This window comes from Spinacia oleracea, chromosome 6 (genome assembly GCF_020520425.1).
Source record: "Spinacia oleracea cultivar Varoflay chromosome 6, BTI_SOV_V1, whole genome shotgun sequence".
Lineage (NCBI taxonomy): Eukaryota > Viridiplantae > Streptophyta > Magnoliopsida > Caryophyllales > Amaranthaceae > Spinacia > Spinacia oleracea.
The window spans coordinates 108,198,281-108,270,369 of NC_079492.1; the positions used below are offsets into that span (position 1 = coordinate 108,198,281).

Consider the following 72,089-nt stretch of genomic DNA (forward strand, 5'->3'; position numbering starts at 1 on the left):
GAAAACATTTATCATACTTTAATAACTTGAAATAAAATCATTCATGCAATCATTAAAGCTATTAAACAATTCATTCATGCAATATAATCTGTTAGGTTATGATACATATAAATCATATATAAATCATGCGGAAAAACCATAAAGCTAGCCAGGAATCCAAATTAATTGCCACATAACAATTAGCATAATTTAGAATACATACACTTTGAAGCGTGCCCTCCCTAGCTGCGCCCGAACCGAACAAGAACAAGTCTAGGACTCCAAATGTCGTCCCTCCGTAGATAGTCCACAGCACGTTCGGATCCGCCTTAGATTTAATTAACTAGAATTGCACCTAATAGTCCACAGCACGTTCGGATCCGCCTTAGATTTAATTAACTAGAATTGCACCTAAGGTTCTATGAATTTATTCGAATATTTTTAGGAAAATATTGATCTTAGTTTTAATCCTTAAAACTTATTGAATACTTGAGATTATATGTTCATAAATTGTGAATGCCATCACATATTTATAGGGTAGGAATAATGGAATTAGAAGTCTAGTAGGATTCAAGTAATCTAAATCTATTAGAAATAGAGTTTACTTAAAACTAGTAACCTTAGGAAATTAATCTTTTAATTTAATCCTAATCGCTTACGGATTCGATGCATGCACAAACTTCAACACACACGAGCACGGCCCACACAAATGCAGGCCATGCCCGCAAGCGGAGAAGCCCGCAGCAGGCTCGCAGCCCACGAGCGCTCGCAGCCATGGGAGTATTGGGCCTGGCCTTGCGCTGGCCTTGTGTGCCTTTGGCTGGTTGTGTTGCTCATGCCTTGTGCGTTGGGCTTGCTAGGCGTGGGCCTGGCTTCGTGTTGGGCTTTCGTCTAGCAAGCTCGTCCGATGCTTATTTCGTACGACGCGCTTCCGTTTAATATTTCCGATTCAGTAATTACTTTCCGATTCCGATAATATTTCCGATTCTGACATATTTCCGTTTCCGACAATATTTCCGATTCCGGCAATATTTCCATTTCCGATAATATTTTCCGATACGTACCATGTTTCAGTTTCCGGCAACATCTATGACTTGGATAATATTTATATTTTCGATACGATCCATATTTCCGTTTCCGGCAATATCATCGTTTCCGGAGTATTCATAATTTGCCTTTGACGATTTCAACTCCCACTGGAACCGAGATCCGTCGATTTCGAATATCCATAAATGGAGTATTTAATTCCTTTAAATACTTTATCCGTTCACGTACTATTTGTGTGACCCTACGGGTTCAGTCAAGAGTAAGCTGTGGATTAATATTATTAATTCCACTTGAACTGAAGCGGCCTCTAGCTAGGCATTCAGTTCACTTGATCTCACTGAATTATTAACTTGTATAATTAATTAATCCTGAACCGCATTTATTAGACTTATCATTAAATGCATACTTGGACCAAGTGCATTATTTCTTTCAGTCTCCCACTTGTCCTTAGGGACAAGTGTGCATTTCCTAATTCCTTTGTTGCTTGATGCTTGCTCATAAACATAAGGTAAGAATTGTCATCCTTATTATGTCGAGAGGTGTTTCTCGTTTTCAGAGTTCAACTGATCAAATAAACAGATAATCATAGCCTGTGATTCATCTGAGCACGGCCATGCATTTTACAGTTTCTAGCTCTCCGAGTGGCCTTGTACAACTTTCAGCATCTCATCCCGATTTATGGGAGGACAATCCTAATCTTGTGAACTTGAGATTAGACTTCATTTGATAGGTGATTACCCGAGCGTTGCCTTTATAGCCTCCTTTTACGGTGCGACGGTTGGTCAACGTCAAAGCAACCAGTTCTCAAACAAGTAATCTCAAATCACTCAGGTATTGAGGATTAGTGTCTAATAATTTTAATGAAATTTACTTATGACAGATTTTCATCTCTTACAGTAAAGTTTTATAGGTCTGTCCGATACTAGTCTTCCCAAAGTAAGTATCTATGCAAATTATTGCGACATTGCCATGTCCACGTAGTTCAAGAAACAGAACTACTAGTCATCTTGCATTCTAGTCGTCTAAAGTTTTCTATGCGTCCATCTTTATAGAAAACTCCAACCAGGGACCATTTTCCACTTTTGACATTCAAGTTCACTTGATAGACATTTCTTAGTCACAGGACTGGTCCTGACAGTCTATCTTGAATATATCGTCAAATTGAAGGAACTCATCATTTAATAATAAACCAAGATTAAATGGAATATGAAAATACATTTCATATATGATAAATGTTCAACCCCAACGTTCTACAACCATGGGCCTCGAACCCATCTTTAAAACAATTAGTGGAATTCAAAACTATGCTTGATTTCCAGTGCCACAATGTGAGTGTTGTTTCTCACTTGTTGCATAGGTTTAGTTATCATGCTTTGCCAATCTTAATATCCTTTTCATCGAATGTTCTTTGAGATATGATGATAATATCTTTTGAGTATGTTTATTTTGTGATCTAGTCTTTCTTGATATAATAGTGGTTCTACGCATTTTACAATGAAAAACCATCAAGCCAACAGACATGTGATCTACCCAAGTTCAGTGAAGAACTCTTGAACATAAACAACTCTGTTTCATTGCTTCTTAGGCAATAATTACTTTTACTTCAACTGTTTAGGTTGCTAGTGATGCTTTGTTTGGATTTTACTTATCCAAGCAGTTCACAGATATGTGGAAGACTTTCCAGTTGTATCTTAGAACATAGAAATTAATATTTAATTTCCCATGCAACAACTCATGATCTCCAATCCATGTTGCCATTTCAAAACACGATGCTATATAGCTCGTTCTTGTCAATGATTAACTCCAAAGGGATCTTTCTTGATCCTTTGCCAGTGTTTATGCGTGTAGCATCAATATTTAGCATATCTTTATTTCCTTGAATCAAGAACTAATCCTATGTACCTTTTCAAGTACCATAAGTTTTTCTTGATCTCAATCTAGTTGATCTTTACTTAGACCAATAGAGATTGGTATGTGTTCGTCATGCCTAAAGCCATATGATACGTTTTCGGCGATCCTCATATTATATTATACATGATAAATTCGTTTGCAGAATAATTCCCAATTGAATTCTATTCATGTAACTTTTAGCTCATTCAGTTTCAGTAGATATCGAATCCAGCTAAATTCTTTGATATATAATATAGGTGAAGAATCTCACTTAGATCTTTTGATGTTTAACTAAGTAAATGCTTCTACATAGTTCAAACATTCTTTACTTAGATTTATTCATATGGGCCGAATATCTCCAATGGAGTCTTTCGTGTTTTATTTAGTAAATTTCATTACTTAATCTAAAAATATATTATAAGATCTTTGTAAATGGATCTTAATACCCAGTATGCACTAAGTATCGCCTAGGTCCATCATTGATGAATGATTTCAAATCTAAGTCATTAGCATTTGAATGTTATTTTACAATGGAGAGATATGTGTGTGATACACATAGGACCAATTAAGTTTTACGTACTCCCACTAAACTTCTTATAAATCTATAAGAATCATGTACATTTTATGAAACTAAAATACTTATTAGCTTCACTAAAATAAAATTCCAATTCCCAATTGCTTGCTTAAATCTGTACTTTAGATTTCATAAGCTAGCTTTCCTTTTTAAGAATTTATTTGAATCCACAAATCATATGACATGCCATGTACATAGTTTCTTCCAACATTTGATTGAGGAAGATGTTTTGTCATCCAATTGCTATATGTACCAATATGCAATCATTGCTTAAATTATAGACTTGAGCATTATGATTATGCATGAGGTTTCAACACAATCCACATCGTGAATTTGCTTGTAACATTTAGCAACTAATCTAGCTTTGTGTTGTGAACACAATTCAATGTTTGATGGTTTTTATCCATAAAACCAATTTGCAACCAATCGATGTAAACCATTCTTGCAAATCAACAAAATTTCAATTTTGTCATCAAAACATTGGTTATGTTTTATGGCCTTTAACCATCTAAAACATTTGAGTCTATATATGGCCTCTAACCATTTTAGGGAATCTAGGTTTCGTCATCGCTTTCTTACAAGTCACGAGCTCATGAATCTACATGATAATAGTTTGACTGCAAGTTGTAGGTTTCTTCATTATCTAATAGAAGAATCTCATAGTTTCAGTGTCCTGAACTCTATGTTTCTTAACTATCTAATAGAAGAATCTCATAGTTTCAGTGACTTGAACTCTATGCCTACTTGGGTTTAGAACATCAAACAATAGAATATCAATAGCCACTTAAAAGTCCTTTGAATATTATGTTCTCCTTGAAGCACTTGTAATGTCTTCCAAGAGATGTCTATTCTTTAAAGCCACTTCTAAAGTCCTTGAAGAATAAGTGTTCGGATTTTCTGAAGAACTTCGAAAAAGCCTCCGGAACGTCCGTTTATGTTTGTTGTTCGCCTCGAAGACTTTCGAGGTCTATTTTCTCCCACTTTTCATTTTGGAAACGAATCTCCAAAAGGACATTATTTCGAGCAAACAAACATTATGTTCTCAAAAATTCGTGGTAGAAACAATACCCTTGTGTCTCATTTGAATAAATCACAACGAAACATATATCTATACTTGGGCCTTAGTTTGTCGAATGACAAACACTAAGCTCCCACTGAGTTTAGCAACTCTTTAGATATATATATTATTGAAAAGATATTTCGAAATTACTTTTCAATAGCTTTGACGAATTTGGTTTAGTTTGGTGGTAGTTGAGCATTTTTGTTTTAGAAGTTATAGGAAAAGTCTTTATGATTCATCATTGATCGAATCAAGTACTAATTGACTTCGATCATTCCAACGTAGATATGCCATATCTTATGGAGCTAGATCGTGAAATTACAACACACAATCATTGATGATCATTTTTGGTCTCAAGTAATCATTAACATGATCTAACCTAGATCTCTATGATTTCTTACCAAGTGGACGTCTTTTATACTTTTCTATGAATCTTTGAACTAGTCAAACAGATTCAAACTTATATCACTTTGAGTAAATAAACCTATATTCACTCAAATCCATGTGAAATAATAAAGTCATAAAATCTTTCTTTAACTTTGAAATCTATTGTCTAGGCGTTTTAACAATAGTTCACATCTTTTGATACTTTCAACAAGTAAGACTAGCTTGTCTTGAATGATCTAGAAATCAATCAACTTTCAAAAGTCCATCAAAATAGAGCTTTTGAATGTTAACTTGTTGATATGGTCTAAGTAACAATGCCAAAGATTAGTGGAACTCAAATCAAGAGATTGATTTGAACCTAGTAAAGTTCATTTTGTTAAAGAGTTGTTCGTTTTAATCAAGCATATTGACTCAACCCGTAAATGACCATTTCATTCAAATAACAAACAAACATTGTTTTTGTCTTTCTTGAATGTGGGTCTTTCTGTGTTTGAAAACATAAGTTTAGGTATGCTGATTATGGAACAAAATAGCCATTAAGTTCCAGCCTTGAAAAGGTCTTAAAACAAACTAGATGACCCTACAACTAATGTAGCAATGCCATGCTTCATTTCTCACTTGTAGGTCATTAGTATAGCCTAGCTTCCATTGTTTGAGTTATTACCGAAGTAAGAACCTCAAGCGGTATATGATACCAAGGAAGCTTGATTGTTAGGTCACTTCTCTTTAAACATTAACTTTTAGGTAGAAACGGAATTGTAAATTCCTTTCACTTGTTCCTTGTTTTCCTATTTCTTGTACCCTTTCTTATAGTCTTAAGAATTGAATTCTCTAGTGTTGACTTTTATACTTTGTTAGACATGTCCAATGTCACTCCACAAGGTTCTTACCATTTAATTTATGTTGAATATTCTGTTTCAACTAGATGACCTTACCAGAAGCTTCTAAAGTTCTCTAAGCATCGATCTATTCGAATGTCTATGGACTAGACTCATTCGAGAATTAAATGGACAAAGATATTAGGTTGTTAACCATTGGTAAAGCTGAGCGTTTAAACTCAATGCTTTATGATCTCAAAACTACATTGTATTTTGAATTCACAAGCACCAATCGGTTTGCCATTCGACTTTGATATTCAAAAACAACCATAAAAGTCGCTAAAAGAAATGTACATTTTAAATTGCTCATTTTTTCTCATTTTCGTGAATCGTTCTTGGATTCACTACCAATCGAGGAAATTTACTGTTACCTTTATAAAAGGATTTACTGTAGTACAAGATATTTAATTATAAACAATAATTAAAACATACATTGAAGCATGCAAAGTCTAAACATTTATCATGAGTAATAACTTGAAAATTAAAGCAATCATGCAATTCAAACAAGTTATTAGCATTTTATTCGATTTTATTGTTCCGGCAGGTGTGAATAAAATGATTCCAAGATCCTTAAATCATTGAAGAATTAAGCACATTATGTATTTAGACTCAATTCTAAAATATTTTAGGTAAGCAAAGCCTTTGCTAATAGTCTAGAAACTACTCTTGGTTGATAGGTACGTCTAAGAACTTATTAGGTAAACCTACCTTATTTTCCACGACATAAAAGAACTCCTTACTTATATCGTTGAGTTTTACCAAAACTAACATGTACTCACAATTATTTGTATACCTTACGCCTTTAGGATCAATAAGTAACACCTCGCTTAGGCGGAAAACTATTACTAAGATTGATGTAAAGGTTATCCAAGTAAGTGTTATTTTGGCATGGCACCTTTTAACTCAATTTTAAAGTTTGGAACTTAAGGCTCTTACTATGTTGGTTAGATTTTAAGTGAACTAAAATCCTTAATCATGCAACATAATCAAGCCATAATCTCATGCATAATTAAGACATACTTAAAGCAATAAATAACTTAAAGCATACATAAGATATAAATGTGATCCAGTATGGCCCGACTTCATCTTGAAGCTTCAACTTCAAACTCCATCTTAAAAATGGATTGGAAACTCCGTCTTGAATTTCACCATGGGAGGCGCCATTTTCTTCAAATAGGATAAGCTATAATTTTAACTAATTACAACTATTTGATGGTACGCAGACCATATTTAAATTAAAAACTTTGGTGCATTAGACCAATTTTACATTCAAAATAATGGTACGCATACCATATTTTCTATCCTATTTGGGCCATACTAGTCACTTTCCATAACCTGCAAAACAGTACATTTACAATATACCATTCACCCATTCATTTATCAATGAATGGCCCACATAGCTGGTTAGTAGAATATATTATGCATCACATAAATAGTTGCAGCAATTAATCAAGGCTTCCAATAATCTACCAATTATTCAATCCTTATTAATTCTAATCAAGTTGTTTTAACCTTAAAGGAATGTAGACCTAATCAAGAGTTTATGACTAAAACGTTCCCACTTAAACCAAGAAATTTACAAGCTTTACTAATTTTAAACATAAAATTGTATTTCCTAGTCTAACCGGAAACATACAAATTTAATTAAAATTTAAAGCTCATATAAATTATTATTTGAATCCTTTAATTTATTTTCAGTTTATTAAATTAATTAATTAAAATTTAATCAAGGTTTTAATTTTAGTAAAATAAATAGTATAAATAAATTTATAATAATTAAATTACTCAAAATTAAATTCCGAGAAAAAATTAAATTACGAATTTTAAAATTAATTTAAATCGTTTTTCCAACTGAAAATTAAAATTAAATTCAAAGCGCATCAATCGGATCAAGACGAGGTCATGGGCTTGCGCCCATGCCCCGTCGAGTCACGAGGCAGCAGCGCCCCTCACGAGTGATCACATAGCAAGGCACAAGCAGCAGCCACGCGCAAACGCAGCAAGCCAAGCCACGCTTGCGCGCAGCATTGCTCGCTGGCTTCGTAGCGCAGCAGCTTCTTGGCGAGGCAGCGCTCGCTGTGCGCGAGCCATGAGGTAGCGCTCGCTGCTGCGAGGCATCCCTCGCTGCCCGTGCGTGCGCCTGCCTTTGCTTGCTTGCCTTGCTTCTTCTCCCATCCGCCCATGCCATAGCAGCACTCGACGCAAGGCAGGGCCACTGCCTTGTGCTCGCGTGCCACTCGTCTTGCTCGCTGCATTCGTACCGCATGGGCGACGAGCTCCCTTGCTCGTCGTCGCATGCCCGCACTATACAACACCCCTTAATGGTAACACGTAGCGTCCATTGCTTTGTGCGTGCAAGATTCATGAGCGGATTATATAAAAATCAAAACTTTTTAATTTAAATTTATAGACAAATTAATATATCATATTAATTTCATAAATTTAGGGCGAAAAATAGAAAATTTATTATTCAAATTAATTTCCGATTATTATGGATTCAAATCTAGGTCATAAAAATTTAAAATTTACCAAATTTAACAATTTTTATGGTGCTTTTTAATCATGGATACCTAATTAAATTGTCAATTAATTATGAAAAACAAATCAAATTCTAAATTATTCGAATTTCAACAAATTAATTACAATTACAAATTAGGTTGTATAATTAACAAGCTTAGGCATTTAAATTTGTTAAACATATACACTAGGTCAATCAAAATTTCAAGATTTACAAACAAGAATCGCAAATATTTAATTTAACATCTTAAAAATTACAAATTTTGCGTTCGAAAAACAAAAACCTCCGAAAATTCATAGTTAGGCTTCGAATTTGGGAATTTTGGGTTTGGCATCAAATCTTTGATTTTAGTCAAAATTTTGAAACACCGTTTACATGCGAAATTCACTATAAAATTATATGATTCCGACCATTATTGACTAAACTGCCGAAAATTCTGCGAACATATAATTAAATAATCGCACGAATTTGCAATTAATTACAAAAAAAGGAAATTAATCACCTCTTTAATTCATTGCAAATTTATAAAATTTAACCATGTTAACTAATTATTATGGAATTAATTAGGGGCTCGTGATACCACTGTTAGGTTATGATACATATAAATCATATATAAATCATGCGGAAAAACCATAAAGCCAGGAATCCGAATTAATTGCCACATAACAATTAGCATAATTTAGGATACATACACTTTGTAGCGTGCCCTCCCTAGCTGCACCCGAACCGAACAAGAACAAGTCTAGGACTCCAAATGTCATCCCTCCGTAGATAGTCCACAGCACGTTCGGATCCGCCTTAGATTTTATTAACTAGAATTGCACCTATGGTTCTATGAATTTATTCGAATATTTTTAGGCAAATATTGATCTTAGTTTTAATCCTTAAAAACTATTGAATACTTGAGATTATATGTTCATAAATTGTGAATGCCATCACATATTTATAGGGTAGGAATTATGGAATTAGAAGTCTACTAGGATTCAAGTAATCTAAATTGATTAGAATTAGAGTTTACTTAAAACTAGTAACCTTAGGAAATTCATCTTTTAATTTAATCCTAATCGCTTAAGGATTCGATGCATGCACAGACTTCAACACACACGAGCACGGCCCACACGAATGCAGGCCATGCCCGCGTGCGGAGAAGCCCGCAGCAGGCTCGCAGCCCGCGTCTGCTCTAGCTCGCAGCCCAAGCGCTGCTTGCAGCCATGGGCGTGTTGGGCCTGGCCTTGTGTTGGGCCTTGCGTGCCTTTGGCTGGCTGTGTTGCTCATGCCTTGCGCACTGGGCTTGCTAGGCGTGTGCCTGGCTTCGTGCTAGGCCTTCGTCTAGCAAGCTCGTCTGATGCTTATTTCGTACGACGCGCTTCCGATTAATTTACCGATTCCGGAATTCATTTCCGATTCGAACAATATTTAACATTTCCGATTCCGGAATTAATTTCCGTTTCGAACAAATATTTAATATTTCCGATTCCGGAATTACTTTCCGATTCCGATAATATTTCCGATTCTGACAATATTTCCGTTTCCGGCAATATTTCCGATTCCGGCAATATTTCCATTTCCGATAATATTTTCCGATACGTACCATGTTTCCGTTTCCGGCAACATCTATGACTTGGATAATATTTATATTTCCGATACGATCCATATTTCAGTTTCCGGCAATATCATCGTTTCCGGAGTATTCATAATTTGCCTTTGACGATTTCAGCTCCCACTGGAACCGAGATCCGTCGATTCCGAATATCCATAAATGGAGTATTTAATTCCTTTAAATACTTGATCCGTTCACGTACTATTTGTGTGACCCTACGGGTTCAGTCAAGAGTAAGCTGTGGATTAATATTATTAATTCCACTTGAACTGAAGCGGCCTCTAGCTAGGCATTCAGTTCACTTGATCTCACTGAATTATTAACTTGTATAATTAATTAATACTGAACCGCATTTATTAGACTTATCATTAAATGCATACTTGGACCAAGGGCATTATTTCCTTCACAATCAATGTGCTCCTTTGGGATGCATTACCATCTAAGTATACTAAAATAGCACCTCGCTTTGGCGGAAACCTACTATGTTAGGTCCTTAGATTTTAGTAAGTGCTTGATTTGGAAGGAAATTATAAACTCAATATTACTTTGGACCTAGTTGTTTAGTGAACTAAATCTAATCAAACATACAAACAACATTCATGCATAATATACATTCATTCAATACACATAAGTGCATAAATAACTTTGGTGAACTAGTATGGCCCAAAAACTTGGTCTTGAAGCATCCAATATTCCTTTCACCTTATTAACTTGGCATCGTCTTGAACTTCATTCAAAAGCTAACTTAAAGTTCTAAATAATCTAGAAGAACTTGAAATAATAATAACCTAATTATTACATCAAAACTTCAATGGTACGCATACCATATTTAAAACTTTACATTCAAAGATAGAACGGTACGCAGGCCGTATTTAACTATCTTAGATTGTCCATACTAGTCACCTTCAATACCTGCAATACATAAAATAATATCTATGCATTCATCCATTCGTGTCCTAAAACAAATGGCCCAAGTAAATATGCAAGTATTTACATGATTTATTTAAAAATCACGTTCACGTAAAACGAGTCCTAAAAGATTAATCAATTCCGAATTATTAATCCTTAGAATTATTCTAATCAAAATTTGATTTAATTAAAATAATGGTGCCCTACGAAAAATAATTAGAATTAATTATTTTAAATAATTTCATTTAAACGGCTCCCACTTAAACCAATATTTTAATTTGGACCTTTAATTTTAAATATTTAAACTCACGTCCGGCCCAAGTTAAATAAAATAAAATTATCAAAAAGTCCATTGTTAGCCCTTTCGTGCAAAATTAAGCCCAAAGCCCAAAATTTGGGCCATGAAATAAAACGAAGAAAAATTGCACAATCGGATGCATCGTGGGCTAGAGAGTGCCCAGCCCAACGACGCGCAGTGCCATCATAGCATCGCACCCACGCGAGGGCGCAAAGACCATTACGTAGACATGAATGCCCTGCAGCAGCGCATAGGCTTGCTCGCCAATGCCCGTTGCCTGCTTGCCTTCGTCGTTGTGCAGTGCCTCGGCCCAGCGCTGCTGGCCTTGGCATGTGGCGTGCCGCGAGCTCGCCCGAGGGCTTCGCCCAGCTTTGCGTGCACCCACTGCCTTGTCGCACATAGTACGCAGCGCACACAAGGCCAGCGCCTATGCTGCCTTCGTGTGCGCGCACCCCTTTTCATATCGCACGGGCAACAACCCTTGCTTCGTGCAAGCGGCTTGTTGTCCGGTCTTTATTAAAAAAAAATCAATTTTTAATATCCGAAACGAAATTGCAAGAAAAATTTTTGTTCATAATATTAACAAAATTAATCGTTTTAATTACGAAAAATAACGTTTTGAGTGATTTTATTAAATTTCAAACAATCCAATTTGAGAAATTAATAAACATGGATAACAATTATTCAAATTTAACGTACGATGAACATCAACAAAATTTTGAATGATTTTGATAATCAAATCCAAAACTTTAAATCGTTCTAAACATTTAAAAATTAGATTTTTATCAAATTTGGTTTAGGTGATGATTAAAATTAACGAATCCAATCAAAATTTTAATCCATTAATTTTTAAATTTGCCATTTAAACATGAAATCATATTCCCCTTCTCACCTAAATAAATTTTCAGATCTAAAAAATTAACAAAATTGATTTATGATCTAAAATTCATTAAATTAGGTAAAAACCAAATTAGGGTTTATACTTAATATTCATGGACGAAAAAATTACCATAAGTCCATAATATACCCAAGAACAACAGGGCAAAATTTCAATTAATTCCGAGTTTATTAGGTCGGACAATTAATTGACAAAATTTCCATTTTTAACGATTTAATTCATTAATCTACTTATAAAGCCTTGAACTTCTATTACTATTCACCCAATAGTGCAATTACCTACATACCCTAATTTCCTTCTTTGTTTTTCTTTTGTCTTATTCTTATCAATAGTGTAATGTCTATTTTCACCCTTCTTTTTGTCTTTGCTTTTCTATGAGATGCACCCCCTTACATTTTCTACCGAAGCATGTTGCTAATGTTCCATGTGGAATACTACAATAACAATTTTGGAGAGCTTAATGTTGCACGTAGAATGTTAAAATATCAATGAAACCTCTTGTAAACGTATTTATAATCACATATTATCAATTATGAGGAAATTGAGCTTTAGCTTTGTTTTCCTAGAGTTCACCATAAATTTGTAAATATCCTTTTACTAAGCAATTTTTTAATCCCTTGGGGGATCGTGCACGCTAGCGCACGGTCCAATAACTAGTTAACAAAAACACCAAAAATCTCAAACTTCGGGGTCTGTTTTTGCGATTCTGTTCACATGAGTTGATCTTACAACGCCATTTTCAATCAAATTAGGGTCAGAAAAATCAAATTTCCGACATTTTACGAATTCAGAATAATTTCTACGACTTATCCAATAATCCAGAAAAAATCGAAAAATTCACGAAAAATTTCAGAAAAATTTGACAATAATCACAAACATAATAATGTTAGGTTATGATACATATGAATAAACATAAATCATGCGGAAAAACCATAAAGCCAGGAAACATATTATTAACACATAATCATTTAGCATAATTCAGATGCATACACTTTGTAGCGTGCCCTCCCTAGCTGCGCCCGAACCGAACAAGAACAAGTCTTTAGGACTCCAAGTGTCGTCCCTCCGTAGATAGTCCACAGCACGTCCGGATCCGCCTTAAGCTTGACCAACTAGAATCGCCCTTAAGGTTCCTTAGATTTTCGGCTATTTTGGGTGCAAGTGTTTGGCTGATTTTTGCTTAAAAATCTTACCTTGAATACTTCAATAATCGTCTGTTAAATATGTGACCCTAGGCCTATATTTATAGAGTTTATGGAAAGGAATTATAATCCTACTAGGATATGGATTTATTAATTAGAATCTTATTTGAACTCTAAATAATAAATTTAATATATTAGGATTAGGATTTAATCATTGCACGAATTCCGATAGGATTAGGATTCGTTACGAACACGAGTGTCGCACAACCAAGAGGGACGCAAGCACCCGCGCAGGCCTTGCGGCCCACACGAGTGGGCGCTGCCTCGCAGCCCACGAGCACACGCTCCAGCGCGCGCGCCTACGGCCTTGTTGGGCCTGGCCTTGCGCTGGGCCTGGCGAGGCTGTGGCCTTCGTGTTGGGCGCTTGGCTTGCTGGGCGCGGGCCTGGCTTTGTGCTGGGCCTTCGTCTGGCAAGCCTCGTCCGATGCTTAATTCGTACGATGCGCTTCCGATTAAATTCCCGGTTCCGGAATTCATTTCCGATACGACCAATATTTAATATTTCCAATTCCGGAATTAATTTCCGTTTCGAACAAATATTTAATATATCCGTTTCCGGAATTATTTTCCGATTCCGATAATATTTCCGATTCAGACAATATTTCCGTTTCCGGCAATATTTTCGATTCCGGCAATATTTCCATTTCCATTAATATTTTCCGATACGTACCATGTTTCCGTTTCCGGCAACATCTACGACTTGGATAATATTCATATTTCCGATACGATCCATATTTCCTTTCCGGCAATATCATCGTTTCCGGAGTATTCATTTCTTGCTTATGACGATCTCAGCTCCCACTGAAACTAAGATCCGTTGATTCCGAATATCCATAGATGGAGTACTTAATGCCATTAAATACTTGATCCGTTTACGTACTATTTTTGTGACCCTACGGGTTCAGTCAAGAGTAAGCTGTGGATTAATTCCACTTGAACTGAAGCGGCCTCTAGCTAGGCATTCAGCTCACTTGATCTCACTGAATTTATTAACTTGTTAATTAATACTGAACCGCATTTATTAGACTTAACATTATATGCATACTTGGACCAAGGGCATTATTTCCTTCAAATAACATGCCAATAAGTACTTTGAATACATGTAGCTCATGATACCATGTAGGAGTTTACAGTTAAATACATAACATGATAGCGGAATAACCCCAAAGCCAAGAAGCATGTATAAAGTACAGATTAAACAATACTTACGTTTGTAGCGTGTTTTCCCTAGTTCAACGAATCACGAAAAAGAACAAGAACTCCAGATATCGTTCCTCTACTTGGTTCACCGACACGTTCAGATCCGTCTTGAGATCGATGGCTTAGAAGTCACCCAAGGTTGTTTTCTTTTGGGAAGAACAATTCTAATGGAGGTACAGAGAGTTTAGGGTTTCTCTTGCCTTCGGTTAGAATCTGATTTTTTCATTATTAGATTAGGAAAACATGTAGACTAGGTTATTATAATAACCTATCTAGTAGGCAAAGCCAACCGGTCAAGCATAGAGCCCGAGCGGCCAGCAAGGCCCACTACCGCAGCCTCGCACAAGCGCACAGCGCAGGACGCAGTGGGCTGGGCCTCGTTGCTACTGTTGCTGTGGCTTCCCCGCGTGCACACAGCCAAGGCAGCAAGGCCATGGGCCTTTGCTCCTTGCGCTTTGCTTGTGGGCTTGCCTTCGTGTTTTCTTCATTTAATTATCATTCGATAATTCATTTACCGTTTCGTACTTGACGATCCATTGTCGTACGATATGATTATTCGTTTCTCCTAGCTTACGATTATATGCAATCACGATATACGACTTCACGATCCTATGTTAAATCTTATAATTATGTTTTCCGAACTAATTTCCCGAAAAGCTATTAAATGAATTTTCGATTCATTTAATCCGATGATCTGTTACATGTCAATGGTGTGACCTTATAGGTTCAGTCAAGAGTAAGTTGTGAGCCTAATTGGGATTAGTACTCATTGATCGGAAACATTGCTCTAGCCAGCTGTTCCGATCAATTGATCTCACTGAATTAATTAATTGTTCATAATTAATTTAAACCTTGGTATTGGGCTAATACACCTTGGGTGAAGAACATATTTCCTTCACATTTCCCATCACATTTTTTCCACTCCACCTCCACTCTCACTCTCACTCTCATTCACAACCTTATCTTCTTCCCTACAAAATCATGTCAATGTATTCCACCCACCCACCTTCCATTTGTAGCCGCCACCCACGCACCCGCCCGCCTTCCTTTTCTCCTTTCTCTATCTCTCCCCTCCTCGTTCTCCTCCTCTCTCCGTATTGCATCTAATTTTCTTTCTCCTCATCAACCGTTATGGCCTCCATGCCTCCTTTTGTAGAGGAGGGAGTTGGGTTGCTGGAATTTGTTGGAATACGATGTCGGGGTTACACGATCGAGTCGACAAATGAGGTTGTTGGGAGGGGTCCAGAGGTGGTATGGCAGGCTAGTAGCAAGGTAATGGTTGCGTGGGTTGAAGGAGGAGGAGGAGGAGAGATTAATAGATTTAAGAGTAGGTTTTGGAGGGAGGTAACTGTTGTGGTGGTTTCAGTTAGAACAAAGAGAATGAGGATGAGAGGGTGAGAAAATTAGGAATATTAAGAGAGAGGGAGAGAGTTTGAGGAGGAGAGAGAAAATTATGGCAGAGGGAGGAGGGAGCTGAGGCAGTTTTTTGGTGAGCATCGGCGCCGACGCCAATGGTGGTTGTTATTGTGGTTGGGTGAGAACAGAGAGAATGAGGGAGAAGCTGGAGGGAAGAGGGAGATGAGAGTTTTTATTTTGAAATAATTAGATAAATGTAAAACTAAATTAATTAGACCAATGATAGAGTGACATGTGGCATATTTTATTATTTTAAATAAAATTGACATGATATTAAGGTTGTAAGTAAAATGTATTATTTTTGGAATATAACCGTCAAATGTTGGATTATTCATGAATAAGTCAAATGTGATACTGTTTTTAGAAGAACGACCAAAATTTGGATTAATTTTTACAATTTTTCCTTTAAAAAAATTATTTTACAGTTTGACTTTTCAAATTTGATATGATCAAGCTAATATCCAACCCAAAAATTTAGATACCCGAATCTTGAGAATCCAAACACAGCCCACCCATGCTCACCCATGTACATTAAAAAGTACGTTGTATTAGATACACATGCATAATCCAACATTTGCTTTACGAGATAGAATTGCAATTGCAACCTAACTTTTGGTATTGGTAAAAATAATGATGAATATAAAATTTTATATGAAGTACAAGATAATTTTATACTATGTCCTTAGTTTTTTTCTTTTATTTTACAAATGAAAAAATTGATTTTATATTATTTTATTAAAATAATTAGTTTTAATAATTAACATTTGAATTAAATGTAAATATATTTTGCAAAATCTGTGTGTTGCATGGGACCTAACATAGTAAATATTTTATACAACAACTCATACTAAAATCATGTATAATAGGATGAAATGTTTTATTGAATAGACACTAGTCTCAAGTCAATCCAACAAGGACTAGCGGGTAAGACACTCGAGAAGGGAGAAGGTAAGGGATCCTAATATCAAAGTGCCTCTAGTGGAATTGAACCTTATAAGGTAGTAAGGTATTTGCTTGTCATCAAATCGAAGTTTAAGCTTGATAGCCGATTCATATTCTTGATAAGCATATTTGTGTGCTTCTTCTATTACTTGTACATGTTTTATACTCGAATCTATTTTTGGTTCATTACTAACTCTATAGTCTTAACTTTCTACCATAAATTAATCCAATTGATCAATAGAATTATCAAAACCTAATAACCCCTCCAATCCTTTTCCCATTCTCTACATCCTCCTCAATGAAAACTCAAATTTGAGACATTCAGTCCCCTTAGACAAAGAAAGTCAATCACACATAAAAAATCACCATCATAACTCACAAGCTCATGCATAACCTACAATTCTTAGGCATATCTTATTTTACACACTAGTTCCTATATGATCTTTGTGAATATTTTGTTGTTGTAAATCATATAACTCAAATAACAGTTTTGTTTGCTAATAACTAATGGTATTATGAAACTTATCTTGGTTTTATTCACCAGGAGTCTAAAACTAGATGTCACAAGAATAACATTAATCAATCATGTGACACCTAAATCCCCAAGGCCAGATAAGATAGAATTTAGATGAATTCCTATTATCGAGGTATTCCTATGTGTCATTATAACAGATTGATATGAGATGATGAAAATATACAACCAGTAATAAGTTGCACATGACATCTTCCCTAGTGTTGAAATTTTCGAAAAGTAAGTTGGAAATCGTTGATAATATTCTTTATTTTTGGTGTAGGATAAAGGTACAGGAGAAAAAGAAAAACATGCTAATTAACCATCAAGCCTAACACCAAATGGTGAAAAGAATTGCAATCCCTCCTTTGCAACCCGTTTAGCCAGATCATGAGTAGACTGTATATCACCTCGGTCCTCCTTGTTAATCATGCAACTTCTGAAACCTGTACCTATCTCAAGAATGGTTTTCACTGTCCAAGTAAGAAGAATATCAGGCTTAACTTTTCCCTGTAAGTAAGAGATCAAGGTTGCTGAGTCAGTGTGTACTGCAATATCAGTCAATGAAGATGTTGTTGCGCATTGTAACGCTTGCAGACAGGCCATAGATTCCACATGTAAAGCTGAATGCCATAAACCATATTCACATCCTCCAATAATTCTTGTCCCATCTGACTATGATTGTTGAAGCACCCATCCCATACCAGCTCTTGAGGTGACTTTGTTCCAAGCCCCGTCAATATATATAACTGTAACAGGCATATAAGCGTTAACCCTACCTATATTTGCAAAATAAAACCCTGGTGGGTAGGTTGGTGTGTGCTCTGGGGATGTAAAAAGCTCAAGTGTTAACTGTCTTTCTGCCTGTAGATTGTGTTCTGCTCCAAAGATAACTTGAAATGGGTTTGAACTGTTTGAATGTCTCCAGTCTCCAAACAGAAAACTCTTGCATTTCGTGTTACCCATAATTAGGGGTGTGCATGGTCCGGTCCGGACCGAAAGTTGGACCAAAATCGGACCGGAATTGGCACCGGACCGGACCGAAGGATTCCGTTCCGGTCCTCGGTCCTTGAAAAACATCAATTCCGATTTTCCGGTCCGGTCCGGGTAAAACCCGGAAAATTCCGGTCAGGACCGGTGACCCGGTTCCTTTATAAAATAATATATTATAGTGTAAAATTTAACATATGATAATATTTTAATGTATGCAAAACTTTCTTGGCATTACAAGAATAAATAAAGTTGTTCTTTCATCTCCCTTGTTCCTATTTATGTATGAAGTACGTACTATTTCTTATTAAAATCAAGATGTGTTATTCATCGAATACTACTGGTAAATGCCAAAAACAATTGTAAAACAGGTCGAAACCGGTCCAGACCTGGACCATACCTAAAAAATACGGTTTTGGACCGGACCGGACCGAATGATTCAAGTCCGGTCCTCGGTCCAAGAATATTGAAAATTCCGGTCTACCGGTCCAACCGGTTTCGATCCTGTCCGATCCGGTCCGGGTTTGGACCTGTGCACACCCCTACCCATAATGCCCACAAGATCCCTATAAAAGTCACTACACGATCACTTAACTTGGCATCCTCGCTAATAATATTCCTTGATAATACTGGATACTTTATATTGGCGGATTTGACGACCCGTTGAATGAATCATTTGACAACTAGGAGGTCATCATATTCCTATGTGCACACCAAATATAATTCGAGTAGTAACTGAATATGTGAAGTACAATGCGGAATGACAATAACATGCGCCAAAAACATATAAATTACCCCGTAATATTAAGACACATCTATACACTAATATTTTAAAACACAAAAACATATATGCCACTTGTCATCTTTTAAAGACTCTATTTATTTTCATTTTCATTTTTATTTCTTTAAAATAAAGATAATAAAGATAAAAAAATGTTGTTATCCATCATCGAACTTATGACCTCTCATATGTTAATGCAAAATTGTATCCATCATTCAAAAGTTACAAATTATGACTCTAAAACAATTAAAAAGAGAAATTAACTTCATTTTTATGTATGTATAAAATTTAAAGCTCAAACTTATGTATTTGAGTAACAATTTATGACAACAAACTTTTTTCTTCATTTTTATTCATTATATCAAACATAAAACTATTAAGTTAATAGAGAAAATAATTGAAAAAAATAATGTTGCACTTTCTTTTATCTAATCAGTTGTGTTTTTTTTCTTCTCCAAAATGTATTTCAACTTTGTAACTCATTATGCAATTGTACTTAAAAAAATTCTTATAAGTTATAAGCATAGTATTACTGAAAATAAAGTTTTACACAAATATTGTAAATTACTCAAAAATTTAGTTTATCGATTGTTGGTTAACCAATTTTATTTTTAAACCGCATATATAATGAAATTCATAGTATTATCAAACTGTATGTACAAAGAAAATTATATGGAGTAAATAAATTTGAAATGAGTAAAAGAAACTCAACCTATATCAAACACTCTGGGCCATCTTCAGGACACTGACTAATTTTAATTTAAAAACACTTTATATTCATAATCTCCCTTCTTCACTTTTAACTTTTCATCAACATTGTTGTTACTCTTTCATATTTTTTTCGAAGGAAAGATAAAGTGGACATTATCTATATATAACGGTCTTAGACAAATGTTGAATGAATTGGTTTTCGAATACCGAATCCCTATGATCATAGTTGTAAAAAACACATAACCCGTACGTCATGCGGGTAAAAAACTAGCGAGAGTGATGAATAGCTCAGTTGGTTAGAGTTTCCATCCCGATTCCAGGTGATCCTGAGATCGATTCTCATCCCCGTCCTTGTGACTCATTTGAAAAAAAAAAACCGAGGGTCAAAAACTATTACTCCGTATTGTCTAACACAGAACACGTTACGTAGACTTACTGAAACGTAATATAGGATGGAGTTAGCAAGTGGTCGACCTTCTCAAAATAATGTTTATCATCATAACTATACTAATAAGTTATAGACGTGGCACTCAACCATTGGCGATAACTTAGAAAATCCCTCTCCTATTCTTAAAAATCGTTAAAACGGATAATGCGTGGAAGGAAAAACAAAGAATATATTAGCAGCCCATATTCCTCCACCACCACCACCTCTTCCAATATACACTGAAGAACTCAATCCAAACCCCAATTTCCCTCTCTTTATCTCTCATCATCTCATGACCATTTGAATTCTTCATTCCTTCTCCTTCAATGGCGAAAACCCTAATTTCGTCATCTCCGTTCATCGGAACTCTCTCTCCGTTGAAATCCTATCGTCATGGTCTTTACTCTCTTCCTCATCGAAGCAAGATTATCAGCACCACTGTGAAGTTCAGCTTCCAGGATATTCCTCCTATTTCTTCAATCGATAGTTCGATTGATTTGAGCGCAGTTTATACAAAAGCTGAAAGTCTTCTTTTTACTCTTGCCGATGCTGCCGTTTCGGCTTCTCCCGACGCCGCTACTGGAGCTCCGGTTCAGAAAGCTGGTGGCTGGTTCGGGTTTATTTCCGACGCTATGGAAGTCGTCTTGAAGGTAATGTCAATTCTGTATTGAACTCAGAAACGTTTATGCGATGTTGTGCTAAAACAAATTAAATTTATGGTTTTATTTTTGACATGCGGAACTGTTGGATTAGTGTATTTTGACGCTGATTAAATGATCGGATTAGGAAATTTAGAAATCAGTTTGGGTGCTGAAACTCTGATAAATTTGAATTAGGAATAGTGTGGCGCACCATTACTTGCACTATATCGTACTGTTGTAAAAATTTTACTAGCTGACAGTCTTAAGGTTTTACTTGATTTTAGTGATTAGAGATTAAGCGAAGATTAATCTGTGGTAAACAGAGAAGTATTGGATTTTGCTCATAGATGTTTAACAGTTTGACATTTGGAGGTTGAAGTGTGCGATCATTATTTAGTTTATGTTGTCTCAATGCATGGAAATGGTACTGCTTCATTGGTTAAAGAAGGTACGTTCACAAAACTACATAATTGAGGAGTGTGAATAACATATGTACTGTTACCAATCACTAACCCATGTACTGTTTTGGTGGAGAACCAATGACCTTGGTGAGGTTTGATTTATATGTTGTAAGGAGGACTCTGTCGGATTATGTTGCTGAACCACTTGCAGACAAATACACCTAAAGTGGCCTTAGGAGGTTCTCCTAGGAAAACCCCTTTAATTCCTGAACTAGCTTGTTGGAGAGAAAGAGGTAATCTTTCTAGGCATGAGTGTGTACAAGGTGAGAGAATGTGGAGACTATTTGCAGGAAAAGTAATGGCATGTGCTGTTGGTATCATGTTTTCGTGGGCCTTTTCATCTCGCATTATTCAACTCATTTCCCATATTTATCGAATAACAAGGCCTTTATGGGCCTATTCAATAGGAGGCCCAAATTGTAGAAGCCTTTTGGGCATCCAAATAGTAACTATAGCAGTCATGGTTGACGCCTGACTGTCTGAGTGGAGGGGGATATGTTGTAACACGAGGAGTAGAGTAAATAATGAAGCTATTTATGAGAGGGTTAGAGTGGAAGCTATTGAGGGTAAGACGAAGGAAACCAATATCGGTGGTGTGGATATATCCAACACTAAAATCAGGAGGTGATCTGGAGAATGGAGTGTTGGGACGATGGGGATATAAAAAGGATTCAGGGAATTTTTAAGGATCGCTAGATGGAAGAGCTACAAAGTACCTAAAGGAATAAGATTTTCTGGACTATTTTCTGTTGGACAAAAATAATCACTTTATTTCTGTTCACATGCTTTGTTTATTAAGGCTTTATGATACTCTTGTTGCTGATTAGACAAGGTGTGTTTGTAAGTGAACAGGAAATACAAAAATTATGGGAAATTCTCTGCAATATCTTTAGTTTCTTTTATTTATTTATTGTACCCTTAATATATAGATCAACCCAAGGCAATGGGGAACGTTTGTGAATGATACTATCGTGACCTCTCTTGCTAAGTTGTGCAAGTCAACTAATAACCGTGACAGGGAAGATGTACAATTGTACATAGACCATATTGCATTTTCATGTGATTTATTGAAAATCGAATCAGAATATAATGTTTAGTTTCTTCATCTCACTTACAGTATTCTATTTCCTATCTTTCTGACATCCTATTTACTCTTTGTGCATAGCACTTAATGCATACATTTTGCATCATATACACCGCTCGTGGCTGTTTTCTATTATCACATTAATAGGATTAAGAGTATGGAAGTTATGTAATAGGAGGTTTGATCAGGCGAAACAGTTAAATGGTTACTTTAGTTATCGGAACTGGTTCATTGGTTATGCTACCTTTTTGGGAAAAATTTCCGCTTCCTTTTGCATTGCTATAATCATTTTGATTCCTTGTACTCTCCTTTCCTTTAATGACTTACAAATTACAATCTGTTATGAGAATGTTTTCATCGTGGAAAAGCAACTGTTTGTTGTTAAAGGTAAGACGTGAATTACATGACCTCATAAAACTTTTTGCTGTAGAAACCTCACTAGATTATGTATTCGAATGACGCATATGTATTTCTCTTGTAAACCATACTTTCTTTTATTGGATAGGTTCTGAAGGATGGGATTTCAGCGGTGCACATTCCTTATTCATATGGATTTGCAATCATATTACTCACAGTCCTCGTCAAAGTTGCAACTTTTCCTTTGACAAAGCAACAGGTTTGTGTTTCACTCAGACTCTTCCTTTGCTCATCATGATTCATAAATAAAAGGCCAATGACTTTCGTTTGAAAAGATTGTTCCAACAAAGAATGAAATACATGTCGTGTCCTTGTTTCTTCAGAGCAATTACATAATTTTGACATAACCGACTAGTCGTGCATGCTACAAGTCATTTATCTCTGGTTGGAAGTGATGGGGATAGCGGCACATCGTGTGGTATTAACTCGTGTGCGATTAACAAAAACGAAGAACAATTAAACAATCATACCAAGTATGAAATCAGAGACAAGGAAATTTACCGTGGGAACCTGAGTTCCGGGAGAAAACTCACCATTCCACTATGAAGAACATGATGATGCTGAACAACAACAAAGATTTGGAACCTTTCATCAACCATGAAGGTCCCCCCCCCCCCCCCCCCCCCCCCCCCCCAAATTATCTCTCACTTAACCCTAAGTGTAAGAGCTTACATGAAGCTACATCTTTGTTCTCTTTCTCTCACCATCTATCTAATTAGAATGCTTACAATGAGTGTATACAATGTTAGGGTAAGCAGTACAACCCAAGGGTCATAAACAAGCTACTCTGCTCAAAAAACGACCTAGGAACAAAATAGAGAATCATCCATGCAGAAACGCGCACCCGCAGGCAGGGGTGTGTGTGGGCTTTGCTGAGGAGTTTCAAAGCGAGGGCGCGGGCATGGACCCCGCACCCGTGGGATTTGGTGCAGCTCCTACTCTCCTAGAAATGCTTCCCCCAAGTTCCTCACCCACTTGTGGCCTCCCTTATGACTTTTCTTGTTTGTTTCGTTTGAACCCATCTCCACACATACACAAACACTAACAGGCATATCATCAAGATTGAAAACCCCTTCGTGATTGAGTGTATGCCCTTGCGCCATATGCATTTGCACCAATGATTATGTATTTGGTGGTTGTGATGTACACATATGTCTGTTTCAGCTTCAAAAATAAAATAAAATCTGCAGACTGGAAAATCAAATTTGGAGAAATGAAGAAAAAGAAGAGAACTTGGGAAAAAACGGTAAACAATGGTATTAAAAATGCAATTGAATCATCAATAAGGAGATTACAACCCCAGACCTTCGATTGGCTGGGCATTCCCACTAAAGCCTAAAACTAATCAAAATAAAAATCAACCAATTTTCTGTTTATTTTCCTTCTCAGTTCTCACTGATCATGCAAGGAACTCACTTTTCCTTGTTAAATAATATCACAGACACAACTAACTCTCACAATATTATAGAAAGGTTTGTATATTTAATTAAGATAGAGCATAAAGCTTTACAACCAGAATTCTTAAGAGACGTTCGAGAGGTCTCAACTCTCCCAATTCCACCAAAATACTCTCAAGATGATTCTCTCTCTTTCCTCTCTTCCCTTTTATTTACACAAGCTTAACATAAGACAAAAACAATTAAGATAAAAGTAAACCAGACAAATGGTTTCTAGCATAAAACAAATGCCTTAATGATTACGAAGGATGCTTCCACTAAGGAGGGTGGTTCCCTGCCTCTGCCAATTCCCTTGATACGCTGCTGCTTCTGTCCCCTTGATACGCTGCTGCTTGGTTTTTCTCCTCACATATGTACGGAGCACAGGTGCAGGTGGTGGGTGTATTGAAGATCACTTCTGTATATATTTATTTTCTGACTGTCTAGTTCTCACTGATCACTTCTGTATATATGTATTTTCTGACTTTCTTCTCGCTCTCCCCTTTAACAAACTCACTAACTTCCTTTCCAAGGTAATCCTAACTAATAATATTTTCATTTCAACAGTACCTCTCCCCTTTGGCTAATCTATTATAAATATGTAAAATATCACATAAGAACCTTGAAAGCTTCCCAGTTGAAACTAGGACATGAATACCCTGGAACTGCTTGTGCAGTTATATTTTTATAGTAGTTGCCGGCTTGTTGATACCTCTCTTGTTTGCAGGTTGAATCAACATTGGCAATGCAAAATCTTCAACCAAAGATAAAAGCCATTCAAGAAAGATACAAAGGAAATCAGGTAGGTTGCATTGCACAGAATTGCAATGTTTTTTACTTTACGCGGGCACCACGTGATCTAATTTTGGAAGTTTTACGGGTCGCACATTACCTGCCTAGTGCAGCATTAACAGGCTATTAGTGATTATGTATTCTTTCTGAAGTTACTGCACCATTCGGAAAATTGTGCATTATTGAGATGTTAAGGATCTGTCAAAATGAATAAACAAAGGGGTGATCTTGTCATTCGACAAGGTCAAAATCAAGCTAGTGCTACAAGTTAGGTGTGATCATTATATTTGGCCATGTTGCCTATTCTATCCTTTCTCTTCTACTCTTTCTCCTGAAACAAACAACGGATATTTCATGAAATGCCCTCGAGTTTTTCCATAATTCACCAAACGCCCATCAAGTTTCAATAATTCATAAAATACCCCTCACAATTCGTACAAATACCCAACATACCCTTACTAATAACGGACCGTTAGTCTGCCGTTAGCCAAGTTTTCAATTCACCCAAATGCCCCTATTCTGAAACTTATTTCACCAAATGCCCCTATTGTGAAATTTATTTCACCAAATGCCCCAAACTTAACTATAGCTATTTTGATGTTTCAGCGACTAGTTTTTGTGTTTGAAAGGTAGCTGTTGGTCACGGTTGACTATAAAAGCCCCTTTGCTGAATGGTTCTTGTAAGTTAGATGTTATTTTGATTTGCTTTGCTAATTTCATAAGATTTTTGTCATGAGTTTTCTTTCAAAATCATCATCTACACCCAATGAGTCCACATATATTAGAGTACCTACCAAACTTCAACCTCCATTCCTACCACAATAACAAAATTTGCTAGGTACCCTAATATATGTGGACTCATTGGGTGTGGAAGATGATTTTGAAAGAAAACTCATGACACAAATCTTATGAAATTAGCAAAGTAAAGTAAAATAACATCTAAAATACAAGAACCATTCAGCAAAGGGGTTTTTATAGCCAACCATGACCAAGAACCACTTTTCAAACACAAAAACTAGCCGCCGGAACATCAGAATAGCTATATTTAAATTTGGGGCATTTGGTGAAATAAGTTTCCTAATAGGGGCATTTGGTGAAATAAGTTTCAGAATAGGGGCATTTGGGTGAATTGGAAACTTGGCTAACGGCAGACTAACGGCCCGTTATTAGTAAGGGTATGTTGGGTATTTGTACGAATTGTGAGGGGTATTTTATGAATTATTGAAACTTGATGGGCGTTTGGTGAATTATGGCAAAACTCGAGGGTATTGATGAAATTTTTCTTTAATATGTTGTATAGGAACTTGTTTTTTATGAAGTTATTTGTTTTTCTTTTCAGGAAAGAATACAACTTGAGACATCACGTCTTTACAAGCAAGCTGGGGTTAATCCATTGGCGGGTAGATATTTGATTATGTGTTCATGTTTCTATGTTCTTTATTTTATGTATGGAGTATTTCCTTTACTTGCAAACTTATACACTCCTTTGACTAGTACTAATTTTTTGACATTTTATTTGATATGGATATAAATGAGACCCGGGTAAATTAGATAAGGACGCGGTGAGAAATGTAAAGGGAGGTATTTTTCATGAAATACTACATTTTCGGACATAATCATTTTTATTGTAGCTAGGATCAGGATTACCTTTTTGGAGACGAGGATAACAAACAAACATATAGAGTTGAGCTCTGGGAAAATGTTGATCTATGCCTTTTATTTTAATCGCGGAAGCGTAACAAAGTCAACCGCACGTAACATTCTCAAATGTTCTTATGGTGTTATATGATTGAGGCTTTTCAGGGGTGTTTTGTTCACCAACTGTATGGCACTCAAATGCATTTCCTTTGAACTACTGCATTTTGACATGGAGTATCTATGCTACTTTTTTGGTGCTCTATGCCTTAATTTCATTTTATCTCCTTCACACTGCTCCCTTGCATTATAAACCCTGATGTAATGTACATCAGCATCTAAACTTCGTCAGATGAATCCTAGTTATCGTGAAGTCATCCACAACTGGAACTGAAGAGGTTACTTTTTATGGTATTACTAGTTGTATTAAGGCATCCTATTTTTCCAAGCATACAAATTGCTGCACTACTGTTAACAGTAACATTTTTGGGAGCTTTGACTAGTTTCGGGTTGATTGACATAAACATTACCACTCCTAAGGAATCTGGAGCCAGAGTTTGGCTTCATTTACACCACCAAATCTAGAGAAAACTTTTGCCTTAAATGTTGCAGTGGTAACTATAGAAGCTTATTGGCTAAAGTAATCTTATTACAAATAGAATGCACTTCTTTCATTTTCTGGATTGTTCTTTTCTTGAGTAGGTTTTCCTCTACATAATATCATGCATCCGTAAATTCAGTAATTTACCTTGATATTGTACTCCTTTAATTAAATGGCGTTACACAAGACAGCAAGACGCTTAAAATAAATAAACACAATCCTGCAATCTGCAGTTTTATGAATTGGCTTTGGATAAAATGAAATCCAGGCACATCGCATGCGGAGCACATCTTTCAACATAATGTGATGATTTATTTGATATTCTGGAATTGTAATTGTAATGCCATTCTCATATTCATGTACATGTTACTAAAACGAATATCAGAGTGAAACATGTATGACTGACCGCTGAGTCGCTGACCCCATATCCAGTATCCACTCTGTATAGAAAGAAGACATGAAATCTGATTGTTTGTCTAACAACAAACAGTGTAATAGACTCTAACAAATGCTGACTTGGTACTGATTGTAAATAACTGGAGCAGCTCATTTTCTGATTTTTTTAATCTATTACTTTGGCCTGGGATTGTGGTCTGAATTTGAGTAGGATGTCCTACAGGGGCTTCTACTTTATTATTATTGTTTCTTAACTGCACATCCTCTTAGATGGTCTCCTCTGGTCATTCTACGTAGACTACGTTTGGCAACCTAGGCATGTTGTATGCTTCGTTAATTTCTGTATTCTGTTTGTCCTTGTTCAATTTTACTCAATTCTTAAATATTTCTCATACTCATAGTCATAACACTAGAGTTATAAGTGGCAACCTTATATGTTGCATCTTATAGCTTGGCGGTTACTGTGTTCAGGAGTTATAGGCTGTGAGGTATATTTACTGTTCTCATGGTCAGGCTATAGAATACCGGTGTTGTTTGTAATGGCTAATAGGCTACTAGCCAGATGATGCTTAGACTTTAAACTGCAAAACCACAATATTATTCCTTTGTCCTGTCTGTTTGAGGGTATGGACGATATACTGATGTCTTTCTCCTGTTCCTGTATCACATTTGACAGGGTGCTTACCAACGTTGGCAACAATACCTGTCTGGATAGGATTGTATCAAGCTCTTTCGAATGTAGCTAATGAGGTGTCTAGCAAGCTATTGTTCATAATTTCCTTCTGAAAGTACACAGTATCTTGGTTTTAAAAAAGCTCAAGTTTGCATATTAACTGATCATCTGAACTTTTTTACTTGAAGGGATTGCTGACAGAAGGATTTTTTTGGATTCCCTCCTTGGGTGGACCAACTACAATTGCTGCACGCCAAAGTGGTGCCGGCATCTCCTGGCTCTTTCCTTTAGTGGTAACTTCAGCTTAAATTTAGAGAAGTATCCTGTTTTCTTCTCCAATGAACTTTGTAGGCTAATTTTTTTTACTTGCTTGACACTTTTGGATAAGACAAAGTACATTTTTTTTTTTTTACCTGCCGCGCTTTTCACAAGGGCTTCTCTTTTACTTAGGACGTGATTTAAATATTTGGTTAAGTGTCTACTGTCTAGATGTTCTTTTTTTAATGCTTATTTTTTTTCTTCTTCTAATGGATTAGATTGTAGTGCCTACCTTTTATGGAGCCCACTTCTCCTAGCAAAATATGCTTTTTATCCAACAGGCTCAGACCTGGAACTTTTCAGATGGGTAAATAACTAAATGCCTAGTTTTTTTCCTATCTCTCTAAATGACGCATATTCAGGGAGCTAGTGGCAACTGGGAGTTGAGTTCAAGTCGTAAAAGTGAGACTAATAGGAAATTGGGTTGCAGTAAGTAGTAAAAGTGTCCAGGTCTAAGCCTGTTGGATAAAAAACATTTTTTGCTCGGAAATCTTCATTCAGTGAGCAGAGTATGTGTAATTTTACTATAATGTTTTGCTGTCGGTGAACACAGTCACTGTTTTTGGTGATTGTGGCTATATATTACTCTCTCCGTCCCTTAAGGATTGCCCCATTTTTGGTTTCGATACGCCATTTGAGTTTGCCCAGTACCATTTTTGGTATGTGGTCCTCACATATCTCTCCCCGCACACTATTTTTTAATATAGGAAAAAAAGACAAACCTAGCAACTGATGAGATTCCACTTGGCCCATTAAGATCTACTAGGAGTGGAAAAAATGTCTTGGGCTTGAAACAAGAACTTATTGAAATTATAGAACCAATTGTTCTTGGTTTGTATTAACCTGGGTTCAAGTTGCAAGACAACGGAGTTAAGTTTGTGACTTGTCTTTGTTAGACTGATCAAAACTGAAGTAAGAGTCCTAAACCGTGTAGGACTAAGTTGGTTATTTTACTATTTACTTTAATTTATATCCTATTAGGATTCCTAGAGCAAAGTATTCCTAGTTAGAGTAGAATTAGAGTAATCTATAAACCTATGGTGTAACTTATATAGAAATTTGTAACTCTTTTTGTGTTAAGAATTAACAAAGAAAGACTTGTCTGACAATTCTATTCAAATATTGTTAGACTCTTTGACTTTCGCAAAGTAGACGTTATCTAGTTGAATCTCAAGTTGTTGCATTGTGGTTCACCATAGGATTCGTAGAATTCTAGACCCATCTTACGATTGATCCACCAGGTTCGTATCAGCAACCCCCTAGATACACAAACCAGATCTGAAAAGATAACCTAAGGCCTCAAAGCCATTACAAACTCTCTCCAAAACGTTGGAGTTTTCTTACAGCAAAACACTTACAAAAAGTGACAAATTGAATCTGACGAAAGAGCAGTGTTGGAGCAGTTCATGAGAATCCTTTGATTTCTTTTTGCCCAAATGCTCAAATGCTATACACAACAATCATAAACACCATTCTAAATACTTGATGGTGAGCAGAGTTCCCGTTGTAGGTGGAAGAAAAATCCAACTCCCTTCTCCAATCCTCGGGACCTCTATTAATCTTCATCCAACACAAAGCTTTTCCCCAGACATCAGCAGCAAAAGAACACTTGAAGAACAAGTGGTTACCACTTACCACTTTCCTCGTCAGTCTGATTTAGGCTACTGATGGGATTGCAATGAACGCCAATTTTTTCCAACCTATCACAAGTAGCAATTCTATTCAAGATAGCAAACCGCCCAATGAACAAATACTTTGGAGGGGCGGGGTTATTACATATTAATTTTCTCCAAGTCACTCTCTTTACAGTACGTCAGTACCTCTTAAAGCAGAGTACAGTTTTCTAATAGAGAAATGATTGTTGAAAATGAAATAATGCCCATCCCCCAGATTTCTCAAATACACAAAAGCTCCAGTGATTTTTTTTTAATGACCCAAGAGGCCTGATTAGGAACTTGAATACCTGATAAGTCTCTATTCTTAATATAGTAGGTATGAACCCACCTTATCCACATTGTATTCTTTTTGCGAGCAAGACTCCAAAGCATTTTGCAAATAGCAGCTTGATTCCAAGTAACAATACAGGTAAGGTTCCAACCACCTGCTTTCTTCAGTAAACATAAATGAAGGCTAAGTACCAGAATGTCCAGTCCACAAGAAGGTCATACAAGCAGCTTCAACCAGTTACAGGACCTTTTTGGGGAGAACAGATTTGACACCAACAAGTCTGAATGTTAAAAAGCACAGATTTGATAAGATGAAGTCTTCCTGCATAAGACAAAAATTTAGATGAACACCCTTCCATCTTCCAGGATTTTCTTTATAAGAGGTTGGCATTTAATGACAGAAAGTTTCCGAGTAGAAAGGGGAACACCCAGATACTTAAATGGAAGAGAACCCTCAGGCCTCAGCAAACTGAAAATGATCTGTAATCGCAGCTTGGACCTCATAAGCCGACCCCCTTGTTTTTATTTTGCCTAACTCTTAAGAGAATGAAGACAAGCGTTTGGGGCAATCTTCTAAGATATATATATATATAGGGAATATGTCCTTGTGAAATCAACAAGAACCTTTCATCTGCAATTTCTTGTCTTTAGACCCCCTTATTTCTGAGGGATATTCCAGCTTTTTTTTTGTGGAGTGTAATGTCGTAAGTGTTGTTGTAAATTTTGATCGTCTGCATGTAAACTGCTTTCAAAGGTTTTGAGAAAACAAAGAAAGGATAGATTACGTTAAAGAACGAGGCCAAAATGTTTCAGCCAGTAATGATATGGAGTGACTTTTTTTTGAAGATCAGAAGGGTTGACGTGTCAAGGCGTTTTGCTGTAGGCTGAGATTGTATTTGTGTGCTATTATCACATTGGATATAATTTTTTATTAGGCTTATTATAGTATCATACTATCATGTCATTGTTACTATAGCTTTTTCGTGTTTGCACTTTTGCTGGCTACATCTGGTTAAAGCTTTGTCGCTGAAGTGATTGTTATGTGGTCAATTTTTCTTATTTATATAGATTTTCTAGAGTATTCACGTGTTTCACTTGGAGGAAACACAATTATAGATTCTTTATCGATAACATATAGTAGTTAAAATACAGTACGCCAGTGAGATCCCCCTTGTTCCCCTCTCTCTCTTGGGGGGTGGTGGTGAATTGGTGATGGTGGTGGCTAGATCTAGTCGGAATGCTATCTTTTTTTCTTTATGTATAATGTAGGACATACTTTCTTCTGGTTAGTCTTTGGACTTCTCCAACTTCTTTCTTCGTTCCGGTTGCCCGAACAGCAAGTTAATTATCTTCTCATGCATAACTTTAGATCTGTTGTGTGCAAATCATTCAAAAAGTCTTTCCTCAGCTCCTATATAGTCTATCCTGAACGGCTATCTCTCTTTTATTTATGTAGGACATATTGCCATACTTTCTTCTGGTCGATTTGTACTGTCCCTTCGGATTCCATCTCTAACTTCTTTCTCATTGTGGTTGCTCCAACAGCAAATTAATCATCTTTCATGTATATGCTAAATGTCCCAGCTTCTGAGATGTTGTATCCAAATCATACAGAAAGTCTTTCTTGAGCTCCTTTCTTCTTTTCCCATTTCTTTTTGAGTAACTGCTACTTGCTCATCAGTTCTTATGTTTATCTTCTTGCTCTTATTATAAGCATGGGTAATTGTTTGTTACTCGTTAACTTATATCTCACATCACATTCAAAGGACGTATATATTACCATCTTTGGAGTATGCTGTCCGATTGTTCTGTGTATTGTTTGTTTATGGTCTTGTGAAACACCTTTTCTTTCTTCTGATTTTATATCACCTTGCAGGATGGTCACCCTCCTCTGGGTTGGGGTGAAACTGCAGCCTATCTTGTTTTGCCTGTCCTGCTAGTTGTCTCGCAATTTGTTTCAATGGAGCTTATGAAGCCTCCTCAAGTAAGCATATTTCTTCTGTTTTATTATATACCAATTTTTTTATGATTACAATTGCTGAAAGATATTCTTGGACAGACTGACCCATCTCAGAAGAACTCACTTATCATTCTCAAGTTCCTTCCTCTCATGATTGGCTACTTTTCATTGTCCGTTCCGTCTGGATTATCCATCTACTGGTCTGTCTCTGAATCCTTCTTTCCTTGTCTCAGTTATCTTAAATGTCTTTAGCATTTCGTTAAATTAGCTTTTATGTGCACTGGCAGCACCATCATAGGATCATGTACAGAGGTCATATATGTCTTCAGTTATGATGAAGCTTAAATATCTTCAGTTAAAATCAGTACTACTCCCTCCGTCCCGGAATACTCGACCCGGTTTGACCGGCACAGAGTTTAAGGGACTTGAATTGACTTATTTAATTTAATAGGTAGTAGATGATAGTGGGGTATTATTTTAATGTAGTTAGTGGGAGGTGGGTTAAGAGGTGGGGGGTATGTGGGTTAATAGGGGTGGAGTGAGAAATAATATAATATTGTTAGAATATTTCCATTTTTAGAAACAGGTCAAGTATTAAGGGACGGCCCGATAAGGAAAACAGGTCAAGTATTCCGGGACGGAGGGAGTAGAACATAATAATTCATCTAAATTATTCGGTGTCATACTGTCATGTTATCAACTAGAACTAGGCAATAGTAAGTAAATACTTTCACAATATCACTTTACTTTATCATGATTCTTTTACAAGTAAAATTGAAAGACACATCCTCTAAATTTAATAATTTTGGTTGACAGGTTTACAAATAATGTCCTTAGTACTGCACAGCAGGTATGGCTACGCCAGGGCGGTGCAAAGCCTATTGTGAATGCAAATGGCAGCGGAATTATTAGTGCTGGAAAGGCAAAACGACCTCCATCCCAACCTGCTCAAATTGAAGACAGGTTTGTATTTTTCTTGGGCGTGGTAAACTTTGTCTAGTGTTTATCTTGACAAGTATCCTAATATCCCTCTTAAATATTTGAAAAAGATCCAGACAATTCAAAGGAGAAGCGAGAGGGCAGCAAATGAGCAAAGCACTGCCAGATGATCAGGCATTTGTATCTAATTCTGAAACGGGGTTAGATGATGAATCCAAAGAAACGGTGAGTAATTGATCATGGATATATCTTATTGAAACAGGTGTCACTAGGAGTACCGAGTATGCACCTTTGAGTTTATTGTTTGCTAGTTGTCCAGAAAGTTATGCCTTGATGGCCGTCTTTATCCTTCAAAACATGCTAATACTAGTAGATGACTATTTCTTCGTCTAGAATACCATGTTGTTCATGTTCGTGGTGGTTGGTCTGCGCATCTAGCTTGGTGCAGATATTCTTATGTGGTCATGGCATAAAAGGATCTATCTATAAGGTCAGGTGTGAACTGATGTTACTAAGTCATCTATTAAACGATTGTTTAAGGTTCCAAACCCAGTATATTACTAATTAGGTGCGTATTTTTTTTTTTTACTATGGAGCATTCCTTGAGTTTCTCTTTTTGACTGATAGTTATGAAGTGGATGCTGCCCGTCCAGGATCTGTTCTTAATTACCTACGTCCCTGTACAAGTCAGTTTTTTTCATGAAGCTGTCAAAAATAGTGCAATTGGCCTTATAGCTGGCTTTGTATCTGTCTGAGTCCCACTTGAACTGTGTCCCATTGGAGGCTGTTTTAAGAATAACTAGCTTCTGAGCCCATTCAAAGAACGGGCGGTTATATGTGGTTATTTAATCGCCTTTCTAAATTTTAATTTTATTGAGATTGTGATTTTAGTGAGAATATATGATTTAAATAGAGGTAGAATTTGAAGGTTGAAATATTACATAAATTAAATAGTAAATTAATATTGAGAGTTAAAGGGGGAGATGGAGTAGAAGATGTTAAATGAGTAAATTGGTGAGTTGATGTTGTATGAGGAAGATGAAGTGGAAGAGGCGGGTGGAGTTATAAAATAAAGCAAACAACAAAAAAAAATTGAAAAAAATTACCAAATGAGATGGAGGAAAGAAGAAATGACACATGTCATCTAATCGAATGTGGTTTCGCTTTTTAGATACTAGGTATAGATTACATCGATGTGTTGCAATGTCACAAAGTGATGAGCCAGGTTTTATGATGTAATTTGTCAGTAAATAGCAGCCATGATCTATGAATTCATTACAGGTTTAGGGAGGGATTTGGATAGGGGTCGGTGGCCCTATGAGGGAGGGGTGGTGAGAGATATGGAAGTGCAAGCATGGGCAGTGAGATTGATAAGAAATGTCATGTTTTCTTCTTCTGGTCCTTCCTTGTATAGAAAGCGGTTGTTGCATGTAATAATTGAATGTGTATGCCTTCCTTTACAAAGCTGAATGTATTTCTGGAAGTTCTCTCCGATGGTTGGAAACGTGTAGTTCTCATTTTCTTGATCATGAACTCACGTGTCATTGGACTCATTGCACATCTGGTGATCCAACGGAATGCATGTGTGAGCCACTGTTATTTTGAAGCGTCTTTGTGCATTTCTTATAAAAATGTCGCGAATTATCATCTTGATTTTGTAATGGCATGCAGATTCTCTCTTTGACTTGAATATCTGATTGTTGGTATCTTAAGATTTATACGCCCATTTTTGAAAAATTTATTTGCTTCCATCAATTCAACTGTATTCTTACAATTCTTTCGGATATCAAAATAGAAGGGAAGGGAAGGGGAAAGAAAGGAGGGGAGGATGGAGGTTCATTTTTCCTCCAAATCTCTCTAATTTTGGAGGGGTGTTATTTGTTAACGAGGAAGGGAATATCAATCCCCCCCCCCCCCCCCCTCCACTTTTCCAAACAAAGTGTTATAGAGTCTGAGGTTTTGATATTAAGTTATAACTTGGTTTTTGTTGTTGATGATAGATTCATGTGAGCTTGTTTTTACAGGATGAATTAGAAGAGGCATATGCATCAACTGACAGCAAGCAGATTCCCAAATATTCCACTCCAAAGAAGAGTAAGCGATCTAAGCGGAAGCGTGTGGGTTAACCAGATTAGTTGTATGTAGTTTCTATTTAGTTCTGTATATTTAATGAAATCATACCCTAGTCAGTGTCATAGCGGCCATTTATTGGCTTATTTGTTTCTACCTCTTATCTTTCATAGCCCTTTCCATGTAACATGGGCTGACCACATTTTTGTAAACTTGAAATATTACAGTATCAAACTAGAATTATATAACCACATTCCTCTTATGCACTTTTGTCGTTATCTTTTTAAGTTTCATGTAATATATATGAAGTGCTGAGGTTTACATGAGCACAGTTCTGTAGATGTTAGTCTAATTTTGTGGATTCCCTGCTGGGATCTCTTTAGAAGAATATGTGGACTATTCATAGTCCACGGGGTTGTGCTTGTTTTTACACTGTTATCCAGAGTTGAGTTGCACCATAGCCTGCTCGGTGCCTCCAAATATTGCTTTTCCCTTTCTTCTATAGGAGATACTAAGTGTTTTTTCATGAATGACCTTATCTGATTTCCTATCTAAATTCTGTCTGCTTGTAACTGGATGCGCTGCCACCTTACATGATTGGTCTGCTTTTCATTTTACAAGTATCCAGCATATAACATATGCCTACTTCTAGCAGCTCTAGCCGGTATCAACTTGCAGAGGTAAATCAGGTAATTGACTAATTATTTCTTTCTGCTGGGATTTGATTGAATCTAGCTTTACTTGTGCACTAGGAAATTTGATTGTAAATAATGTTTGAAGCCATGAAATATAATGCCTGCTCATGCATGGGAAAATAAATCTTACAGCTTGACCCCCCACCCTCCCCCCCCCCCCCCCCCCAAGAGAACCATTAAATTGCTATGAAACATCATTCAGAAAGTAATACATGCACTATCCACTGGCAGTTATAGGAAGGCTACACCAAAGAAAGATAACAGAACTAAGATTCTAAATACTTTCACATGTTTGTACACCCATAAGTCCTATATCTCATCTTGCATATAGATGCTCCAGCATTGTCAGCTTCACTCTGCTTGCAGAATCACATGCATTCTTTCATGGTCTGGTTGGTGGGCGTTGGTTCCCAACTGGATTGGGGCCAGATGGCGTTTTATGGAACTTTTTCATGTCATCCTGCCACAGGAAAATTCACTGGTTAGACAAGTGTTCATTTGAACTTTTTAAGTGATGACGTAATTCCTGTCAATCATAATGAAGGTACTTCAGTCTTCAGCACCGACCCAAGTTGGAATATGATGTTTCGTTAGCCATGTTGAGCCGGACTGTAAAGATCGTAGCTTGAAATTGACTGCAGCAAGCGACAGAAAACAGTAAGTCCATGACTTGTTTATCAGTGTATTCTTTTTAAACAGGGAAAAAGTGTGTGTTGTGCTATAGCAATTTGCGTTATCCAATATTACAGAGTTTGATTAAAAAGAGAGTAGCTTGCCTGATTTAGTAGCTTGATCTTTGATGATTGTGCTATTGCATTGAAAAGCCATGATGAGAAACCATGCTAAGAGGAAGAGAGTATATGTTTTCGCCATCTCAAGTTGAGTTTGTGACTTGTGTTTTTGATGGAATGAGCTTGGAATTTGCAAGGTGGCTTTTACTAATACAAATACATATTTGGTAATCATTGCATAACTTGAAACTATGTAGGATGTTGTTCTGGTTGTCTGGGTATCCTATGCCTTTACATTCTAAGGGCATGAAATGACAAGGTGACCTATCTGGATTCACTTCATTGTGAGTTGACTTCTTCCTGGTTATGAGTGCTTCCATGATAGTAAATTGTTTGATTCTTGGGTTTAGTTTCATTTCTTTAAAAGAGTTTATGGCGCCCAAGACAATGTTGTTGGCCGTGGATTCTGGGACCCACCAATGTCTACAGAGATACTTTCAGATGTAGCAACTCTGATGAAGTAGTGAGCATTACAGTCAGTTGCTGACAAAATGATGGTGCAATTGAATATGGGAATGTGAAGTGGGTAGATGTTGGCAATTGCCTCTCCTTTAAACTAGTTGCCTACTTCTTTTCTCTCACTCGGCTGCTCATTATGTGTTATTGTGTGTTCTTTTGAATCTGATTAAAGTAGCAACCTTTTTATATTGAGCACCCACACCAACTCTTGCGTGCTCATTGTCAGTTTGTGACTGAATTTTGTGGGATGAGTATGACTAGCACTAGTTGATGATGGCATACTCTTTTCTCAGGGCTCAGGCCGTTAATGTCATAAATAATCATCAAGCTGATTTAATCAGGAAATTTCCATATATTGCTGTCATGCTTATTTCGAATCTGGTTCTTACCTTATTGATTTTCATTGGTCCTAAATCTGCATGCAGTAGATGCTTTCGCTAGCTCTGGATCTGTCACATACAGAAGAAGAAATCTTGAATCAAGTTGGAGCATACTAAAAGATTTAGCAACTTCATTTATGGTGTCAAGTGCCATCTAGAATTTTTAATTTGCACTTTGCAGGTACCCAACCCCTTCATGCTCGATCTTCTACTATTTTCTGTTTGGTCTATATATTGTTGCATGATTTAATAGATTATGTCTTCATTTGTCAATTGCATAGCCAAGTAAATTGCTCCTGCTAGTGGCCACCTTCTCTTTTGTAACCGAGTTAGTCATGTTGTCATTGCAAAAATGTCACTACGTATTCGTTTTGTGCGTATGACTGAAGAAATGAATCTCTATACAAAAAGAGTCGGTCTAATTGTTAGCTTAGGATGGCCGAAAAGTCGATAATGCTCTTATTTGACTACCTCTTTTTGAACCGAAATCTAACTATTATGTAGTTCATTAAGAATGTATTGGTAAACTTTTGTGGTGTAGTTGTCTAACAGGGAGATAGACGTTCCGTACAAAATATAAAACGTTACTTTCTCACAAATAGCGGAGCTGAAGCTTTGAAAGCCTGAGGTTAAGGCTTTTTAGCTTGAAAAGGGTGGAATATGTGGATAGTGGATTGAAGTAATAAACTTCTAATTATAGGATGGCAATCGATTTCAACAAAACGTCTGATAATTTCCCCTGTTACCGATGTAGAGTCAAAAGTGTGATAATTGGTGTCGGTTTTTGAGTACTGCATAAAGTAGCATAGCTTGTATTTATTATATGCCTGCTCTTATAATAAGTTAAAAGAGCTTTAACCTTTCGTCCTTGTTGTAATCAAGGATTATAGATTTGCATCCAACATTATTGATTAACTAATCATTCTAGATCTTTGGGTTGATTTTCAGACGATATTTTATTTATCTGTTTGGTACTGGAGAATGGTACTCGCTCTCTCTCTCTCGATAACTTGCTCGTTTTGGTTTTTACATTTGATATGCTAACTTTGACTATATTTTTTTAATGACAAAGTTAGGTGTGATAAACATGTTCAGTCAAAATCGGTGAGTTATTATGAGATGGAGAGAGGAAAATGTAGTCTTTATCTCTAAGAGCTACGGATGAGCAAAAAGTTAGGGTATCCTGAATTGAAATCGGAATCTGTTAGGAACTTGCGGTTTCGGAATCTGTTGTGCAGGTTCTTATTCCGGATCAGAAAATCAGGAACCTGTTGCTACAGGTTCTGGTTGTGATTTTTAATTTTTCGAAACGGCTACCCTATACACATCAATTCTAATATGAAATATCCAAAATAAGGAAACAAGCCATATAAAAATGCTTCATATGCCCAAAATATAAGACAATTTAATCTAATTTTTAGAAAATATAAATATAGAATTACAACATAAGCCCAAACTACTCCCTCCATTTCTTTTTGATCTTCCTGTTTCTATAAATGTCGTTTCTATTTGATCTTCCTGTTTCTATTTTGAGACATGACTTTTTATCATAAATTTCTCCACCATCCCTTATTTAATTCATTCACATTTCCCTATTCACCCACCCAACCCCACTTTTATGATTTTTTATTACTTTCATAAATATATCTTCTCTCTCCTTCATTTCTTTATTACTTTCTCTTACACCCAATCATTACTCTTACACCCAATCATTAAAAGATTCCAGTTTCTTAATTTCCACCCAAAACTCCAAACAGGAAGATCAAAAAGAAACGGAGGGAGTATAAAACAACCAAATCATAAAGTATTTATTTAAAAATTTTAAATGACAAGGTACCCTGAACCGGAACCTGTTGGAATAGGGTACCCTAAACCGACACTTGTTGGACTAGGGTATCCTAAACCGGCACCTGTTGGAATAGGTTGCAGTTCTCATTTTCAGGAATCTGTTGCAAGGTTCCGATTTTCATTTTCGGTAACCTATTACTCCCTCCGTCCCTTAATACTCGCACCGGTTTGACCGGTGCGGAGTTTAAGACATTTGAATTGACTTATTACTCCCTCCGTCCCGAAATACTTGACTTGTTTTCCTTATCGGGCCGTCCCTTAATACTTGACCTGTTTCTAAAAATGGAAATATTCTAACAATATTATATTATTTCTCACTCCACCCTTATTAACCCATCTACCCCCTACTCCATACAAAAAATAATTAAATATTCAACCCCTACTCTCCCCCAACCCCACCTCTTAACCCACCTCCCACTAACTACGTTAAAATAATACCCCACTATCAACTACTACTTATTAAATTAAATAAGTCAATTCAAGTCCCTTAAACTCTGTACCGGTCAAACCGGGTTGAGTATTCCGAGACGGAGGGAGTAATTTAATGACTGTTAGTTGATAGTGATGTATTTTTTTAATATAGTTAGTGGGAAATGTGTAAGGGTGGAGAGTGGTGAAAGAGGGGTGTGAATTTTTAAATGATTTTTTTGTAAGGATGTAGGTGGGGTAGTAGGTAAGTGTGAGAAATAATATGATATTAGTAAATATTTCCATTTATAGAAGCGGTGCAAGTAATAAGGAACGGTCCAAAAATAAAAGCGGTGCGAGTATTAAGGGACGGAGGAAGTACAACAAGTTCTTATTCCTGAAATTTTGATAGGTACACTGTTTGCTCACTAAGAGCCACATTGAAGTTTTACTCCATTATTTTCCTAGATATTACTCAGCAGTACGTGTAAGAAAATTACTCCAAGAAAAAGATGATTTTGTAATAAATTTCCATCTTGCGGTCAATTTGTCATAATATTTTCAAAAGGTCTCGCGCGCACAAGGTGTACAATAAATTAACTTTTACACCAAGATAATTTTTACCCATTTTTTTGTAACTTTAGCATAGTTTTGATTAACTTTTATATTAGTAAAACAAAGTTGATAGATAAACATTTTAAAGGGTTAAATGATTAATTTTATACATTATTAATGATATTGAAGAAATAAGTTTTATAAAATGAAAAAAATTATCACTAAAAAATAGATAACTTTTACATATATAAGCTTAACTTATAAGCATTTTGAGTTAACTTTTACTCTGGTGCACAATATTTATCGTATACCCTTTATAAATAAGAATTTGTGTTATATTTTGAGGAAATTTTGTGAAACACTACCTTAATGTTTGGACGTTTTGTGAATTACTACCTTATAAAAACTTTTTTATATTTTCCTACCTTATAAGTTCGATATGGTTTAGTAACACTACCTTGTAACAGAAAACGTTAATGTCTCCATTTGTGGTCCCCACTCCCAACGACTTTATTCCATTTCTCTTTCCTCTTTCTCAATCTCTGTTCTCTAATTATCTTTCTCAATCTTTGTCATCTAATTTCTCAATCTATGTTCTCTTTCTCATCCGAATTCAATTCTTCTTCTTTCTTCTTCCCCTTGACAAGTAATTGTTCTAGCTTTTAACCTGCTGTATACTGGGTGCTTCTCTTCTGCAGCCATGTTCTGAGAAACTTACATTGATCGAATTTGTTATGATTAATTACATGCGAAGTATATATGAGGCAGCATTTGCTCTTGTTTCGATTTATATTATACCAAAATGAACAGAGAAATGACATTCCCCAATCTCCTACAAAAGACATGAAAAACCGTCTTTCATTAAACTAAGTTTTGTACTGTAATGGACTTCAAATTATGCTAGTATTACAATTGTAAGTAATGATTCAAAAGTAGATAAACAAAATTCATCAAAAATAATACTGTATTTTGGTAGTAAAAGTTAAGCACTTAAACAGGATGCGAAGAGCCAAAACAGAGTAGAGATCAAATTTGTCTTACGAAAAAGGTTATGACTCAAATTTTGACAACATCTTTTTATTTTAATTAATGCAACTAATCTTAAATAATGCGAACCCATCAACATGGGTCATATTAAAAGGTTGGAATTATGCTTATTACAACAGCGTTGGATCTCCGACATGCAAATCAAGTCAATCTTGACATATAATATAACAATGTTGGAACAGAACGCTCCATCCGGTAATAATACTTGTGTTGATACTGCAATAAGAATTAATTAATAATGTCGCGACTAAAGTCGGACAGAATTGACACAACTATGAAGATACTGAAAAGCAATGGGAATGAGGAAAGAAGAAGAAGAAGAGGAAGAAGAAGAAGAAGAAGAAGAAGAAGAAGAAGAAGGAGAAGGAAGAAGAAGAAGAAGGAGAAGGAAGAAGAATTGAATTCAGATGAGAATGAGAATAGGGATTGAGAAATTAGAGGATAAAGATTGAGAAAGAGAAGTGGAGAACAGAGATTGAGAAAGAGGAAAGAGAAATAGAATAAAATCGTGGGGGTGAGGCCCACAAGCGGAGAGATTTAACGTTTTCTGTTACAAGGTTGTGTTACTAAAACATATCAAACTTATAAGGTAGTAAAATATAAAAAAGTTTTTATAAGGTAGTAATTCATAAAACGTCCAAACATTAAGGTAGTGTTTCACAAAATTTCCTATTTTTTACTTCTACTTTTACATAGTCATAATGGCTCGAAAGTCGTAACTAAAGATGGCTGTGGGCCGGGCCGGCCCGAAGCCCGACCCGAACCGGCACGAAAAAAGCACGGCCCGGCACGGGCACGAAGTCGTGGGCCGTGGGCCGTGGGCCGGGCCTGGGCCTTACTTTTTGGAAAAAGCACGACAAGGCACGGCACGACTCGACCCGGCACGACAAAGCACGTTAAATTTAGTCAAATTAGCCTTAGGCACGGCGGGCCGGCACGAAAGCACGTGGGCTTGGGCCGGGCATGGATCTTATTTTTAACTTTTCGGCCCGACCCGGCCCGACACGAAGCAACATGGGCCTGGCGTGGGCTCGGCACGAAGCCCGGCCTGGCCCGGCCCACAGCCATCTTTAGTCGTAACCCTTAATAGCTTGAGGATTTTTTATCCGCGTGGAGTATGGTAATATGGCTTAAATGTAACTGTCTGCATTAGACATTTTAAGAACCAGTCAAATTGTATTGGGGCCTTAAAGGTTTGGGCTATGTCTCACACCTTTGCTCCATTATGTGTCCTAATTTTCCCTCAATGTGGCTACGGGTTACCTCGTCAACTCTAGTTTTAATTAGTTGTTGGTCCGTGCGCTAGCGTGCATGGTTATTTAAGGTGTAGAAAATTAATTTCCAAAACGCAAGGCAAATTCTAAGCCTTATTAGTATATGGAAATAATTGAGCAGTTGTCATGCTTAACAATTGAGCCGTTGTATCTCTAAGTTATTAGCCTCTTGTATAACCAGGGGAAAAAAGAAAGTGAGCAAAATCCGCTTACTTTGATCAACAAGCTTGAGGATGACAAATGAAGCTTAACGTCTTACATGTGTATTGGGTTTGGGCTGTGAAGTTCATCATCTTGTTGCATTGGTGTCTCGTCTCCTTAACTGTACTTAGATTATTGTGTGTAGGTTAATTTGGGTTTTGGTTAGCTTAGGTAAATGCTACTGAGCTTCTCTGAGCTCATTTAGTTGGTTGCTTTTTGATTTGTCAATTCTTTTGGCTTACTTTTGGCGTCAAGAAACTCATTAGATGTAAAAATATTTCAATTTACACTAATAAAAGTGTGGCTCTTTTGCTATTAGTTCCTTGATCCTCGTGTCTTTTCAATTGATGAAGTTATGTTGAACTCGTCCGTTCTCCATAACGATCGCGTAAGTTGAAGCACATTTTTTTTCATAAGCAACCATCTGCTCTGGGGCATGAGCTTGGAGGTGAATATACAATCAAGTCCACAAGAGATAACTATGGAACTGCTGCAATATATATGTATAGACTGATGAAACAAATAGAAACGTAATGATAAATTATTTTGTACTTATGTTGGTGAAGATCCAATATCGAAAGCTATCATTATAACATTTGTTAAAGAAGATTTAAAATGCAGTCTCTGTGTGACCAAAACCGCTGATACAATCAAAATACTTTTGAACATTTATTAATATAACATTATTTTTATTACATAATGACAAGTTGTCAACTCTAGGAAGTATCTCTAAGATATTGTCGAGGTATTCAGGGAGATCCTTCCATCCAAAGCTCACGCTCTGAAACGACTATTCCTCAAAAATGAAGCCACATTTATCATCTTAAGCAATATTAAGCTGTTGTGTCCAAGATTGCTCAAGACATTTTCGAGGAGTAACTAATTTGATGCATCGTGATATACAGTCCGCAAATCCAGGAAATGTGACTACTTCCCTGTAATGTCAAATAAGAGTCAAACACTTTCTACGTAAATTATTTCTCAACAACTCGTCACACACTTTCTACATAAATTATTTCTCCACAATCATACACACAAATTTATTAAAATACAATTACTCCTTAGTTTGAACAACTACTGAAAGCTACGTCAGACAAATTACTGCATTCATTATCTCTTCTAATAGATAGGATACTATTGTTAGTGAAAGTTAATGAGAATTAGGAATAGCGAGAGTCTCAAAGATGTACAATTAGAGATGCAATGAATCAAAATATAAATTGTAACCTGACACAATGTACCTTATCAGCTCGCGGAATAAGCACTTCGTTCCCTTGCCCGGATCTCACCCATCCGTTTCTAAGATTCAATGCCTTATCCACAAAAGAGTCAATTTTGGTCTTTCCAAACAGGACCCTTAAAATTGTTTGGTGGCGACTCCTTCGAAATCCAAAAACATACAAAACCTCCGTAGGGGAAATACAAAAAAATGAAAGTACGAAAAAATCCCCTACAATTGCACTGCAAGTTTATCGTTTTACGCACTTTGAAGCGTAAATTTTAGCATGTTTAATCACTTAAAGAGTACAACAACATAAATTTTTTCAAGAAAAGCAGTAAAGTTTAAGTTGTTCAAGCAAAAGTTTGAGTTATCGTGCCCAAGTTTTGGGACAAGACTTCTTTTAGGGAGGTTAGACTGTAAAACCCCATTATTTAAGTAATTATAAATATATTTAATTATATTTATAAATCAGTTTTATAGATTTTATAAATTAAAGTTGCATTTAAATATTTATTAAAATGTATTTTTATTAATTAAAATATTATTTATTTTTAATTGGAGAGTAAATTTTATTTTTGAGTTGGGGAACTTAAATTGGGTTTTGAAAAGTTAAAAGGATTTTAAACGATTCTAGCCCAACCAAATCTTGAATTCAAACCCAAACACATTAATGTGAATCCAGGTGCATTTAATGAAGCTCGAAAGTTGAAACCCAAAGCTAAACCCTTGTGGGATTCCAAAACCTATAAATACCCATGATCAATACTTCACAAATCCCCAAAAAAAATCATTAAACCCTTATTTTCTCTCTCCTCTCTTTTCTCTCTCTCCCTTGTTCGGCTCTGTTAGTTTATGAACAATCTAATTGACATGCGGAATAAACCATAAATGTCAGAATCCAAATTAATTTCCACGTAATCAATTAGCATAATTTAGTATACGTACCTAGCTGCTCCCGAACCGAAAAAGAACAAGTATAGAGCTCCAAATGTCTTCCCTCCGTAGATAGTCCATAACACGTTCGGATCCGCCTTAGGTTCAACCAACTAGGATATCGTCTAAGGTATTACGCACTCGGAAACTCACTATAAGTGATAGGCAATAATATTGAATTTATTTAATTCAAGTTGTGTGTAAATTAATGATCATGGATCACATATTTATAGGACAAAAGAATAGTCATATCCTAATAAAATTAGGATTACTAAAAAAAATTCTCAAAGTCTTAGTTTTTTAGAAAAATCCAAACACTTAAGTATTAGGATAATCATAAAACTCTAAGTCAAGTAGGATAAGGAAAACGGATAGCTTGTGGCCCAAGCTACTTGTCGCACAAGTAGCCTTGGCGCCCAAGAAACCGACGCAGCCATGCCTGTTGTTGCCTTGGTGCGTGTTGCCTTGCCACACCTGCCTTGTTGCCCACGTTGTCTTGCCGCCCACGCCAAGGCTGAAATCCCACGTTGGGCACTAGGCCTGGCGCTGGCGATGGCTTTGTGCTCGGCGATAGCGCTGGGCTTTGTGCTCGGCGCTAGCGTTGGGTTTGTGCCTGGCGCTGGCTTGTCGTGCCTCGTGGGCTTGCTCGTCGAGCGACGGGCTGGCTCGCTTGCCGGCCTTCGTGCTTCCGATTCGTTTTCCGATTCCATAATTTATTTCGGATTCAAACAATATTTAAGTTTTCGATAATATTTTCGATTCCAACAATGTTTTCCGATTTCCACAATATTTTCGATTCCGATAATATTTCCATTTCCAGCAATATTTCTATTTTCGTTTGATTCCGACAATATTTCTATTTCCGTTGATATTTTCCAAAACGAACCATATTTTCGTTTCCTGCAATATCTTCGACTTCGATAATTTTTATATTTTCGTCATGAACGATATTTCCATTTCCGTAATATCTTCATTTCCGACAAATATTATTTCTTTGCCTTTTTGATGATTTTAGCTCCCACTGGAACCAACATCCATCATTATCGAATGTCCATAATTAGTGTATTACGGAATATTATATTCACCTAAATACTTGGTCAGTTCACGTACTAGTTGTGTGACCCTACGGGCTCAGTCAAGAGTAAGTTGTGGCATTAGTATTACTAATTCCAATTGAACTGAAACGACCTCAAGCTTGGCATTAAAATCACTTAATCTCACTGAATTATTAACTTGTTTAATTAATACTGAACCGCATTTATTAGACTTAGCATTAAATGCAAACTTGGACCAAGGGAATTATTTCCTTCAGTATCCTCTCCTCCTATCCCCTCTCCTTGTGTCTCGGTCGAGTCCCCCACCTGCCCGCACAACCACGTGCAAGGCAGCAGCAGCGAGGCTTCCCACCGCGCGCAGCAGCTTGAGCATTGCCCGCGCATCCCAACAACGTAACAACGACAACAGTGTTGCGTTGCGCTGTCGTGCCTCCTCTCCTCTTCCCACTATCCGTTCACTCCCCAGCCACCACCAACGTGCCCTATTGGCCCTCCGATATTATTTCTCTACTTCCCTAATCTCTCCTCTATTTAATTTTTTTTTTTAAATTATCATTATTATGATTAGGAAATTTTGGTATTTACTACCGTTAAAATACACCACTTTTGTATTTACGACCTTATGAAATTTTTATTTTAAATTAATACCTTAAACTTCCAGATTTTCTTTATTTACTACCACTTTACAGTTTTCCCATTTTAAAATTAAGTTATCTCTTTCGTTTCTTAATCGTTTAAAGTGATTCGAAGTTCATTATTTTCCTTTTTCTATAGGGATTTCATTGAGAATGTCATTTCAAAAAAATTCGTTTGATAATTCATAAATATTTTAAAATTTTAAAAATAATATTTAATTTGTTTAAACTTTTACGAAATGTTAAAAGGTAAGATCCCTGTGGAATCCTTACATATAAATGAGAAGAATGAGCTTTGAATCACTTAAAATGATTAAGAAACGAAAGAGATATCTCAATTTTAAGATGAGAAAACTGTAAAATGGTAGTGAATACAAAAAAAATGGAACTTTAAGGTAGTAATTTAAAATAAAATTTTCATAAGGTAGTAAATACAAAAGTGGTGTATTTTTAAGGTAGTAAATACCAAAAAATCCTAATGATTATTATTTACGGATATTTCATGAAATACCCCCGAGTTTTGCCTTAATTCACCAAATGCCCATCAAGTTCCAATAATTCACCAAATACCCCTCACAAATGACTTAATACCCCAAATACCCCTCCATGACGTCATCATCCTTAATTAACTCAATTATCATCTAATTAACCCACCCATTTACACATTTTTCCTAATTAACCCATTTTTTCCTAATTAACCCATCTTCTTCCTCTCACTCCTTCCGCCACCAACCCTTCTTCCTCTCCCTTCTTCCGCCACCACATCGCACCCGTTTTCTCCCTCCTCGACCCATCACCGCCGCCACCACCTCGCCCCCATTTACCATTGAAGCCCCTCGCCTTTTCCTCCTCCCTCACGCCCTCCCTCCCTACATTACCACCACCGCCGCCACTCATCACCACTATCTGATCTCCTCCCCCGACAACACCAACACCACTCATCATCACCATTTTTATTTCCTTTGCAAATTCCAATTCGTCAAAGCAAATGATGCGTCAAATCTCATCAATCGACATCCAAGAACAACTCTAAACCCAATTATCATCCTCCTCCAGATCCACTATCTTTCTTCAAAATAAACCTATCTTTTTCCATTATTGATTTCTTTGCATTATTTAGGTTTTCATCTCCAATTTTTTTTGGATGGATTCGCACTTTTCTTCTCCCTATATCACACAAATCAAATTTTCATTCAATTCACACTTTTTCAATTAGTTAATTCCAGCCAAAAATTCGTCTTAATCGAATAATTTTCAGCCAAAAATTCTAGTTGCTTCCTTCTCGTTTTCCAACCAAAAATGGCGGTGCAAGGTGGGTTTGGTAAATTGGTGGTGGTGATCGAATGGTCCAGAAAAAGGGAGAGAGTTTGAGTAGAATCTTGATTTTGTGGTCCCTGAGTTATGGTGGTTTCTAGGGTTCCTGGGCATTGAGTTCGACGAGGACGAAGGAGATGGCGGGGTGCTGGAGGCAGTAGCAGGGGGCTTCCATGGAGGAAAGGGAATGAGGAACAAGGGTGACCGAATCAATTGAGGTGGGTGGTGGGTTAATGGAAGAAGGAAGGGGAGTGAGAAAAGAAAAAGAAATGGGTGGGTTAATGGGTGGGTAATTAAGGATTAGGGGGTTAATGAGGGATTAGGTGAGTAATTAGATCGTAATTGGTCGATTATGAGGATGATGACGTCATAGAGGGGTATTTAGGGTATTAAGTCATTTGTGAGGGGTATTTGGTGAATTATTGAAACTTGATGGGCATTTGGTGAATTAAGGCAAAACTCGGGGGTATTTCATGAAATATCCGTATTATTTATGATTTAAATTGATTTTGGGATTTAGATTATGGATGTTGAATTATGGATTTTGGTGGTTGAATGTTGGTTATTCAAAGTATTTAATGAGATTATAATTTTCAAATTTGTTTTATGAATTAAAGCATGGATTTTTATGAGTTTTAAGAGCTTTTATTATGATTTATGATTAGGGTTTTAATTAAAAATATATAGTTGATTGATTAACATAATTAGACGTTAATTTTAATTATGATAATCGATAATAATTCTCATATTGGTTTATGAACTTTAAAATGTTGATTTTAAATGTTCATGCATGAAATTAATTAAATTTCATGCTAGGATTTTAAGTAATTAATTAGAATTATTATTTACATTAAAAACGAATAATTTCTAATTAATTAAGACGATTTAGAATGAAATAATATAATGTTGTTGGAAATTTAATGAAACATGATGATTAATTAAGGATATTTATTTTATGATAGGACGAGGTTTCTAGTTAAGTTAAATTGAATCACAAAGTGGCCCCTCTACTTTGGTACTCAAGGTACGTACAAGTCTAGGGCAACTCAATCATTCATGTGAATACATGTTATGTTTATGATGTTTTGATTCATGTTTAAATGGATTATGGATTCATGTTTGAGTATATGAGCAAGCATTTTAATACGATTTATGTTTGCTGGATTTAATTAGCAAGCATGTTGTCCAAGTATGATTTATGCATGAACGGTTTTACGCATGCAAGGAGTTTTATTTATACTTTGTACGTAAGGTGAATCATGTTGAGAAGTGTATTTATTGCTAAGTACGTAATGTCTAGCATTCAAAGAGCCTAAGTTATTCGTGCCTCGTAGCACAAACCACGTGTACTTCGGTCATGTAGGTACATAGTTACAGAGTTGTTTTGAGTATGTGAAATGAATTAGGAGTTATTTGTTCTCAATGCACAACCTTCATGTTAACAGACATGTCATGGACTCACATGTAGAATCATGTTGAGAAAGAACAAATTAGTAATTCACTAGAGTCAATTGCTTTTGTTCACAAGTCTTAAAGGATTCTAAAAGAAGCTTTGTATGGTTATTTACTTAATTGAATGTTTTATTTGATTGCGTCTTGAGTCGGCTTTGAATAAAATATTAATAAACATAAAGTGAACCCGAATAAGCTTCAAAACTCTTGGAACGTATGCACCTTGAGTATGAACAATGGGGTAAGTACAAGACCGGAGGACGGTTACTTCTAACGGTGATACACGACGTTGTATTACTATTGTTATGCATAGGGAATTCCGTCACAAAGGTGACAAGGGTTACTATTATATTTTTAGTGTTTGGTTGGCTCCCAATACTCTTCCATTAGACATTTCAGTTTCAGAATCTGGTTCGATACTTATTCTAAATAATTATAAGTCAAGAGTCGTGTCAAGAGTCGAGTTTTGTCTTTGTGCTTGAATGTTTATTCAGTGGCTTTTGCATGTGAACTTATTAAAGTTTTCAGGAGTGAAGCAGGTTTAGTCATAAGCTTTATTTTAGCTTGTAGTACTCAGCTTTTTCCCATTACGTGCTTTCATGTCTTTTGGTCATAGCCTTTGTCATAATGAGCCTAATGATGATCCATTAATTGCACTTGCGTTGTTGGGGAGTAGAATTTTCTAAGCATGACTCTTAGAGATGACTTGCAAGCCAAGTAATCTTTTAGAATGGGATTGAATGAGAGAGTTTATATTGCTTGCATTGTTTAAAACTCTGTTTTACTAAATAGTCTAGATTATTCGTAGTTAATGGATTGTTTTAAATTGGATTTTGGTTTGGGCATATACGGTTCCAACTTGTAGTAGAGGCCGTTAACTATGATTTATATTTTGAAACTTAGCCATACGGAGAGAGTAATACTTAAGCGTTAAAAAGTTACAAAATTCATAAAAACTTAAATTAATTCAATTTTATGTTATTGTCATTACTCACATAAATGTAGTTATGTACCTCCTCTATTCGTTTTTTATCGCAACATGTCAATGCATAACTTTGATTATTAATATCTTTAATTTCTTTAAACAAAAATTATAAAAAGTTGATATTTTGGTAATACACATTGGGATGAATCTAACAAGATCCCACATGACTATGTTTTATCTTACATATAAATCACTAACAATAATTAAAGTAGAATATGTGAATGGTGTAAAAAGTCCAAACATTGTGAGTAAAAACGAACGGAGAAAGTATATTTAAGCAACAAAATAGTTTAAATTAGGATGGTTGGTCGGGTGGGTCATAAGGTTAGGTGAGTTGCATTCGGAACGATTGACAAAAGTATGGTTAATTTAAAACTTATTTTCCATTTTGCTTCGGTTTGAAATACCAAACTATTGTCCACGTAAGCTCGGATAAAAAAAAGTCAATTTGTTTATGAAAGCATGAGAGTGGCAAGGGTGGACACACAACACACACGCGCGCCGGTCGGCCGGGTCTGGCTTGGGCCTTGGGCCTTGGCGAATGCGGCTCGCAAGCGTGGGTGGGTTTTGTCTGGGTTATTCTTTTAGTTCAGAAGTGGTTCTTATTAATTCTAACAGTTATGAGAATTAATCAACCCATAAAATATTGTAACTGCCCAACTACTCCACCCACTAATCGTGTAAACACTACTTCCACTACTAGCCGGATATGACTGTTACAGGCTTCTTATAAATACTTCTTCTTCTGTTTTCCAAAAACTCAATACACAGAAACTGTCTCTCAATTCTCTCTCTCAAACACTCTTTTGTTCTGGGCAAGTATTCTGATCTCCAATCGAGCCTTGTGAGTGCACAAAAGTCTTGATGTCGTGTTAACCCTGGAGGACAACCGCAACCGGGGTAGTGCGGAATTGTCTTTTAGAGCAGTGGTTCGGCCACGGCGTGACAATCGTTCTAAATCGATCAACTCGTTCATCACGATATTGAGATAAGTTTATTCTAATTATATTCCAATTATATTATTGTTGCGACATTATTCTTTTACGGTATTAAATCGCAACATTCATTGTGTTATGTTTGGGCGATTTTGTGCCGGGCTGACAGCCCATATGATGGGCCGCCGTATGCCGAGCTCTATATTTCTTTGTGCTGGTGTAAGATTACTCAGGTACGCAGACGTCGGCAATGTGTATTTCGTGGATCTCCTATGTGTTGTGCTTTTTATCATTTTCCTCGGACCTCACGTCCTCTAACAAGTGTTTCTGTCTTTGTCAGCATTTTATTTTTCTGCCACTGTTTGGCATCTTTTGCATGGATATTCGCCATCTTCTGTCGCCTTTTATTTCGTTATCTCGGATTTTTGTTTCGAAGTTTTTTTTCCTTCCTTTTTATCTACTCATCTCCCTCTACTAAAATTGAGCTGATGAAGGTTACACTAAGCCATTTGTACCGACTTCTCCCTTCCCAAAATCTTTATAAGAACCACCTTTCCTCCCCTTGAATAAGATATTAATTATTTTCTTAGGGAAAGAATATTAATTTCCTTACATACTAACGGTATGTTTGATACAGTCATATAGATTAGTTGGTTAGAAATGGTGTAAATAAGCATAAATTTATATGTAAATTTATAATGTAAATAAATATTCAGTCACATGATAATACTTATTCACTTAAAATTATCTCATTTATAAATTTTCATTATCATCTATTACCATTTAAAAAATGGTACTCCGTATTAGTTAGGAACGCAAATACATTAGAAAAACTACCAAGTTTGAGATACAACCATAGATATTATGATACTTTTCTTACCAAGTACGTTGTATTTCGTGGAGTAACATTTAGTTTTATTCTCATTTCTACCATTAATTATAGGCCCCACAAACGGGCCGTAAGTTTCAATGTAATACTCTCTCCGTATTATTTAAGGAATGCACTTGGCCGGAAACAGGTATTAAGAAGAAAAATTGAATGAAATAAAATAATAAAGCAATTGGGGTTGGGTAGATATTTTAATAAGTAAACAAGTGGAGGACCATGTCATTTTGGAGGGTGGGAGGTGGGGTGAGTTTATAAAATTATTTGTTTAATAGAATGGTGGGTCATATGATAAATCTATATTATTAAAGCAGAATGTCGGCGAATGTGAGGCCTCCAAACACTCAATCATCTCTTCTCACATATGCCACGTCAATTGCCACATCATACTCCATCAAAAGGAAACCAATCAATAACAACTTCAATCATGCACCAATTAAGCAATAAATAAGGAAAAAAGGAAAAAAAAAAGAGGATAATTCAAACTACCCATAATAAGAAAATAACCATTGACAAAAAAGGAAATAAAAAATAACATAATATAATAACTTACTATTTCGACACAAATTATTAAATTTTATGAAATAATTGAAAAATAATTTCATTCAATCTAACACATATAATATAACGTCATTTTTTTAATTATTCATTTAACGTATAATTAATCAATTTAATAAAAAAAAAGTAGGTACTTCAGTCAAATGATTAAACCATACATTTTATAACTTATTATTAAAAAAATAAAATAAACATACAATCCTTTCGACTATCAAAAAAAAGTAAACATAACACCCTATGGCAAAAAGATGTAATATTTTAAGAGAGAGTAAAAAATAAGGAGCAAGGTAAAATTACTTCATCGGTCATTTGAAGAAGATATTATTATGAGATACATGTGAGAGGATGATAGTTGTTGGCTTCGTGATACCTGGGAGATTATACGGGTAATTGTGTGGGTTATTAACTCATTCGGTCGTTGGTGGATCGGAGTGAGAATTCAAACCATCAATAATAAGAAAATAACCATTGACAAAAACGGAAATAGAAAATATTGTATTAATGAATAGAAATATATACACACCAATAAATAAGGTGGGAAATCAGGTTGTTTATCTTTTGAAAGGAAATTTGAATAACATAAATATAATGACTTACTATTTCGACACAAATTATTAAATATTATGAAATAATTGAAAAATAATTCTAATCAATCTAACACATAGAACACCATTTTTTTTAATTATTCATTTAACATATATTTAATCAATTTAATAAATAAGTAGGTACTTAGTTAAATGATTAAACCATACATTTTATAATTTATTATTAAAAAGTAGAATAAACATATAATCCTTTCAACTATCAGAAAAAAGTATACATAACACCCCCTTGCAAAAAGATGTAATATTGTAGGAGAGAGTAAAAAATAAGGAGTAAGGTAAATTAAATTACTTCATCAGTCATTTGAAAAGGATATTATTATGAGATACATGTGAGAGGATGATGGTTGTTGGCTTCGTGGTAGCTAGGAGATTTTTACGGGTGATTGTGTGGGTTACTAAGAGTGTAGCTCATTCGGTCGTTGGTGGATCGGAGTGAGATTTTTGTCGCCGATGGTGGGGATTTTGATTGCAGTTGGGTTGGTTAGGATATTTTTGTTGATGGTGTAAAATTCTTGATAGTTGGGTAAGATTTCTATCTTGGTGGTTGGAGGTGGAGGGTTAGGAAGGTAAATTGTTCTGGTGGATGTGGTCGTTGGATCGAGAGGTGGTGGAATAATGTGAGGTGACGTGATCGATCAAGATGGCCTTAGAGTAGAGGAAAAGAAGAGACGGGGGTGGGGAGGAAGTTTGACGGTAAGAAAGGGTAAAGGGAATGACACAAAATTTAACTAATAAACAACACATATATAAGGGAATCAACTCAATTGATTCACTTATCTTTCTTGAAAACCTTAAAACAAACGCTCATTAATCTATGTCTACATGCTAACAACTACTCCATCCGTTCCACAATGTTCCTCATGTTTACTATTCATATGGTCAAAGTTTAAAAACTTTGACCGTAATTAATAGTATGATTAAAAGTATAAATGTTAACTTGTGGGATATCATTGGATTCGTTTCAATATAAATTTTCTAAATATCAATTTTTTATAAATTTTACTAATACGAAATTAAAATTATTAACGGTCAAAGTAGTGCATTGGAGACCGCGCATAATGGAAAAATGAGGAACATTATGGAACGGAGGGAGTATATAAATAGTACATGGAGAAAAACATGAATATATTTAGGAGGAGATCATTAAAGGAAATAATGAAAATATGTGAAAAATGACTGTACACTACGAGAAAACAAATTCTAAGTACTACGGAGTATTATTTACATATACACTTAGTCAACAATATGGAATCTCAAATAAAACATCATTCTTTATGAGGGATATATAACATCTTTTAAATAAAGAAAATATTAACACTCATTAAATAAAAGGAATATTGGTTCTAATAATCCAACCTATTTATAAAATCAGACAAAATATATTTATAGAAAGTCACGTCTTGAATAATTATATGAAAATTAGTACCATTTCAAGTAAATATTTATTTCATAAAAATCAACTAACATCCACAAAATTATACAATATCGCTATTGTAATCATTCTTATAAGTGTACTTCAAACTAGCTAAATACAGTCAACCAAAACTAAAATGATATACCTATAAAAGTCAATTGATAACAATTTTTTGACAAGCTACTTTATTAGAATATGACATTTTATCTTAAGCGTCTAGCAACATTTCAATTATCTAGCATCACTAAAAAAATATTTCATAATTACTCCTTATTTATGTTATTACTACTATAATGTACAAAGGGAGTGTTTTTAAAAATCTAATGCACCATATGTTTTATTTGTTTCCTAATTTATAGAAATCCCGTGCATTAGCACGGGCCCATACTAGTTAGATGTATTATTTAAGTAGATGGTGGGGTAGGTAAGTTACTAAATATGGCAAATGTATCTCTTAAATAAATATGGCTGAAAAAAGGTGAGTGTATCCCTTTAATAAAATACGGAGGGAGTAACAAGATTTAATATCATCTACTCTTATCATTTCTAATAGAGTATGTGAATTCAATATTTTACTTTTGCGATACTCCCTCCGTATTTAATTAAAAGATACATTTTCCATAATCGATCATATTTAACTAAAAGATACATTTTCCATAATCGGTCGTATTTAATTAAATGATACACTTACTATTTTTGGCATATCTTACCAATTATATTAATATTTTTCTCCCTCTTATAGTTCTCACACTTACTCACATTCTCTTTTTACTACACTAACTAATTCACACACGACCATTTCTTACAATAAATAATAACTCAATACTCCACGTTAATCTTATTTATACCTAGTGTTCTATAATTTAAAAAGCAAAACATAGATAATTAAATGACACATGACATCCCTACTTTCATTATTATTTATTTACAATTTTCTCATTTGTTGTTTGCTATATTTTACTGATCTAAAGCGTATTCCACTTCATTTTCCGCATTGAACATCAATTCATCATTTAATGTAGAAATTCCTCTTCCACTCCATCTTCCTTAGCTTTTTAACACTCAATACATTTAATTTATATATTTTTCCAACCTTTAAATTTCACCTTTGTTTAAATCACACAACAAAATATATATATATATATATATATATATATATATATATATATATATATATATATATATATATATATATATATATATATATATATATATATATATATTCTCACCAAAATCACATATATATTCTCACCAAAATCACAAACCTTCAATAAAATTATAACTTTAAAAGACAGATAAAATTATAACTTTAAAAGACAGATAAACAACCATTGTTAATTGTCCGTTCTTGGAAATATATATTCTCACCAAAATCACAAACCATCAATAAAATTATAACTTTAAAAGACAGATAAACAACCATTGTTAATTGTCCGTTCTTGGAACGGGTTCAAAAGTTAGTTTTAATAAATTCAACTCACTTTCCTCTACGTGCCAATTAAATTATACTAAATACGGAGTATCTTTTAATTAAATACGGGGGGAGTATTATCAAATAAGTCATAATGACACATATTTATTTTTATTGTACACTTTTTTTTTGAAGCTATAAACCATTCTTGTGTTTCAGAATGTGGATTAATTAAAAGCATTTTGTTCGTTATCGTGCACAAAAGAGCATGTGTTTAATACAAATATCTTTTACGGAGTACAATGCATGTTAAATTGTTAACCATATGTTAATAGAGTCACTAGATATTATACATTACTTTGTTTGAGTTCAAAACTCATTTCATTCATTCATTCATTCACTGGCCCGACCTGCATCATTTTGTTTTTGTTACCCTAATTATTTTGGTTGCAATATCTAAAGGAATCTTACTCCCTATTATTTTAGGGACATTGGATGCTCTTAGGCTCTTAGCCTTATCTTGGGCATTGCACGAGTGGGGAACGCTATAATCTTCTCCTATTAAGGAGTATTTCAAAACTCTACTCCCTTGTTCTTTAAAGATTATCCCATATTTGTCTCTATTTGTTTACTTATGGTTTTTAGAATGTCTCTATTGTTTACCCATATTTTACGGAGTATTTAACATTTCGTGTGGAGTAACCTTTAACTGGAAACTTTGGTGTAAGACCGTCTTATTAAAAAGATCGTTTTGATTGCTTAATTAACTAATTGATTTAATTGTTTAACTAGTTAGTTCTAAAAAAGCTCTCGGCTCTCCCATCCTCTCTCCCTCTTTTATTTTCTAGGGTTTATTTTCTTGGCCGCCGTGTAGGCCGAAAATAATCTAATTTCTTTGGAAATTAGACTATTTCCGACCCATTTCCTTCATTTAATTCAGTTATTTTCTCTTAAATTCAATAAGTTTTCACCATATGGGCGGAGTTCGTCCTTGTTCGTTAGTCTCCCTATGGTGGAGTTAGTATTAGTATGTTTGGTTTGTCGTTCAGTTGATTTATGTAGAATTGGTTCGTTGGTAAAGTTTTATGCGGGACCGCAAAATATATCAATTTTTCGACCGTAGTTTTGATGAAGGAATCCTTTATTTGATTCAATTTGTCATGTATTTGTTAGATCTATATTTCTCTTGTAGATGCCGTATGACTCTTTATTAATGAAGTAATTATCCTTTCAAAAAAAAAACTAGTTAGTTTTAGTGCCTAACTAATTGGTTTCATTGTTTAACTAATTAATTTCAGTTTTTAACTAACTGATTTCAATGCTTAATTTATATGACACCAATACAGTTTTTGTGTAATACTGCCCTATAGCTTTTAATATAAGACAGTCTAACACAAAAGACCACCTTCATGTCATATAAGTTAAGTAATGAAACCAATTAGTTAGGCACTAGAACTAATTAGTTAAACAATGAAAATAATTAATTAAAATAGTACTCCGTGGTTAATTAGTTAAATAATTAAACTAATTAATTAATTAATCAAAACGGTCTTTTCGATAAAGTGGTTTTATACAGAAGTTATTCTCACCCCATCTCTGTTTTCAGTTCTCAAATACCCCCTCTGTATTTATTTAAGGGATACACTTGTCTTTTTCGGCCGTATTTAATTAAGAGATACACTTGCTATTTTTAGTAATTTATCAACCCCACGATCTAATTAAATAATCTATCTAATACTTCCTCCGTCTTTTAATACTCGCAACGTTTGGACTTTTGCCACTATTCATATAATCTACTTTGACTATTCGTAGTGTTTTTTGTATAAGATAAAACATAGTCATGTGAAATCTTGTTAGATTCGTCTCAATGTGTACTTTCAAAATATCAACTTTTTATAATTTTTGCATAAAGAGATTTTAAGATATAAATGATCAAAGTTGTGCATTGGCATGCGTGAAACTAACAAACGTTGCGAGTATTAAAAGACGGAGGAAGTATATCTTATATCCCACCACCATATTAAACAAATAATTTCAGAACTACACCCACCCCCACCCCGCTAAAATAACATGGGCCCCACTTGCTTTACTTACTAAAATATCTACCCCAACCCTACTTATTTTATTACTCCGTACTTTATTTCATTCAATTATTCTTCTTAAAACCCGTGTTCGACCAAGTGTATCCCCTAAATAAATAGGGAGATATTATATACTTTATCAACCCATAAGCCCACTTCATAAGTATGAATATATTAATAAAGTACATTTTACTACTCCATCCGTCACAAAATCATAGTCATGTTTTTCAAATCGGGTGTCCTCAAAATTATAGTCTTGTTTTTAATTTTTGGTTATTAAGGTCCCAACTTTCTCATGTACTATATTAATTAAATTTTTTTGAAAACCCCAATCATGTACTATATTCCATTTTTCTATGTACTATATTATCTTTCTCGTGTATTTTATTCTATTTTTCCATGCAACACAATCATTATTTTTACTTTATTTCACTTTTTAATGTACTACTCCGTATATTTAATTTTCTTAAAACCTGTATTTTTTGTCAAACAAGACTATAAATAAGGGACGCAGGAAGTATATGAGATAATATTGTAGAGGCGGGGGGGGGGAGTATTTCCTTTCATATTGGGTTATGTTCCAAAATGTTGCCGAATCTTTTCTGTGGGATTGTGTCATTGGGTGAGTCGTCTAACCCCATTTGCCATAGTTTAATTAATTTGTTTGGGTTCCCGTTCCCCTAGTTAGGTGCCAAGCTCTTGTCGGAAAGCTTCAAAATTCAATGCCCATTGTTCTTTTGAACTTATAGAATTACTCAAACAAGCAACTTCCCTTTCAAAGTGTTTTAAAAGTGGCTTCTTTATTGTACGGAGTATTTACGAAGGTGAACACAAATAATGTTGGCCGATTCGCCTGTTTATCATACTTAGTTTCTTGAATTAGTCCATTTTTGTTACTTTGTCTTTTGGTCTTTCTCGTTGTCCTTTTCCAATGGAATGATCTTATCCCTTTCCTAGAAATTAGACCAATGATTTACAAAACTTAGTTGTAAAAAACTCAAAAATATACTCAATCAAGTTCAGTTGAATATTAAATAAATACTTAGTCATGTTCAGTAGTTTAGAATTTCATCATTACTTAATTCAACATGAAGCGAGTTGCTCAATGTGTCGTTTTAGTTTGGATTATATCTTTGCGACCAGAATAGGGAGGAATGGTAAGAGATTTCAACTACAAACACGTACGTGAAACACCTCACTTGAATTGATAAGATTAAAACTTAAAAACTCTAGAATAAAAAAGTAGTCTGAATAAAGCCTTTAAAATTTAGCCAAGCCTTGCTAAAGTTTTGATTACTTGCCTAAATGATGATGCTACGTAACCTGAAATTTGCAGTGAACTTTTTTCTTTTTGGATCAACTCAGAACAAGCTTTTATCATTTCTTTTACCTGTGTCTGTGTCTGTGTCTGTGTCATTCACATGTGTTATGTGTAAGCAATTTTAGAAAACAAAAGAGGACTTATTCTAGAAAACCGAGCAAGGTTATTTCAGTCCTTTTTCAAATTCATACAGAGTTACCAGTATACCACTTGAAATTATGATTTTTACAATTTTACCATGTCCTCGGTCCTCCTAGCTGTAAAATTCGTTTCTATAAATACCACCCCCAAAGCAGTTGATGTAAACCACAAAATGGCACTTATCCCTTCCTTCTCTCTTCTGTCCTTTCTAGCCATCCTGACCTTAGCCCAAGCCCAGTCCGAACTCTTCCTTACTGTGGTTAACAACTGCCCATTCACAATATGGCCTGCAGTCCTCCCTAACCACGGTTTCCCAGTCCTAGAAAAGGGGGGTTTTCCGCTCAACTCCCTAACCCACCGCTCCTTCCCTGTCCCTAACACTCATTGGGCCGGTCGTATCTGGGCCAGGACTGGTTGTACTTACTCTAATGGGAGGTTCAGTTGTGCATCCGGTGACTGCGGTGGCCGCCTTGAATGCAATGGCTTAGGCGGACAAATCCCTGCCACCTTAGCCCAGTTTAGCATCCACCACGGCAACAGGGATCACTCCGCCTATGGAGTCAGCCTTGTTGATGGGTTCAACCTTCCGATGACTATTACCCCTCATCAAGGCAAGGGAGTTTGCCCTGTGGTTGGGTGTAAGCCTAACTTGTTACAGGCCTGCCCTGAGCCTTTGAAGTTTAGAGGCCCACATGGTAATGGGCCTGTTGTGGGCTGTAAGAGTGGATGTGCAGCCTTTAACACTGATGAACTTTGCTGTAGGAATCATTTTAATAGCCCACAAACTTGTCATGAGTCATCTTACTCTCAGTACTTCAAGCATTCTTGTCCATCTACTGCTACTTATGCTCATGACACACCTTCCCTCATGCATGACTGTGCTGCCCCACGTGAGCTCAAAGTTATTTTCTGCCATTAAAATTTAGGAGGGGAGAGAGAGAGAATTATGAACATTGTAGTGTGCCCTTTTCTATTGTTTATGTTGTTGTACTCGTATGTTAATTTGATGTCTAACGTCTGGATAATCAATGGACAATTTAGTCTTTTGCTTTGATATCTAATTTCATTTCGTGTTACCCTTTCTTAAGTTTTGTACTTTTGTTTGTGTGCTAGACAGCTAATAACCGAAGAATGTTCATTTTCGTTACGTGGTCGTCTTGTAATTTGAAATCAAATGTGACTTTGATAATCCACTTTGAACTAGTACTACCACGTAAATACGTAGTATAATGTTAAAAATAAAATTCAAACACAAAGGTAAAGAACTAAAGATGGTATTGGTCTGAGCCGGCTCGACGGCGTGGATCACCATATTCTGGAAAAATTCGATAAGAGACTAAAACAGGTTAGTTTGAGTAAATTTGGGCCTAGCTACAACGGCCCAGCCCGAGAACACACGGACTTTAACCTTACCTAAACCCAGATTTTTGGCTGCATACCTATGCACGCAGAGTTGGGTGAATATGAGGTTTTTTAGACATCGTGAAACAGTTAAAATTGAACATGATGATAAAAAAAAATGAACATGAAAAAAATATCATTCTTCATACTTGTCTTTTGAGAAATAATATTTAGACTAATTAAATAATATTAATTAATATATCAAAAACTCTAGTACGTCTGCACAAGTTTAATCACTACGCTATATTTCGGTAGAAAATAAACAAATAAAAAATATGAACATTGATGAATCTTTTTCTTCTTCTATGTTCCTCTTTCCTCTATGTTTCTTTCTCTCTCATCTGCAACTTTTCTCCATCTTCATAGTTCTTATTTTCCCTTCTTCGTCGATAAATTTTCTACCACCAAATGCAGACGGATTGAGTTCACCAACTTCTCCTCCACTTCTTCTCCGATTCTGTCTATTTTCCTCCTTGTTAAATTCTGAAAATTGAACATAGAACATTTTTTTAATTAAAAATGAACTTGACAGGATATCAAACATAGTACGAACATTAAATTTCTAAAACTGAACATTGAGTTTTAAAAATTGAACATAACTAAGAATAATAGGTGATTTTATTTAGAAACTAAAAAAAACCTATTACTAATTTAAACACATTTACTCCAGAATCGAGTATTAAATATTTTAACAATAATTCAAATTTACAAACCCAGAAATCAAACATATATATATGTGAACATGAGACTTAAGAAACTGAACATCACACAAAATTATTGAAAATATATTGAATTTAGTTGAACATGATTCTGTGTAAATTGAACATAAGACTTGAGAAACTAAACATCACACAAAAGTCTTATTTATGAACATATCATAGTTTAATAAGTTAAATTTAGTTGAACATGATTCTTTATAAGTTGAATATGAGACTTGAGAATCTGAACATCGCACAAAAGTGTTCTTATGTGTTCTTATTTATGAACATCATATTTTAGAAGTTGAACATGATGAACTATAAACTGAACATGACAATATTTAGACATCGCTACTTTTGATCTTTCAATAAAGCTAGTGAACATGAATGTGTACATAATTCTTTATAAATTAAATATGATATGTAAGAAACTGAAAATCACACAAAAGTATTGAGCATATATTAGTTTTCCAAAAAAAATAATATATTAGTTTTCCGCATTCCAATCAACTAACCAAAAGCTCGCAACAAGGAAACAATTCCAAAAGATTAAGAAGCAAATATATTAACTGCTCTCTTTTATACAAGGAGGTGGCAAATATATGAACATTATTCTGTATAAGTTGAACATAAGACTTGAGAAACTGAACATGACACAAAAGTGTTCTTATTTATGAACATATCATAGTTTTATAAGTTGAACATGGTTCTTTATGTTGAACATGAAACTTAAGAAACTGAACATCACACAAAAGTGTTATTATTTGTGAACATCATCTTTTATAAATTGAACATGGTGAATCATAAACTGAACATGACAATATTTATACAACGCCATTTTTGATCTTTTAGTAAAGAATAATGAACAGCTGCTAATTACTGTTATGGCTAGCCTTTTAGTCGAACATGATTTTGTACATAATTCTTTATAAGTTGAACATGAGACTAGAGAAACTGAACATCATACAAAAGTTGAACATATATTAATTTTTTAAGTTAAGGTTAGTTGAACATCATTTTATATAAGATGAACATAAAAATTGAGAAACTGAACATTCCACAAAAGATTGAACATATAATAGTTTTATTAGTTCAATTTAGTTGGACATGATTCAACATAGGTTGGATAAGAGAGTTGAAAAATTGAACATCACTCAAAAGTATTATAATTGATTTCATTAACAATATTAATTTGAACATCTATTGTTACAATTTGAACATGACAAATTTTGAACACACCACTTTAGATCATTATGTAAAAATAATGAACATCATCTTATAAAATTTGAACATGATTAAATTTCAAAGTCACAACAGAAACATTTGACATACTTGCACAACTTGCACACCGAAGCTAGGTTTACTTTCATAGAGTTCATCATTTCCAAGGTATTCACCAAAAAAAAAGTAAGTAACCTAATCTTATTCAAAAAAGCAGGTAAACTAATCGTATTCACCAAAAAAAGAGTAAGTAAACTAATTATGAAGAAACGAGAATGTAAATTAACACCTGCTATGGTCTCATCGGCGAATCTTCAAATCAGTTCGAAGAACAACTCGGTATCATTCTCAACGGAGTTAAAAAGTCGATCCAAAATAATTTTCATCAGCTTCACGTTTACCGACATGGATCTCTTTAATATCACCTAGAACCTTCCGGTTAACTCCACGGCGAACCCTAGCGTAGGTAGGAAGCCTCTCAACCGCCTCCCAATGAAGCGCCTCTTCATCTTCTTCTCCAGCTCAAAACGACTCCGATCTAGCAAACGCGTTCTCCGACGTCGTTCTTTGAACTGTAAAAAAATCAAACCGAAAATACACAACATCAACAAATTACACAATAAAATAACAAAATTACTCAAAATAATCAGAACATAGGGCAATATTCATCCGCAAATTACACTCTGAACTCCGGCGAAGTCATCCGCAAATTTGAGATCCTGGAGAGAGGAATTGGGGAGAGGTTAGAGGAGAGAGAAAAATGGAGAGAGGTTAGAGGAGAGAGAAAATGGCAAAAAATCTGGGCAGGTAATATAAATAGAGCGTGTTTCTTTTATTAAAAAAACGTCGTCGTTTCATGTAGTATGCATGTAGAGATACATGTACACCTATGCATCCATTAATAATTATTACCTAAACCGTCTTTTTAAAATTTTCAGTTGACATATCCTGACATGTTATAAGCGGGCTTTCGGTGACTGAGCCCATTAAGGTATGTAACCATCTAGATTGTAAATGATTGGAAAATTTGTCAATTACTACCTATGTTTTTTGAAACATTGCGAATTACGAGCCGTTCCGAGTTAATCTCATTGATTGGGAAAATTTTCCAATCAAATGGTATTTTTGTAAATAATTGATGCTTTTATTACGAAAATGCCATTAAATGTGGGTCAAAGTATAATGACATGTCATCAAATATGGGTCACTTGTACGGTCATTATTGTACTAGTCTTATATGCACGCGATGCGTGCGGGATTATAAAAACTTAAAATTGCATTACAACCCCTAAATGTAAAATTAGATTAAAAAAATGTTTACAAAGTTCATCAAGCGAGATGTCTCTGTCGAGTTCCATGGAAAAAAGCAATGGTGAATAGTCACCCGAATGCATCCACATGAGAAGAAGGATATTCTCCAATGAACATTGTTTTGTCATGCTGAGAGAAATGACATCTGCGGAGCATAAGAGAGACATTGAACCAATTAAATATGCTAGTATATTTTTCCCTATGTCCAAAACAACCAGATGTTTTGAGAAACGAAAATGTAACGTTATCAGGAATTCAACGCAAATAATGCAAGTACAATTTCCAAAATTTCACTTAAAAATCATACCTCGCAGCTCAAATAGCGTAATTAATGTTATCTTAGGCTATGTTTGGTTAGAAGTTCTTACAGAATCTTAACCAAGATATATTAGTCTAACCAGTATAAACATTTGTTATGATGAGTTCATGTTCAGTATAAAGCATTACCTTAAGAAGTAAGCAAAAATAACCTTAACTGGCAGTTCATTTATTGAAAAAAAATCAGACGGAATGAATAAATGATCTTGCAAGTAGAATAAGTTTCAAGATCCACTGACTGACATCATTATAATAATCACGCAAGGTGCAGCGATCAATCCATATATGCTTAGAATTAGGTTTGATTTGAATCCCATCTACATCATATCATGCCCCCTCCCACCTTTAACTCTAGATTGCATATTATCACACGCTGACATTCCTTTAGCCTTAGCCCTTTCCCAGTGAACTTAATTCTCTGCCCACGACCACCAATCATCTTATAAGATGACACATTCAAGTATGACCTCAATTCAATTGTACCTGAAATTTCGAAGACAGTCCAGAGTGGTTCCTTTATCCGACACGCTTCTCTTAGCGATCCATGTCCATCATCTAATTAAAGCAACACCCAGAAACTACAATTACTATCGTATCAACAATTTGTCACAACAATTCTCAACCTCATAGTAACAAAAATAATCCACATAAACACCTTAACACTCAAAATCCCTTATCAAACCTACAAAAAAGAGTAATTTAGTTTATTAAGAGCAAATATTAATGAATTTCACATTTGTAGAAAACTAAAATGACACTTGTAATTCAACCCTCAGAGATAGATTAATCTCTCCAGCCCTTAACATTCTTCCTACCTTTATAACCCCAGTAATTTGGTTCAACAATTTAATGTTAGATTGGATCAGTATTGACATTCATCATCACATCAGATAACCATTCACCAAACAAAGATAAACCAAGACTGATTGGCCAATAGAAGGAGTTACCTCAGCAATGCAGAGGTCTCTAAGAACAGCTGCAATGGCACACACTGCATAAGAATCGCAGTAGAATAAGCAGATAAAAATATAAAGCATCACAACAATTGCAATAGACCAAAATAGTGATTAATGAAGCTAGTTTTATTCAATTTCCATCTATGTTATTTCATCTATCATTACAAATAATTCACAGGCTATCATCTAAGCTGAAGACTAAATGTCAGACAATCATCGATAGTTGAATCATCTCAGACCTGACACGGTCCTCTTCTCAAACGGTTCTGAATCCATCTTGTTCGAAAATTCAGTCGCAAAGTTCTGAAGTTTGACGGTCCTGGCATGCTCGTCTTCCCAGATCCATTTTTGATCACGAAAGTTGAGAATATTCATCTTTTAGGAAAGTAGGACATCCTTCATCCTTGACTGATTGAGACCTAGAATGTCTAATTGCTGGTTGGTTCCTTACTTGTCTTATATGACTTAGCTTAAAATAGTTTGACATCGACCAATTAGTATCCCCAATAGTCAGTTGTGGTTTCAAGCTGAGTTTCTTTTGTTTATATCATATTTTAGCTAACATATCCCCAATAGTCAGTTGTGGTAATTTTGTGTCTATTAGAATAGTATTCAGTCTATTTTGTTTTAGCACTCACATTTTAACTAACCAGTTCTGACACAATTTCTTACTAATACAAAATCAACCTAATTCAACCCAAAATGTATAATTTTTCCATCCATCAGACACCGAAACAGAAATCGAAATTTCAACCAACTAATTGCAAATCGAAATTCAGGTCAATAAACTGTTTTACACACTAACACCAACAGCCAAATCTGTGAACGAAGAATGTTTGTACCTGCAGTTCATCATAAAGCCAACTCTGTGAACGAAGAATGAATACAGAAGAACGTTTGTACCTACATTACATCATACAGAAGAATATCAGTCTTATTGGGACTAAAGCATTTCAAAACTACATGGCTACATCATCTTACAGTCATAAACCCAATCTTTTCGACTACACACACTTACAATTACAACAACAGGAATGTACTCGTCACCAAACTCAAACCAAAACCACACTAATTATTGCAAAAATTCGCCCATTACGAATCATAAGGCAGTACACTATTAACCTTCTTCAATTAATCAAAGAAAAGATTGCAACAACAATGTAATGAAACAGCAAGTCACAGCATAAAATTATTGAATAAATTATGTAGCAAAAACGTAAAATAATGGAACCATGTGACTATAAAGGCATGTTCATAGAAACGGTGAAACCTTTCATGATTTCTTTCAAATACCAAGTGACCACCCATATTCTTTACATTCCCTAAAGATCTAGTTCTCTTTGAATCTATTAGTTTGACATGGATATGAATACTTTTGTTATTGACAACCTACAATGCAACATCGAGACAGTATATATAATTGCCTTTATCAGCCATGAACCACAAATATAGTAATACAATGATCATCACACAAATTTACCCACTGTAAAATTATTTTTTTTATCAAGAGATTAGGTAAGTATCTCATCAAACAAAAAAGATAACAGGCCACAACTAAAAGCTTCCCCAAACTTACTACGCTTGCCTACCTAAATAATTAGTAACCTTAAAACGAATCAGGAAACACCGTGTACCCCAACTGACATCAATATCACTCTCGCATTGAAACATGACATAAATGCAAAGTCAACCCTAAGTATCTCAGGTCATATCAAGTAAAGGTCCCTAAACATGACTAATTCAAGAGTAAATCAATTACAGCTGTGATAAAGCTACAAATTCTGTATGCCCTTTGATTTAAACAGGATAAATTATGGGTTACCTGCACTCATAGTTACTATATAAGAGTCGGAATTTGGGCAAAAACTGGGGAATTTACTATAAATAACTAAACAAAATTGTGAAAGAAAAAATAACAAACCCCACGAAAAACAAATAGAAGATCAAAGAAACAAATATTATTAACAAAAAAGTTAATCAAAATTGGGGAATAGAAATGGGAGATTATTGAAAATTACCAACAGGAGAGGTGAGATAAGTTGGAAGTGAGCGAGATAAGAAGAGATCCTTCTGCTTGCCATTTCAAATTATTTCCGAAATACTCGAGCTCGGTTGCTGCATCATTTCGCACCCAGTTATTTTGAGAGAAAACCAAATCAGGGAAAAATCAATTACGGAGTATAATTTAAATTTAGATGAATTATTAAAATTACCGACGGTACGAAGCTTGTGTTGAACGACCCATGACCTGACTGATTCCATGGTGGTCTTGTATTCTTCCGCCATTTTTAATATGACACATTCAAGTATGACCTCAGACAATCCAGAGTGGTTACTTTATCCGACACGCTTCTCTTAGCGATCCAGGTCCATCATCTAATTAAAGCAACAACCAGAAACTACAGTTAGTATCATATCAACAATTTGTCATAGAAATTCTCAACCTTAACGTAACAAAAATAATCCACATAAACCACCTTAAACACTCAAAATCCCTTATCAAAGCTAACAAAAAAGAGTAATTACCCAGAAATCTAAACACTTCACATGGATAGTCAATAGCTCATTTTAGTGTTAATAAAATCTAACAAATTCAAAGCAAATCAAGAATTTACTAATATCCATCAAATGTTATCCATCCAAAACTATACACCAATGGAAATACAAATATGGAAAATTGTGTTCAAGAATATTTAAAATAATCTTATTTTCAAATGATACTCAAAACTTTCTCCAATCAAGATAGAGTGTAAAATACTTAACTTGCTGCACCTTTCTCCTGTGTCCCGGCTTTGATTCTTCTCTTTTCCCCCATTTATATAAAAAAAATTATAATAATAACTGAACCTTCAAAAAATCAAAAGCTTCAGAAAAGAAATAGAAGAAAAGAAAATACCCCAGTTTGGAAGCTTTTTGCAGCTTTGGCGAAAGCTGTGAAGAACCAGGATCATCTGTACAACAAAAACAAAGTTAATAAAAATCACAGTAATTCGAGAATGAGAGAAAAAGATCATGGAATGATGAGAAACCTTCAGGTCGACAAAAAAACAGGGTTGAATTAATCTGAATCACCCTTTTTCTGAATTAATCAATCAGAAAATTGAAATCAAATTAAAAATTAAATTAAGAATGGAAGGGTAATAGAGGTAGGTGAAGTTTACAAATGAAATCAGGAAACCCTAAGTGCACTAGTTATTGAAGCGACGGGGCAATAACCCGACTCGGAAACCCTAGCTGAGTTGTCGTTAATTATGCCGCCGAACACAAAACCACCCCCAAAATCTAGACATCTTGTAATCGATCATTCAACCCTTTTCTAAATCCCTAATTTAGATTTCCCCTAAAAAATTAAAACCCTACTTTCGAAATATATTTAATCTCCAATTTCAGAATTTATTTCACCAAAACAATCCAGCGATTAAAAATTCTGCAAGAAGTTGAAAATTTTGCAAGAATTTGAATTGAATTGAAGTAAAACCCTAAAACCAGATTACGAATCAATCACTGAAATGGAAAGAGTGGAAAGGGAAGCTTGAAATTAAACCTGAAAGGATGAAATGGAAGGTGAGCCGGCATCGCCGCCGCCTCCAAGGAGCCATCACCCACCATCGATTTCTATCTCCTCCATTATCGACCTTCAATCCGTTCTTATCTATAATCGAATCTCCTTTCCTAAACCCTATTCGATTATTTTTTACGGAAGTTTCAATTTGAATCTCTCTCCTTCAATGAAATTTTTTCCTTAGAAACCCTAAAACCCATTTCCGTCGCGGCTGTTGAGGGAGACGCCGCCGTCGAGGCGATCGAGGATAGAGTTGATTGAATACCATCTTTGCGGGAGAAGTCTAACCCTAGAAATGCAGTGTTGTTTGGTGAGGGAAAGGTGAGGAGAGAGAAAAGTGGGAGGAGGAGAAAGGTTCAGCAAACGCATACATCGAAATAGGATGAGAGATATCTGAGGGCATTTTCGTCATTTAGTTTGGGGACACGAAAAGTTAATTTACAAAAAAACCCTCAGGAGTTGGCTTATATAATAGAGATTCTCGTAATACATCAACTGAAGGAAATAATGCCCTTGGTCCAAGTATGCATTCAATGTTAAGTCTAATAAATGCGGTTCAGTATTAATTAACAAGTTAATAATTCAGTGAGATCAAGTGAGCTGAATGCCTAGCTAGAGGCCGCTTCAGTTCAAGTGGAATTAATGATATTAATCCACAGCTTACTCTTGACTGAACCCGTAGGGTCACACAAATAGTACGTAAACGGATCAAGTATTTAATAGCATTAAATACTCCATCTATGGATATTCGGAATCGACGGATCTTGGTTTCAGTGGGAGCTGAGATCGTCACAGGCAAGAAATGAATACTACGGAAACGATGATATTGCCGGAAACGGAAATATGGATCGTATCGGAAATATAAATATTATCCAAGTCGTAGATGTTGCCGAAAACGGAAACATGGTACGTATCGGAAAATATTATCGGAAATGAAAATATTGCCGGAATCGGAAATATTGCCGGAAACGGAAATATTGTCAGAATCGGAAATATTATCGGAATCGGAAAATAATTCCGGAAACGAAAATATTAAATATTTGTTCGAAACGGAAATTAATTCCGGAATCGGAAATATTAAATATTGTTCGTATCGGAAATAAATTCCGGAATCGGGAATTTAATCGGAAGCGTATCGTACGAATTAGCATCGGACGAGGCTCGCTAGACGAAGGCCCAGCACGAAGCCAGGCCACCGCCCAACAAGCCACACGCATCACCAACACACGCCAAAGCCTCGACCAGGCCCATCGCAAGCCAGGCCCAGCCGAAGCCATGGGCGCGCGCGGACAGTAGCATGGGCCGAGCGCTGTGCGCTCAGCGTGGGCCGCAAGGCCTGCGCGGGTGTACGGTGCTCGTGCGATGCTCGTGTGCGAATCCTAAAGCTATCGGGATTCTATAAAAGATTAAATCCTAAACCTATTAGATAAAGTTTATTTAAATAGAGTCCTAGCAGGATTCTAATTAAATAAATTAGTATCCTAATAGGATTCCAATTCCTTTTCCATACCTCTATAAATAAGGGCCTAGGGTCATTATTTATACACAAGTTTTCAAGTATTCAAAGCTAGGATTTTTAAGCAGAAAAATCAGCCATAACTCTTGCCCATTTAGCCGAAAATAAGTAGTACCTTAAGGGCGATTCTAGTTGGTCAATCTTAAGGCGGATCCGGACGTGTTGTGGACTATCTACGGAGGGACGTGATATATGCGTTTTATATAGAGCTTTTACCCCTGTCCCTTAGTACTTTTTGATCTCAAATAAGCTCTTCGGAGCGATTTTAGTACTAATGTGCTCCTTGTAGTGTGTTTGTAGTTTCAGGTTCATCATTGTAGGAATTAGCATATTTTTGTGCATTTCCTACTCATTTGAATCAATACAAGAGATTATATACTTTCGAGAGCGCAAACATTGAGTTGGAAGAATTTTCATGCAAAGCGAATAGTGAAAGAAGTAGAAAACTGAATATCGTCCACTCTTTTGATCATAACTCGAGTTATACAACTCCAAATGAAGCGATTCAAATTGGGTTGGATTCTAGACTTCAAGAGCTTTCCAACGAGTGGTCATTCGCCTAATTCCGACTTATAGCGAAGGAGAAATGGTGTTTTTAAGATAGAGGATCGTGCAGTTTCAACACTCGCCCGATCGGGCGGGCTTCGCCCGATCCGGATCGGGCGGTCATTCTGGGCGCTGTTCTGGGCATTTTGCAACCGCCCGATCGGGCGGAATTTCGCCCGATCGGGCCGACTATCGAGCACATCTCCCGATCGGGCGAAGCGTCGCCCGATCGGGCCACGCCAACCTCCAGCGTATTTCGCGAGATTTTATTTCCGATTTTGGGCTCTATTTTGGGCAAACTATAAATACTAGCCCCTTATATTTTTAGTGACATCTTTTTTTCTAGTTTTCTAATTACTTAGTCTAT

The 72,089-nt window shown here is 35.6% G+C and overlaps 3 protein-coding genes, 1 long non-coding RNA gene and 1 pseudogene across 5 annotated transcripts; 3 read left to right on the plus strand and 2 right to left on the minus strand.

Moving 5' to 3' along the window:
• The first annotated feature begins 20,392 nt into the window (after positions 1-20,392).
• Positions 20,393-35,849, plus strand: LOC110796563 (inner membrane protein PPF-1, chloroplastic). 2 transcript variants are annotated; one of them, XM_022001624.2, is made up of 11 exons: positions 20,393-20,868; positions 22,910-23,020; positions 24,985-25,059; positions 26,389-26,449; positions 28,358-28,431; positions 28,543-28,647; positions 32,495-32,602; positions 32,678-32,778; positions 33,395-33,541; positions 33,628-33,742; positions 35,542-35,849. In XM_022001624.2, the coding sequence occupies exons 1-11, from the start codon at positions 20,545-20,547 to the stop codon at positions 35,641-35,643; spliced, it is 1,323 nt and encodes a 440-aa protein (XP_021857316.1). In that variant the 5' UTR covers positions 20,393-20,544; the 3' UTR covers positions 35,644-35,849. The 2 variants fall into 2 exon arrangements, with proteins under 2 accessions (XP_021857316.1, XP_021857317.1); XM_022001625.2 differs by having other exon boundaries at positions 20,405-20,868; positions 33,634-33,742.
• A 753-nt stretch (positions 35,850-36,602) lies between these two features.
• LOC110796564 (uncharacterized) lies at positions 36,603-37,216 on the minus strand. The gene is made up of 3 exons (XM_022001626.2): positions 37,059-37,216; positions 36,850-36,917; positions 36,603-36,742 (listed from the first exon to the last, which is right to left on the minus strand). The coding sequence occupies exons 1-3, from the start codon at positions 37,153-37,155 to the stop codon at positions 36,665-36,667; spliced, it is 243 nt and encodes an 80-aa protein (XP_021857318.2). The 5' UTR covers positions 37,156-37,216; the 3' UTR covers positions 36,603-36,664.
• Positions 36,736-38,853, plus strand: LOC110796566 (uncharacterized). Its single transcript, XR_002535625.2, has 2 exons — positions 36,736-36,939; positions 37,958-38,853. It is a non-coding gene; the product is annotated as an uncharacterized lncRNA (long non-coding RNA).
• A 21,494-nt stretch (positions 38,854-60,347) lies between these two features.
• LOC110796567 (osmotin-like protein) lies at positions 60,348-61,247 on the plus strand. The gene has a single exon (XM_022001627.2). The coding sequence runs from the start codon at positions 60,366-60,368 to the stop codon at positions 61,110-61,112; it is 747 nt and encodes a 248-aa protein (XP_021857319.1). The 5' UTR covers positions 60,348-60,365; the 3' UTR covers positions 61,113-61,247.
• Positions 61,248-64,842: 3,595 nt separating this feature from the next.
• On the minus strand, positions 64,843-68,360 carry LOC110796575 (putative pectate lyase 21; annotated as a pseudogene).
• Positions 68,361-72,089: the final 3,729 nt, after the last annotated feature.

Coding starts and splice junctions, on each gene's coding strand:
- LOC110796563 (XM_022001624.2), top strand. CDS start 20,545: ATGGCGAAAACCCTAATTTCGTCATCTCCGTTCATCGGAACTCTCTCT. Junction 20,869..22,909: donor CTATGGAAGTCGTCTTGAAG/GTAATGTCAATT, acceptor TTTATTGGATAG/GTTCTGAAGGATGGGATTTC. Junction 33,743..35,541: donor ATGATGAATCCAAAGAAACG/GTGAGTAATTGA, acceptor TTGTTTTTACAG/GATGAATTAGAAGAGGCATA.
- LOC110796564 (XM_022001626.2), bottom strand. CDS start 37,155: ATGGCGAAAACATATACTCTCTTCCTCTTAGCATGGTTTCTCATCATG. Junction 36,918..37,058: donor AGATCAAGCTACTAAATCAG/GCAAGCTACTCT, acceptor CGCTTGCTGCAG/TCAATTTCAAGCTACGATCT. Junction 36,743..36,849: donor AACATCATATTCCAACTTGG/GTCGGTGCTGAA, acceptor TTCCTGTGGCAG/GATGACATGAAAAAGTTCCA.
- LOC110796567 (XM_022001627.2), top strand. CDS start 60,366: ATGGCACTTATCCCTTCCTTCTCTCTTCTGTCCTTTCTAGCCATCCTG.